The following is a 71,430-nucleotide window of genomic DNA, read 5'->3' as shown; positions in this document are numbered from 1 at the left end:
CACTGATCACCTATGTAAGGGACATTCTTCCCACTGATCACCAATGTAAGGGACATTCTTCCCACTGACCCCCAATGTAAGGGGCATTCTTCCCACTGACCACCAATGTAAGGGGCATTCTTCCCACTGACCACCAATTTAAGGGACATTCTATCCACTGATCACCAATGTAAGGAGCATTCTTCCCACTGACCACCAATTTAAGGGACATTCTTCCCACTGACCCCCAATGTAAGGGACATTCTTCCCACTGACCCCCAATGTAAGGGACATTCTTCCCACTGACCTGCAATGTAAGGGACATTCTTCCCACTGACCTCCAATGCATCATTGTTGTCAGTGGGAGGGATAGTGCCCCATCATTGGTATTAGTGGGAGGAATAGTGCCCCATCATTGGTGTCAGTGGGAGGAATAGTGCCCCATCATTGGTATCAGTGGGAGGAATAGTGTCCCATCATTGGTGTCAGTGGGAGGAATAGTGCCCCATCATTGGTGTCAGTGGGAGGAATAGTGTCCCATCATTGGTGTCAGTGGGAGGAATAGTGTCCCATCATTGGTATCAGTGGGAGGAATAGTGCCCCATCATTGGTGTCAGTGGGAGGAATAGTGCCCCATCATTGGTGTCAGTGGGAGGAATAGTGCCCCATCATTGGTGTCAGTGGGAGGAATAGTGCCCCATCATTGGTGTCAGTGGGAGGAATAGTGTCCCATCATTGGTGTCAGTGGGAGGAATAGTGTCCCATCATTGGTGTCAGTAGGAGGAATAGTGTCCCATCATTGGTGTCAGTGGGAGGAATAGTGCCCCATCATTGGTGTCAGTGGGAGGAATAGTGCCCCATCATTGGTATCAGTGGGAGGAATAGTGCCCCATCATTGGTGTCAGTGGGAGGAATAGTGCCCCATCATTGGTGTCAGTGGGAGGAATAGTGCCCCATCATTGGTGTCAGTGGGAGGAATAGTGCTCCATCATTGGTGTCAGTGGGAGGAATAGTGCCCCATCATTGGTGTCAGTGGGAGGAATAGTGCCCCATCATTGGTGTCAGTGGGAGGAATAGTGCCCCATCATTGGTATCAGTGGGAGAAATAGTGCCCCATCATTGGTATCAGTGGGAGGAATAGTGCCCCATCATTGGTATCAGTGGGACTGAACAATGTCCTATTTTTGGTATTAGAGAAATAGGGTCCCATCAGGGGCGGACTGACAACTCATGGGGCCCCCGGGCAATAGGAGATCATGGGGCCCTTGTGTCCTTGCCCAAACTCAAAAAAGCCTATGAAAAAGGTACCAGGGGCATCTCATGGGGCCCCCTACTGACCCCGGGCCCTCCAAATGGTCAGTCCCCTCCTGGGTCCCATCATTCGTGTCAGTGGAAGGACTAGTGCCCCATCGTTGGTGTCAGTGGGAGGAATAGTGCCTCAAGGGCCAGATAAAGGGAAGCAAAGGGCCACATCTGGCTTCCGGGTCACAGTTTGGAGACCAGTGTTCTAGACAAAAAAACACTAATATGTACACTTTTCTACTTTTTTTTTATAGTGGCCATCATTGAAACTGGAAGACTGTTTTAAGCAACAAATACCTCTAAATTATCTTCTGGTGTTGTGATTGGACACCTCGCCATCAAAAACCATTCCAAGCTGGACCATGACTTTTTTTAGCAATAAATATTGACAGAAGGCAAATCTGTTGCCAGCTTTGAACATTAAGGCCAAACCTGTTTTGGTAATTGTCTGGAATTCCAAAGACAATGGAAAACAGAACTGCCTCGAGATGGAGTTGCTGGAGGCACAGTGGCTATTTAGTTGGGGCCTCCTCCACATTCTTGTCTACAGTTCTCACTTTTCCAATTTACAAGACAATTTTCCGCCAGCAGCTCCACACCTCAACCATCCGGGTGGCTGTCATCCAGCTGAAGAGAGAAGGTATGAAACACCTATTCCGAGGTCTGGCACCCCCACTCATGGCAAAGACTCTCCAAGGCACTCTGCTCTTTGGCACCCAAGGAAGTCTCCAAAAGTTTCTCTTAGGGGTTAACATACCAGGAGCCATGATTCCGGCACTTTCTGGTTGCCTATCTGGGGCCATCGAAGCTGCCCTCCTTGTGCCATTCGAAAGGATGCAGAATATTTTGCAGGATGGGCGCAATACTGCTCGTTTTCCCAGCACTGCGTCAGTCTTGCAAGAGTTCCAAACTTATAAGAATGACCAAAAGTTCTTGTGTGGAATTTACAGAGGTTTCTCAATAATACTTGTCAGGAACGCCCTGGGTAGTGCCATTTTTCTTTCTTGTAAAGAGCCAATAAGAGACTTGCTAAGCCTTCAAGGACTTCCAAGTTGGGCACCTTCTCTGGGATCTGGATCTTTCATTGGTGCTTTTACCTCTCTGGTGCTTTATCCGTTGAGTGTTTTAGTTGCGAATATGCAGGCGGAGGTGGGAAAAGGTCTTCCTGGTGTAAGAGAAGTAGTGAAGACAGTGTGGGAAAAGTGTGGCGGGAGGGTTTCATTGTTGTACCGTGGGGCATCTCTCATTATTGTACGGTCTTGTGTTACTTGGGGTGTCACCAATTCCATTCATGATACACTAATTAGACAGCATAGCCTCAAATAAAAAACTATGACCATAAATGAGTGTAGACCGTAGAGAAACTTAATGGTGCTGATACAATCTAGAAATAAAAGGAAGTCAACCCTCCAGCAAAAGTAATGAAGGGAGCAGCGTCCTAAAGCGGTTCCAGTGATTCCGGTATGGTAGAAGAACGGACTCCGCTCAAAACCAACCTGGGAGTCAGATATTTGAGATGGCCTCAGCCGCCGCTCCATCCATGCCTGCTGATGTGTTTCTCAAAGGCCTCTGTGACCAAGCCCTGGTGGATGAAACGCATGGCCGGAGTGGCGGCTGAAGCCATCTCACACATCTGACTCCCTGGGTCGGCCTTGAATGGTGTCCGTCACTCTACCATACCGGAATCGCTATGACCATAAATGAGCCATACAAAACCTCAGATGAAATTGAAGGACCTATGGTTTCCTACGTTGAATACTGGACAACTGGGCCAAAAGTCAGAAATGTTTTAAAATATGTTACTGCTTAATGAAGTCGAACTCCATGCAAAGCAAAAATTGCACTAATACAAAAGAAATGCCTTCTTTCCTTTGGTTCATTGTCAAACAGATCCTTTTGGAAATGCTCCTAAAATGTTTCTATGAGCAATTTCCACTTTAGATGACCACTTTTCTTAACCAGTATTGTATCAACCCACCAGTAGTTCAGCCTGCCTGTAGGGCATGGAGTGGGTCGTATCATCTGGTCAATAATTCCTCATCCATCCATTCAAAGAGATGTAACATAAGGGGCTTCAGAGGAACCTGCACCTGGCCATACTGAGGAAATAGGCTGGTGTTGTAGACCTCAATGGCTTGTTTTCTGCCGAATGAGACATTAAAAAAGAGCTTGAAGATAATGGAGAATATGAAGCCTTGTGTGCCTAATCCTGAAGGCTAGCTTTAAAGTGTCTCAAACACCTTTTTTTTTTTGTTTTAGATAGAGTAGGGATTGGTTGGAACATCTGCTGGGTTTTTAATACTGTTCATTATCCAACAGTGAAAGAATTCCCCCTTACGTTGCTCAACAGTGAAACTAGGCCCCCCCCGTACAATGGTCACTAATGGCAGGAGAGCCACATTTACATTGAGGGTCACTGGAAGAAGGGCCTCTTGTGGTCATTGGGAGAGGTCTCCACCAGTCAAACAAGCGCCCGCTTTCACTGGCCACCAGTGAAAGAAAGCCTCTTTGACAATGGTCACTAGTGAAAGAAAGCTCTTCTGGAAATGGTCACCAGCGGAAGAAGGGCCCCACGTACATTGATGATCAGTGGAAGAAGGGCCTCTTACATTTGTGGTCTGTGGAAGAAGACTCCACTTACATCATCCACCAGACAAACAAGGCCCCTTACATTGGCCACCAGTGGAGTCCTTCTAACAATGGAAACCAGTGAAAGAAAGCCCCTCTGACAATGGTCACCAGTGAAAGAAAGCCCCTTGGACAATGGTCACCAGTGAAAGAAAGCCCCTCTGACAATGGTCACCAGTAAAAGAAAGACCCTCTAACAATGGACACCAGTGAAAGAAAGACCCTCTGATAATGGTCATTAGTTGATGATCAGTGGTCTGTGGAAGAAGGCTCCTTGTTCGTGGTCCACCAGTGAAAGAATGCCCCTCTTACAATGGACACCAGTGGGAGGAAGGCCCCATTTACATTGGTGATCAGTGGAAGCAAGGCTATTTACATTTATAGTCTGTGGAAGAAGGGTCCCCTTACATTGGCCACCAGTGAAAGAAGGCTCCACCTTACATTGGTGGTCGGTGGAAGAAGGCTCCACCTTACATAGGTGGTCGGTGGAAGAAGGCTCCCCTTACATTGTCCACCACTGAAAGAAGGCCCCCTTTACAATGGTCACCAGTGGGAAGAAGGCCCCATTTACATTGGTGATCAGTGGAAGAAAGGCTATTTACATTTTTAGTCTGTGGAAGAAGGCTCCGCCTTACATTGGTGGTTGGTGGAAGAAGGCTCCCCTTACATTGTCCACCACTGAAAGAAGGCCCCCCTTTATAATGGTCACCAGTGGGAGATAGGCCCCACATACATTGGTGGTCAGTGGAAGAAGGGCACCTTACCTTGGTCACCAGTGAAAGAAGGCCCTCTTACAATGGTCACCAGTGGGAGGAGGGCCTCACATTGGTGATCTGTAGAAGAATGCCTTCCCTCTCAATGGTCACCAGTGGGAGATAGGCCCCACTTACATTGGTGGTCAGTGGAAGAAGGGCACCTTCATTGGCCACCAGTGAAAGAAAGCCCTCTTACAATGGTCACGAGGAGGACCTCACATTGGTGGTCTGTAGAAGAATGCCTCCCCTCTCAATGGTCACCAGTGGGAGATAGGCCCCACATACATTGGTGGTTAGTGTAAGAAGGGAACCTTACATTGGCCACCAGTAAAAGAAGGCCCTCTTACAATGGTCACCAGTGGGAGGAGGGCCTCACATTGGTGATCTGTAGAAGAATGCCTCCCCTCACAATGGTCACCAGTGGGAGATAAGCCTCACATAAATTGGTGGTTAGTGGAAGAAGGACACCTTACATTGGCCACTAGTGAAAGAAGGCCCTCTTACAATGGTCACCAGTGGGAGGAGGGCCTCACATTGGTGATCTGTAGAAGAATGCCTTCCCTCTCAATGGTCACCAGTGGGAGATAGGCCCACATACATTGGTGGTTAGTGTAAGAAGGGCACCTTACATTGGCCACCAGTAAAAGAAGGCCCTCTTACAATGGTCACCAGTGGGAGGAGGCCCTCACAATGGTGATCTGTAGAAGAATGCCTTCCCTCTCAATGGTCACCAGTGGGAGATAGGCCCCACATACATTGGTGGTTAGTGGAAGAAGGACACTTTACATCGGTCACCAGTGAGAGAAGGCCCTCTTACAATGGTCACCAGTGGGAGGAGGGCCTCACATTGGTGGTCTGTAGAAGAATGCCTCCCCTCTCAATGGTCACCAGTGGGAGATAGGCCCCACATACATTGGTGGTTAGTGTAAGAAGGGCACCTTACATTGGCCACCAGTAAAAGAAGGCCCTCTTACAATGGTCACCAGTGGGAGATAGGCCCCACATACATTGATGGTCACTGGAAGAAAGCTCCACTTACATTGTCCACCAGTAAAAAAAAAAGGCCCCTCCTACCATGGTCACCAGTGGGAGGAGATCCTCACTGATGTTGGTGGTCTAAAAGAAATGTGCCCGTTTACACTGGGGGGGTCAGTGGGAAAAATGCCCCCCCCTCTCCCTCCCCTTATACATAGCTAAAAAGATCATTTTAAATGTAAACGCCACAATTTTGTGTATATTTATTTCAAAATAATATAAGAAATTAAAGAGAAAAAATAAAATGTACTGTGAATGCTATTAAAAATAACTTCAAATATATCTTAAAAAATATTTTTGTTACAATTTCCCGCACATCGTAGATCAGCCTGAACCCGGGAGGAACGTTTCCTATCTCGCATGCTCCATATTAAAATATCGGCAGCCACTGCTGAACTTTATTCCTGAAAATGCTAGTTGCCTGGCTGTCATACTGATATAATGACCAGGGGCGGACTGACCATTTGGAAACTCGGGCACTGTCCAAGGGCCCGGGGTCAGTAGGGGGCCCCATGAGATGCCCCTGGTACCTTTTTCATAGGCTTTTTTGAGTTTGGGCAAGGACACAGGGGCCCCATGATACCCTATTGCCCGGGGGCCCCATGAGTTGTCAGTCCGCCCCTGCCCACTCGCATTCCTGCTTGTAGGACTGCCCACTCATGTCAGTGGGCTGAGAAACGTGGAAAAGAAGTTCTCAACCCTTTTCCCAAAACGCGTCTCGCCGAACCGCACTGATCGATCTCGCGCGCAAAAATGTGCGAATTTGCAGATACGTGAGGGCGCCATCAACCCCTTTTGTTAAAGTGCGGTGCTCTTTGCATTTCGGGAAAGTGCGCCGTTGCGCGCCGCCAGGCGAGAACCTAGCCGAATATTCCGTTATCGATCTTTATGGCGAGAAAAAATACCGAGGGACTGCGGGAATGTTTTCGTGTTTTATATGCAATGCGTCTTCGAAAAGTCACGTAGTCACGCTGAGCCGATATACTTTTTGTTTTGTTGTTTTTATATTTGTATTAAACTTCCGATGAATTCTGGAGAGCGGATTGTTGTTCATTTTTATGTTTCTGGTTCTCATTTTTATATTCTAAAGGGGGGGGGCAGTAAAAATCAAAAGAAATTCATCAAAATGCATGTCAGCTGTTTGCACTCAGCTGTGCATACGCACCGTATTGATGGGCGCTGTTGTGCGATTTCAACACATATTGCGAAGCGCTAGTTCATGGATTTGGAGTGCGCATACCCCCCGCAGATTTGCGCTGATTCTTGACGGCGTATGCCCCCCACCCATGTGAATGAGCCTTGGTTTAGGGCCTCATTCACACGGGGTGAATCAATGCGTACCCTATGCAGGGCCCCATGTGGCACAGGTGCATCCCTATGCAGCCAATCACATTCATGTCAGCTGGGATGCAGCAGCTGCACAGACAAAGCCGCTACTTCCAGTATGACATCCATGTCAGTACCGGGGGCTGGATCTAGCCAATCTGATCTGGGAGGGGGGGGGGGGCAGTAAAAAAAGTCTGACAGCATGATGGCAACACTGTGCGTGAGTCACTGACAGTCCGTCACACCGTGTCATGACCTGGCAAACACTCCTTACATCAGGAGTCCTCATCAGAGTCCCTCTTTACATCAGATTCCCATCAGAGTGCCCCCTTACGTCAGGTGTCCCCATCAGAGTGCCCCCTTACATCAGGTGTCCCCATCAGAGTGCCCATTTACATCAGGTGGCCCCATCGGAGTGCCCCTTACATCAGGTGTCCCCATCAGAGTGCCTCCTTACATCAGGTGTCCCCCATCAGAGTGCCCCCTTACATCAGGTGTCCCCATCCGAGTGCCCCCTTACATCAGGTGTCCCCATCCGAGTGCCCCCTTACATCAGGTGTCCCCATCAGAGTGCCCCTTACATCAGGTGTCCCCATCAGAGTGCCTCCTTACATCAGGTGTCCCCCATCAGAGTGCCCCCTTACATCAGGTGTCCCCATCCGAGTGCCCCCTTACATCAGGTGTCCCCATCCGAGTGCCCCCTTACATCAGGTGTCCCCATCCGAGTGCCCCCTTACATCAGGTGTCCCCATCAGAGTGCCCCCTTATATTAACTATCTGCATCTGGCTTCTGGATTAGTGGATGTAATCTCAGAGACCTGGGGTGGCATAACTGAAATCTGGGGGGGGGCACAGCCCACCCGGGGGGGGGGGGCACAGCCCACCCCAGCACCCCCCTAGATCAGACCCTTGTGAGTGCACAGCACTGAATGCAAACGTGCGTTTGGGGACATGCGCATGCACACAGACCCGCACGGATGTCATGTGGGGAGCAGCGGCTGTGTCCGTACTGCATCCCAATAGACATGAATGGAAGAGCAGAGACCCCGAGACCTCAAGACCCCGAGACCCTGAGATCCCGAGACCCCGAGACCACGAGACCCTGAGACCCCGAGACCCCATCGGTCATCACTAACTATAGTGGTGATTTGTGGAAGCAAAACTTGAGCCGGTGTCCTCAGGGACCACACAGACCTCATTCTCAGGACTTCACTTCTCCTTCAAACCACCCAAAACTATGAACCGGAGAGGACAGAAATTCAGGAACTGCTAGCGCTGACCTGTAGTCTAAGGTGTCATTTACTTTCCATGAAGATACAGATATCCCTCCACCCCCCCTGACCACAGTCACGCTCCCCATCTGCAGGGCCGAGATCTCCGCTGACAAGGGTGACAACGCTGCTGCTAATTGCAAGTGATCAGCTGAGTGTTGTCAGGTTGCAAACAGGAAGTGCCGCTAGTGGCAGGATCACCGGGAACTTTGCTAGAAATTGTTGAAAAGTGGAACTTGGCTGCCTACCTAAAAGCAGGACAATATTTAGAGGAGGCGGCTCACAAGCCACGGCCGGGATGCTCCGCTTCATGCCAAATTTACATCTTCATGAGCATCTCCCCTACATAAGAGTCCAGATCAGAGTCCCCCCTTACATTGGAGACTCCATCAGAGTCTTCCCTTACATCAGGGTCCAGATCAGAGTCCCCCCTTACATCAGAGACTCCATCAGAGTCTTCCCCTACATCAGGGTCCAGATCAGAGTCCCCCCTTACATCAGAGACTCCATCAGAGTTTCTCCTTACACCAGGGTCCAGATCAGAGTCCCCCCTTACATCAGAAACTCCATTAGAATCCCCCCTATTGGGGTTCAGATCAGAGTCCCCCCTTACATCAGAGTCCCCCCTATTGGGGTTCAGATCACAGTCCTCCCTTACATGAGAGTCCTCATCAGAGTCCTCCCTAAAATCGGTGTCCAGATCAGAGTCCCCCTTACATAAGAAACCCCAGCAAAGTCTCACCTTATATCAGGGCCACCACAAGAGTCCCCCCTTACATCTGTGTTCAGATCACAGTCCTCCCTTACATCAGAGACCCCATCAGAGTCCCCCCTTACATCATGGTCCAGATCATAGTTCCCTCTTACATCAGAGACTCCATCAGAGCCCTCCCCTTACATCAGGGTTCAGATCACAGTTCTCCCTTACATGAGAGTCTGTTTCAGAGTCCCCCCTTATATCAGAGTCCAGATCATAGTGCCCCCTTACATGAGGTCCTCATCAGAGTCCCCTTTACATCAGGGTTCAGATGAAATCCTCCCTTACATGAGAGTCCCCCTTACATGAGAATACCCATCAGAGTCCACCCCTTTTATCAAGGTCCATAGTCCCCATCAGAGTCCCCCCTTATATCAGAGTCCAGATCATAGCCCCCCCTTACGTGAGGTCTTCATCAGAGTCCCCCTTACAGCAGGGTTCAGAACAAGTCCTTCCCTACATGGGAGTCCCCCTTACATGAGAATCCCCATCAGGGTCCCTCCTTTAATCTGGATCCAGAGTCCCCATCAGAGTGCGCCCTTATATCAGGGTCCAGATCAGAGTCCCCCCTTACATGAGCGTCCCCTCAGAGTCCCTCCTTACCAGGGAGTCCCTCGATTCACGGTTGCAAGCAAATGCCATATTTGATTGTGTTTTGTGTTTTAAAATGAAAGTGAGTTTCTTGTTATAAATACCCCGGTACAGAGCACGTTTGCTGTGTATATAAATGTTTGCCAAAATCAAAAGTCCAGAAGCACAACTGGAATCCACCACAGCCTCTGGGTTTCTGAGTGCCGCTTTCCTGAACTTCCAACTGGGAGAGCCCACTCATCACGTCTTTGGAAGTCCCCCTGCCTATCCCCCCCCTCCTTGAGATTTCATGCCCCATGATGCCAATAGTTACATGTCCCATTGAGCCCACTCTGGCTGTCCGTGCACAGAGTCATTGCACATGTAGTTCTGCATTTAGCCAGCTCTGATTGCTGTTGTATATCAAAGGGTGACTCCATAGGACCAGCAAGCATCCCTCACCTCTTTGTTTACATTCAGCTGCCGGTCAGGAGATTCCTGTCATTGCCTGGACATGGCCACGACCATATTTAGGTAATGATGTCATCAAGCAAACCCCCCCCCCCCTTTTGTTTACATTCAGCTGCCAGTCAGGAAATGTGGCTATTACCATATGATAATCAACTAGAATCCCCTCCCTTTGTTTCCATTCAGTCGTGGGTCAGGAACCTCCTGGCTGGCAGTCGAACGGGGCTGGAGGTGCATCATTGGTTGCTAGGAAGCCAGCGGACGCCGGCCTCCTAGCAACCACAAGCAGGAAACAGGAAGCTGTCATATTCATAACGGCTTCCCGACACAAAATGCCACTGAGCATTGGCGTCTCTCAGAATTGGGCCTCAATCACTGCCAGTATGCTTATCTGTGGAAAAAAAATGGCTTCAGCAGAAAAAGGGTTAAAAGGACGACTGGGAGGAATAGCTAAAAAGTGACAAACTTTGCCTCAACTGGAGCTCAGCCAATCAGGGTTTGAATATTGATTGTTCAATTTGTAAGCTGCGAGAGGAAAAAAAAAGATGGAAGCTGACTGGTTGCTACGAGCAACAGCACCGATTTACCCCCAAATTTCAATTTTCAATCTTTTATAGTGAACCTATAGACTTTATATTATATAATAGTGTAATATATAATATTCTATCTTTTATTTTATATCACTTTATGGAACTTTAATGACTTTCTGACGCTTCTCTGCTGGCTTCTGTAACTCATAGCAACCCCCTCAGTCATCGCTGTACAGGGACGCAGCGTGACGTCAGCACGCATACGTCCATCACCGCTGTACGAGAGGACGTCGGCGACATCAACACGCATGTGTGTAGATACCATAGAGAGGAGAGCAGGGTAGTCGTACGTTCTAGCCCGTAGGTAACTCGGTGGTAGCCCGACGTGCTCTTCTGTGCTCACTTCCTGTTTCCGGTCCTTCTCTTACGCGGCTTGGCAAGATGGTGAGTGTTGTGCAGATGGTCCCTCATCCGAATCCGCTTCCATCCTCCGTGCTGGGCCGGTGTGGCGGGCTGTGGTGACGGGTTATCATTGGCTGGCTCTGTGGTGGTGAGGGATGTGGCCTGGAGGTCAGGGATGGGGCCAGGACCGGGTCCTCCAGGGACTGGTGTTAGCAGAGAAGGGGCGGTCTGCGGCTCTGTATCACGGGCCCTCCTGTCTCATCAGCGGGGGCTTCTTCTGTACTGTCGATGGGATGGGAGGGGAGTTAGGCCCTAGCTGTGTGTAGGTCAGTGACCATAACAATAGGTAGGCCGCAGGACCAGATCTAAGGCTGCTGCTGGTCACCTGGGGTCTGATTGCAGCCCCTTCCAGTCTCTGCCCTCTCCAGTGAGGGCTGCATGATATTTCTCATGGCGGGGCTCCTGATGGTGACAACGATGGGTCATGCTGGTGTGATCTGTTTGATCTGGCACTCGGTTGTCATTGAAAGTCGATGTGACAACACAGGAGCACAATTGGAAGACCGAGAGAGTGCGTTGTCACCCTTCCAAGGAGGGAGTGGAGTGTTAACATCGCAGTCAAGGGAGATGGGGGAAGGAGTGTTGTCAGCATGCCCCCAAGAGAGGGAGACGCGAAGGTAGGGTTGCCAGCGCGCCCCCAAGAGGGTGAGACGCGGAGGGAGGGTTGTCGGCGCGCCCCCAAGAGGGTGAGACGCGAAGGTAGGGTTGCCAGCGCGCCCCCAAGAGGGTGAGACGCGGAGGGAGGGTTGTCGGCGCGCCCCCAAGAGAGGGAGACGCGGAGGGAGGGTTGTCGGCGCACCCCCAAGAGAGGGAGACGTGGAGGGAGGGTTGTCGGCGCGCCCCCAAGAGAGGGAGACGCGGAGGGAGGGTTGTCGGCGCGCCCCCAAGAGGGGGAGACGCGGAGGGAGGGTTGTCGGCGCGCCCCCAAGAGGGTGAGACGCGGAGGGAGGGTTGTCGGCGCGCCCCCAAGAGAGGGAGACGCGGAGGGAGGGTTGTCGGCGCGCCCCCAAGAGAGGGAGACGCGGAGGGAGGGTTGTCGGCGCGCCCCCAAGAGGGTGAGACGCGGAGGGAGGGTTGTCGGCGCGCCCCCAAGAGGGTGAGACGCGGAGGGAGGGTTGTCGGCGCGCCCCCAAGAGGGTGAGACGCGGAGGGAGGGTTGTCGGCGCGCCCCCAAGAGGGTGAGACGCGGAGGGAGGGTTGTCGGCGCTCCCCCAAGAGGGTGAGACGCGGAGGGAGGGTTGTCGGCGCGCCCCCAAGAGGGTGAGACGCGGAGGGAGGGTTGTCGGCGCGCCCCCAAGAGGGTGAGACGCGGAGGGAGGGTTGTCGGCGCGCCCCCAAGAGGGTGAGACGCGGAGGGAGGGTTGTCGGCGCGCCCCCAAGAGGGTGAGACGCGGAGGGAGGGTTGTCGGCGCGCCCCCAAGAGGGTGAGACGCGGAGGGAGGGTTGTCGGCGCGCCCCCAAGAGGGTGAGACGCGGAGGGAGGGTTGTCGGCGCGCCCCCAAGAGGGTGAGACGCGGAGGGAGGGTTGTCGGCGCGCCCCCAAGAGGGTGAGACGCGGAGGGAGGGTTGTCGGCGCGCCCCCAAGAGGGTGAGACGCGGAGGGAGGGTTGTCGGCGCGCCCCCAAGAGAGGGAGAAGCGGAGGGAGCGTTGTCGGCGCGCCCCCAAGAGAGGGAGAAGCGGAGGGAGCATTATCACCGTGCCCCCAACAGAGGGAGAGGGGATGGTGTCTCCCCCCCATAAAGGGAGATGGGGAAGGGAGCGTTTACACCATATTCCCGATAGAGGGAGAGGGGATGGTGTCACCCCCCCCCCCCCCGCCATGTAGGGAGTGTTGACACCATGCCCCCAATAGAGGGAGAGGGGATGGTGTCACCCCCCCCCCCCCCATAAAGAGAGACACGGAGTGAGTGTTGTCACCATGCCTCTATAGATGGAGAGGGGATGTTGGGGGGGGGGCCCCCTTCAATAAAGGGAGATGGAGGAGGGGGCATTGTCATCCCCCTACAGGGTTGACCTCCATCTACATATGTAATGAGAATTTCCAGCATTGCCCTGCTATGATCCCCTGCACTACCGCCGCACACCTTGCCCCGTGTTGCCACCTTTGCTTCTGACGTCATCGCGTGCCGATTCCTGTGAATGGAAAGTGACACGTTCCTAGGGGGCTTCAACACGGAGGGGTGAACCAGAAAAGGTGGAAAAAGTAAAAAATGTAAACAAGTGACTGTGCCATTGTAGATTGTTTGGGCTGCAGCGGTGCCCAGCGCCTCTTCGGGGTGAGGGTCCTCCTCCTTTAGTGTATTCATGATCAGAGTTGTACCGATGTCTCTCCCATCATCCCAGCGCTCAGCTTTATTCCTCTGTTTGCAGGTGAACGTCCCCAAAACCCGCCGAACCTACTGCAAGAAATGTGGGAAGCATCAGCCTCACAAAGTCACCCAGTACAAGAAGGGGAAAGACTCGCTCTACGCCCAGGGTAAGGAGGAACAGGAGTCTTCTTCGTTGTCATGTTCTAGAAATGAGACTTTGGCCTCATTCACATGTGTGTATTTGTACCCCTTTCTGTACCCCCCACGGGGGGGGGGGGGCTGTCCTCACGCAGGCGGGCGCGTGGCCCCGAACGCACACGGAGTGTAGACATGCGCACCCGGCTGTCTTAACCACTTCCAGTCCAGACACTTTCACCCCCTTCCTGTCCAGGCCAATTTTCAGCTTTCAGCGCTGTGAATGACAATTGCGCGGTCATGCAACACTGCACCCATATTCATTTTTTAGCTTTTTTTTTTTTTTTTTTGAGAGACAGAACGCTTTATTTTGGTGGTATTCACCTCTGGGTTTTTTTTTTTTTGTTTTTTTTGTGTTTTTTTTGCTATATAAATTAAAGTCCAAAATTTTTGAAAAAAAGTGTTTCTTATAAAAGTTTGCAAATAATATTTCATCATAAATCTTGGCCAAAATTTATTCCGTTCTATTTTTAGTAAAAAAAAAATAACCCAAATTAGTTTATAACCAAAAATAATTAAAATTTTTAAACATTTTTTTTTTTTTTTACATTTTTATTTATTTTTTTAACATTTTTTTTTAGTTATTTTTTTTTAAACATACTGTCACCCTAGCAGTACAGTGTCACCATGGTGACACTGTACTACTTGGGGGGGGGGATGAAGATTGTTTTTTTTTTTTTTACACTGATTGCTTTTACACCCGTAAAGGCTGTAAAAGCAATCATTTCTCCTCCTCTCTGGCTGCATTCTTGCAGCCATTGAGAACTACTGAGTGAGCTGTGATTGGTCACAGCTTGTCACATGTTACAAGGCTGTTGTGAATAGCCCTGTACCATAGGATCTCTGTGATCATTCACAGATTTTACACGTAGTAAACAATGATGTCACAAGTGACATCTTGCTTCCTTCTCTGCATGTGATCACTGATTGGCCAATCAGGGATCACATGATCGGGACCTTGCACAGTGGTCCCGTTCGACGATCGGTGTTCCACTGTGTCCGGAGGACACAGCGGGCACCGGATTGCGGTGCTGCGCGCTCCCAGGGAGCGCGCACAAGCGGGGGGCGGGGAGGACGTTTATAAATGGCCACCCGCCCCTGCACTGCCACTGTGCGGCCGTTTATATAAAATGGCCGGACGGGAGGTGGTTAATTGGGACCAGCGCCTGCATCACGTTAGCTGTTGCCAAGCTTTATTTTCAGTCGTCGGGATCCCTGGAATTCATATTGTAAGAAAACAAAATGGCAGTTGACTAGTTGGCAGTTCATATTGTAACCCTTCTCCTCCGTTCTCCGCAGGAAAGAGGCGATATGACCGCAAGCAGAGCGGATACGGCGGGCAGACCAAGCCGATCTTCCGTAAAAAGGTCAGTTGACAGCGAAACGTTTTCGTTACCAGGATGAGTGGACGCATTGTTGTAGTTGGATGCGTCCCAATCCTTTGAACCGGGAATTCTGATCCGACTCCAGGATATCGGTTTTCAAAGTGGAACAGATTTTCTTTTTAGCTCTGGATTCAGTGTAAAGTTTTATTTTCGCATTGCCTCGAAATGAAGGGAGACGCAGACGGTTGAGACGAAACTCTAGCATTTTATTTATTTCAGGTACTTCTATAGCGCCATCAATTTACGCAGCGCTTTACATATATATTGTACATTCACATCAGTCCCCGCCCCCGAGGAGCGTACAATCTAAGGTCCCTAACTCACATTCATACATACACATACTAGGGACAATTTAGACAGGAGCCAATTCACCTACCAGCATGTCTTTGGAGTGTGGGAGGAAACCGGAGTACCTGGAGGAAACCCACGCAGGCACAGGGAGAACATGCAAACTCCAGGCAGGTGGTGCCGTGGCTGGGATTCGAACCAACGACCCTAGTACTGCCAAGCTGAAGTGCTAACCGTTTAGCCATGGTGTGATACTAGCATTGAAAAATGGAACTCCGGTCTTCCCTACAGTCCCGTAGCGGCTCTTCTGGACTGAAATGGCTGAAAGGATAAGTTCACCTTTTCGAAAAGAAAAAAAAAAATAATAAATGCATATTTTGTTTGCAGGTAAAAAAAAAAATGTGTATTTATTATTTTTGGTTGCAGGAGCCTGTAAAGTATTGCGCCAGCGATCAGCCGATCACTGGTGCCACGCAGGTCTCCTGCAGACCTGTCAGAATATCTAAAATTGTGGAAAGTGAAGCAAACGCTAAAAAAAGAAAAGCCGCTGAACACACTAAAAGGTAAACCAAATGCCTTCAAAGTAATCTAAAAAATATGTTGGTGCCGCGCTAAGACGATAAACAGTAAAAAACAAATTCAAGTGACATAAACGCACATAAATGATAAAATGCGCTTTGCTCATAAAATATACTCGCGCAGTAATTATAAGCTCTTTATAGTCTGACGAATAGATAAGTAAGTAAAGGTGCAAATGTCCACAATAAACGCGTAACCATAAAATGCGTGAGGATAATGAAAAAAAGTCAATAAAATCAGGTCTGATCTCCAAGTGACTTCAGTAAAATCCCAGTGTGCTTATTCTCAGGTGGGTGTGCCAATAAATATATAAAATGCGCACTCACCAGATGCGCTTTTTTATTAGCGCATCTGGTGAGTGCGCATTTTAAGATTTTATTGACTTTTTTTTTATGATCCTCACACATTTTATGGTTATGCGTTTTATTGTTGACCTTTGCCCTTTTACTTATCTATTTGTCAGACTATAAAGAGCTTATAGTTGTCAGAATATCTGCTTGCCGAAGGGATGTTTGAGCAAGCTGACATTCTGATGGGATGAATGAACCACTACAGTGCTTCACAGCGCCATGGTAGTTCATTGAGGACTACAAGCTGACATTGAGTGACGCGGCTGTGTGGGTGGAGCCCCGCTAGCGGTCAAAGCACGGATCTGGGGAGAGGGGCCGGTCTGAATATGGTTACAAAAGGTGAACTTCTCTTTAATCTGATTTCACTGCACACTGTGCGCGTCTCACAATCTGCATTAGAAGGTGCTGCAAGTCAGGGCCACCTACTTTCCGGGTTGGAGGATGCCCAGTATCATTTACCACTTTCCTCCCCAGCCTGGCTGTCCCTAGCCCTGCCCCTTTTTTAGTCATTGAATATTAGTTCTCCAGTCGTGGAGACTCCGCATTGCATGTAGGTGTTGCCTAGATTGGTTTGCATACAAATAATCTGCCTAGGAGCACAGTGGCTAAATGGTTAGCACTTCCACCTGGCAGTACTCGGGTCGTCGGTTCAAATCCCAACCACGGCACCACCTGCCTTGAGTTTGCATGTTCTCCCTGTGCCTGCGTGGGGGTACTCCGGTTTCCTCCCACACTCCAAAGACATGCTGGTAGGTGAATTGGCTCCTGTCTAAATTGGCCCTAGTATGTGTATGTATGAATGTGAGTTAGGGCCCTTAGATTGTACGCTCCTCGGGGCGGGGACTGATGTGAATGTACAATATATGTGTAAAGTGCTGCGTAAATGGATGGCGATATAGAAGTACCTGAAATAAATACATTTCTCCAGACTGACATCCACCCATCAAGGCGTTTTGATATTTGCATAACTCCTCCCAAGAGCCAGCCCTCTGCTTGCATTAAAGTTGTAAAGGTTGAAGGTTTTTTTTTTTTTTTACCTTCCTCTGGATCAACTGTGGGTGTAGGATTATAACTTTTTTTTTTTTTTTTTCTCTTTAATGGTTGAACTGGATGGACTTTTTTTTTTTCAGCCAGACTTACTATGTAACATGACCCTAATACCCCGCTCCGCCTCCTGCCGTCTGAAACCCCTTAAAGGGCCAGGAGGCGCTGGCGTGAAGAGGTTAAAGGAAAAAAAAAAGGAACTTTTATAACCACTTTAAGGCTGAGGGATCTTGAGACGAGGCAGAGTGCTGTGATTTCTTCTCAGAAAGCTATGTACAGCATCCTGCCAGCCCTTCCCACCAGCTGTGATCTGCCTGAATTGCATAGAGAAGCACAGAGACCCAGTGATAATGTGATTGGGTCACAAATAAGGTAATTAAAGTGGAAAGGTTTTTATTCATATAAAAAATAAAATTGCATGTTAATGAGGGAAAAGGGGGGGAACCAAAAAGGCAAAATATAAGCAGATTAAACTTCAGCTTTTAAAAAATAAAAAAAATGACCGTTTCGCTGACAGATTCTGAACAAGTGTTTGTGCTCCCTATCTCGTCACGTCATGTAGCGCTGTAGGAGGAGTTGGATTACAATTGTGTATTTGCTTTATATTCCGCATCTTTAGGTGTGGTTTATGTACACTGTATGTTATCCAGATGTGTATCCATGTGTTGAATCGGCAGTTCAAATTTCCCTCAGGATTTTCAAAGTTTTTTTTTTTTTTTTCTTTTTCTTTTTTCTTTTTTTTTTTTTTTTCTTCTTTTTCTTCTCTTTTTTTTTTCTTCTTTTTCTTCTCTTTTTTTTTTCTTCTTTTTCTTCTCTTTTTTTTTCTTCTTTTTCTTCTCTTTTTTTTTTCTTCTTTTTCTTCTCTTTTTTTTTTCTTCTTTTTCTTCTCTTTTTTTTTTCTTCTTTTTCTTCTCTTTTTTTTTTCTTCTTTTTCTTCTCTTTTTTTTTTCTTCTTTTTCTTCTCTTTTTTTTTTCTTCTTTTTCTTCTCTTTTTTTTTTCTTTTTCTTCTCTTTTTTTTTTCTTTTTCTTCTCTTTTTTTTTCTTTTTCTTCTCTTTTTTTTTCTTCTTTTTCTTCTCTTTTTTTTTTCTTCTTTTTTCTTCTCCTTTTCTTCTTTTTTTCTTTTTTCTTTTTTCTTTTTTCTTCTCCTTTTTTTTCTTCTTTTTTTTCTTTTTTCTCCTCCTTTTTTTTTCTTTTTCTTTTTTCTTCTCCTTTTTTTTCTTTTTTTTCTTTTTTCTCCTCCTTTTTTTTTCTTTTTTTTCTTTTTTCTTCTCTTTTTTTCTTTTTCTTTTTACTTCTCTTTTTACTTCTCTTTTTTTCTTCTCTTTTTACTTCTCTTTTTTTTTTCTTTTTTTTTCTTTTTTCTTCTCCTTTTTTTCTTTTTCTTTTTACTTCTCTTTTTTCTTCTCTTTTTTTTCTTCTCTTTTTTTTTCTTCTCTTTTTTTTCTTCTCTTTTTTTTTTTCTTTTTCTTTTTTTTTTTTTGATTACTTGGTGTTCTTATAAAAATGTCTTTGCGGTTGTGTAGGCCAAGACCACCAAGAAGATTGTGCTGAGGCTGGAGTGCGTCGACTCAAACTGCCGATCAAAGCGGATGTTGGCTATAAAGAGATGCAAGCACTTTGAGCTTGGAGGAGACAAGAAGAGAAAGGTGAGCCTTTGGCTGTCAAACATTTACACCCCGTTCACACTTGGGCATTCTGTATTATTTTTTTCTTTTTGTTTTTTTTTTTTAAATACTCATGGAGAAAAAAAAAATTTAAAACATCAATGCATCTATATGGCGATGGTTCACATCTCCACCCCAAAACACCTGAACCTCAAAAAAGTTTTGGCGTTAAGTGTGTAGCTCTATTGGGGCGTTTTTAAGTAGTGGTGCACTGAAATGAAAATTCTGGTGCCGAAACCGAAAATTCAAAACGCTCTTGACCGAAATGCGCAGTTTTTAAAAATGAATATATATTTTTTGGACAAATACACTTTGATTAAAAAAACCCACAGAAAGCAATATATACCCCAATAAAAAATGAAAGGATTTAATGGTGAGTAAATAGATACCCAACATGTCACGCTTTAAAATTGCGCACGCTCGTGGATTGGCGTGAAACTGCGGTACTTAAAAATCTCCATGGGTGATGCTTTAAAAAATTCTCTACAGGTTAGCGGTGTAAAGTTACAGAGGAGGTCTAGTGCGAGAATTATTGCTCTTGCTCCGACGTACGTGGCGATACCTCACACGTGTGGTTTGAACACGGTTAATATATGTGGGCATGGCCTATGTATGTGTTCAGCACTACACGGGGAGATGGGGGGCACTTTAAATTTAAAAAAAAAGTTTTTGTTTTTTTTTGTGTTTTTTGCTCTGTCCCTTTTTAAAATTATTTTAATTACTTTTATTATCACAAGAAATGCATGCATCCCCTGTGATAGAAGTAATTAGTGACAGGTCCTCTTTATGGAGAGATATGGGGGGGTCAATGAGACCTAATTAGTGACAGGTCCTCTTTATGGAGAGATATGGGGTCAATGAGACATAATTAGTGACAGGTCCTCTTTATGGAGAGATATGGGGGTCAGTGAGACATAATTAGTGACAGGTCCTCTTTATGGAGAGATATGGGGTCAGTGAGACATAATTAGTGACAGGTCCTCTTTATGGAGAGATGTGGGGTCAATGAGACATAAGTAGTGACAGGTCCTCTTTATGGAGAGATACGGGGGGTCAGTGAGACATAAGTAGTGACAGGTCCTCTTTATGGAGAGATACGGGGTCAGTGAGACATAATTAGTGACGGGTCCTCTTTATGGAGAGATATGGGGTCAGTGAGACATAATTAGTGACAGGTCCTCTTTATGGAGAGATACGGGGGGTCAATGAGACATAATTAGTGACAGGTCCTCTTTATGGAGAGATACGGGGTCAGTGAGACATAATTAGTGACGGGTCCTCTTTATGGAGAGATATGGGGGGTCAATGAGACATAATTAGTGACGGGTCCTCTTTATGGAGAGATATGGTTAGAGATGAGCGAATCGAACCAGGCGAACCGGAATTCGATACGAATTTCAGGAAATATTCGATTCGCGTCGAATCCGAAATTTTGCCTACTTCGGGTGCGCGAATCGAATATTTCCCGATCAGCCGGCAAAAGTGTCCCTGCAGTGAGCTCCGCTATTTCTGACAGTTCTCTGACAGAAGGAACACATGTTTAGCGGTTGAAACATTGTATCTATTAGTTTCCATTTAGGATACAGATGTTTCAACCGCTGTACATGTGAAGAAGCTGTCAGAGAAATGTCAGAAATAGAGGAGCTCTGCACATACACTTTTTGCCGGTTTGGAATTCTTATTTTCATCCTACTTCTTCTACTTCTACTTCTTCATCCTCCTCCTCAGAAGAAGAGGATGAGGATGATGAAGAAGTAGGATGAAAATAAGAATAATTCCAAGCCGGCAAAAAGTGTATCTGCAGAGCTCCTCTAAGTGTATCTGCAGAATGTCATTTATGGAAACAAATAGATACAATGTTTCAACCGCTGTATGGAGTGAATGTCCCAGAACTGTCAGAAATAGACAGAAACTGTCACAGAACTGTCCTTCTTCTCATCCTTCTCCTTCTTCTTCTCATCCTTCTCCTTCTTCTTCTCATCCTTCTTCTTCTTCTTCTCATCCTTCTTCTTCTCATCCTTCTCCTTCTTCTTCTCATCCTTCTCCTTCTTCTTCTCATCCTTCTCCTTCTTCTTCTCATCCTTCTCCTTCTTCTTCTCATCCTTCTCCTTCTTCTTCTCATCCTTCTCCTTCTTCTTCTCATCCTTCTCCTTCTTCTTCTCATCCTTCTCCTTCTTCTTCTCATCCTTCTCCTTCTTCTTCTCATCCTTCTCCTTCTTCTTCTCATCCTTCTCCTTATCCTTCTCATCCTTCTCCTTATCCTTCTCATCCTTCTCCTTATCCTTCTCATCCTTCTCCTTATCCTTCTCATCCTTCTCCTTATCCTTCTCATCCTTCTCCTTATCCTTCTCATCCTTCTCCTTATCCTTCTCATCCTTCTCCTTATCCTTCTCATCCTTCTCCTTCTCATCCTTCTCCTTCTTCTTCTCATCCTTCTCCTTCTTCTTCTCATCCTTCTCCTTCTTCTTCTCATCCTTCTCCTTATCCTTCTCATCCTTCTCCTTATCCTTCTCATCCTTCTCCTTATCCTTCTCATCCTTCTCCTTATCCTTCTCATCCTTCTCCTTATCCTTCTCATCCTTCTCCTTATCCTTCTCCTTCTTCTCATCCTTCTCCTTCTCCTTCTTCTCATCCTTCTCCTTCTCCTTCTTCTCATCCTTCTCCTTCTCCTTCTTCTCATCCTTCTCCTTCTCCTTCTTCTCATCCTTCTCCTTCTCCTTCTTCTCATCCTTCTCCTTCTCCTTCTTCTCATCCTTCTCCTTCTCCTTCTTCTCATCCTTCTCCTTCTCCTTCTTCTCATCCTTCTCCTTCTCCTTCTTCTCATCCTTCTCCTTCTCCTTCTTCTCATCCTTCTCCTTCTCCTTCTTCTCATCCTTCTCCTTCTCCTTCTTCTCATCCTTCTCCTTCTCCTTCTTCTCATCCTTCTCCTTCTCCTTCTTCTCATCCTTCTCCTTCTTCTCATCCTTCTCCTTCTTCTCATCCTTCTCCTTCTCCTTCTTCTCATCCTTCTCCTTCTCCTTCTTCTCATCCTTCTCCTTCTCCTTCTTCTCATCCTTCTCCTTCTCCTTCTTCTCATCCTTCTCCTTCTCCTTCTTCTCATCCTTCTCCTTCTCCTTCTTCTCATCCTTCTCCTTCTCCTTCTTCTCATCCTTCTCCTTCTCCTTCTTCTCATCCTTCTCCTTCTCCTTCTTCTCATCCTTCTCCTTCTCCTTCTTCTCATCCTTCTCCTTCTCCTTCTTCTCATCCTTCTCCTTCTCCTTCTTCTCATCCTTCTCCTTCTCCTTCTTCTCATCCTTCTCCTTCTCCTTCTTCTCATCCTTCTCCTTCTCCTTCTTCTCATCCTTCTCCTTCTCCTTCTTCTCATCCTTCTCCTTCTCCTTCTTCTCATCCTTCTCCTTCTCCTTCTTCTCATCCTTCTCCTTCTCCTTCTTCTCATCCTTCTCCTTCTCCTTCTTCTCATCCTTCTCCTTCTCCTTCTTCTCATCCTTCTCCTTCTCCTTCTTCTCATCCTTCTCCTTCTCCTTCTTCTCATCCTTCTCCTTCTCCTTCTTCTCATCCTTCTCCTTCTCCTTCTTCTCATCCTTCTCCTTCTCCTTCTTCTCATCCTTCTCCTTCTCCTTCTTCTCATCCTTCTCCTTCTCCTTCTTCTCATCCTTCTCCTTCTCCTTCTTCTCATCCTTCTCCTTCTCCTTCTTCTCATCCTTCTCCTTCTCCTTCTTCTCATCCTTCTCCTTCTCCTTCTTCTCATCCTTCTCCTTCTCCTTCTTCTCATCCTTCTCCTTCTCCTTCTTCTCATCCTTCTCCTTCTCCTTCTTCTCATCCTTCTCCTTCTCCTACTTCTCCTTCTCCTTCTTCTCATCCTTCTCCTTCTCCTACTTCTCATCCTTCTCCTTCTCCTTCTTCTCATCCTTCTCCTTCTCCTACTTCTCATCCTTCTCCTTCTCCTTCTTCTCATCCTTCTCCTTCTCCTTCTTCTCATCCTTCTCCTTCTCCTTCTTCTCATCCTTCTCCTTCTCCTTCTTCTCATCCTTCTCCTTCTCCTTCTTCTCATCCTTCTCCTTCTTCTTCCTCATCTCCAAGGGCATTTAAATTAAAGGTACAGTGTTCTGCACTAATTTAAAGGCTCTCTGAAGCCTAGAAACCCTTTTTATAAGTTAACTTCGTAGCGAATTAATTTGCATCGAATCGAATTTCATCCTGGAATTCGCCGAATCAGCCGAATCGAATTTTTGAAAAATTCGCTCATCTCTAGATATGGGGGGTCAGTGAGACATAATTAGTGACAGGTCCTCTTTATGGAGAGATATGGGGGGTCAGTGAGACATAATTAGTGACGGGTCCTCTTTATGGAGAGATATGGGGGGTCAGTGAGACATAATTAGTGACGGGTTCTCTTTATGGAGAGATGTGGGGTCAATGAGACATAATTAGTGACGGGTTCTCTTTATGGAGAGATATGGGGTCAATGAGACATAATTAGTGACGGGTCCTCTTTATGGAGAGATATGGGGGGTCAGTGAGATATAATTAGTGACAGGTCCTCTTTATGGAGAGATATGGGGGGTCAATGAGACATAATTAGTGACAGGTCCTCTTTATGGAGAGATATGGGGGGTCAATGAGACATAATTAGTGACAGGTCCTCTTTATGGAGAGATATGGGGTCAATGAGACATAATTAGTGACAGGTCCTCTTTATGGAGAGATATCGGGTCAATGAGACATAATTAGTGACAGGTCCTCTTTATGGAGAGATATGGGGTCAATGAGACATAATTAGTGACAGGTCCTCTTTATGGAGATATTGGGGGTCAATAAGACCCCACATCTCTCCTCTGTAATGTAAAACATTGGATCAAAAAAAAAACATTGCTCTAGTGCTTTAAAAAAAAAAAAAAATCAGGAACCGGAAGTGACATCACTCCGGTCCTCCAAGGGCATAGAGATGAGTGGAGGCCACCTTTCCTTCACCAATCTCTATGCCCAGCGCCGGGATCGTTTCTCAAGTAAGAGAACTAGCGGGTGGCAGCGGCGAGGGGCGGGGTTTTTCGGCACCCGCATCGGTGCTTTTTTCCATAACAGCCGAAAGGGGTGTTTTCAACCGAAACGTTTCGACCACCGAAATTTCGGTGCATCCCTAGATTTAAGTCCCATATAATTGCATCGGCGTGCGCAAAAAAATTGCAATATGTGTATTTTGTCATTTTTATGCGTGTTTTCAAGCTGATACGTCCACACCGCAACAAATGATGTCACAGAGGATACTTTTCTCTATAGGCGAATATAAAAACTGCAGCTCAGATACTGGAACAAAACGCAGCACTTGGGTGCAAGTGCAGCCGTAATGTCTGTGTAGCTTGACTCCCTAAAGTGGTATTAAAGCAGATTTTTTTTTTTTTTTGTTTTTTTTATTGCATGGCCCCCAGGTCTGCTCATGCTATAATGTACTAGGTAGCATCGCATTTTATCCACTTCAGCCCCAAGCCATTTCTGACACCATTTTGTTTATATTTTTAAAATCAGTATTTATTTATATTTTTTTTAAAGCCGAGGCCCTAGAGAATAAGTTGATGGTTGTTTGCATTTTTTTTTCTTACTTTTTTACACTCCCTTAATTTTTTTTTTTAATTTTCTTATTTTTAAACTCCCTTAATTTTTTCTTTTTTTAGTTTTCTTAGATTTTTACACTCCCTTAATTTTTTCTTTTTTTAGTTTTCTTAGATTTTTACACTCCCTTTAATTTTTTCGTTTTCTTATATTTTTACACTCCCTTAATTTTTTCGTTTTCTTATATTTTTACACTCCCTTAATTTTTTCGTTTTTTAATTTTCTTATATTTTTACACTCTCTTAATTTTTTTTTTTAATTTTCTTATTTTTAAACTCCCTTAATTTTTTCTTTTTTTAGTTTTCTTAGATTTTTACACTCCCTTAATTTTTTCTTTTTTTAGTTTTCTTAGATTTTTAAACTCCCTTAATTTTTTCTTTTTTTAGTTTTCTTAGATTTTTACACTCCCTTAATTTTTTTCTTTTTTTAGTTTTCTTAGATTTTTACACTCCCTTAATTTTTTCGTTTTCTTATATTTTTACACTCCCTTAATTTTTTCGTTTTCTTATATTTTTACACTCCCTTAATTTTTTCTTTTTTTAGTTTTCTTAGATTTTTACACTCCCTTAATTTTTTCTTTTTTTAGTTTTCTTAGATTTTTACACTCCCTTAATTTTTTCTTTTTTTAGTTTTCTTAGATTTTTACACTCCCTTAATTTTTTCTTTTTTTAGTTTTCTTAGATTTTTACACTCCCTTAATTTTTTTCTTTTTTTAGTTTTCTTAGATTTTTACACTCCCTTAATTTTTTCGTTTTCTTATATTTTTACACTCCCTTAATTTTTTCTTTTTTTAGTTTTCTTAGATTTTTACACTCCCTTAATTTTTCTTTTTTTAGTTTTCTTAGATTTTTACACTCCCTTAATTTTTTCGTTTTCTTATATTTTTACACTCCCTTAATTTTTTCTTTTTTTAGTTTTCTTAGATTTTTACACTCCCTTAATTTTTTCTTTTTTTAGTTTTCTTAGATTTTTACACTCCCTTAATTTTTTCTTTTTTTAGTTTTCTTAGATTTTTACACTCCCTTAATTTTTTCTTTTTTTAGTTTTCTTAGATTTTTACACTCCACTTAATTTTATTTTTTTTGTTTTCTTTTGTTTTGTTTTTTTTATCACTTTTCTTGCTTTCATAAGGAATGTAAACATCCCCTGTGACAGCAGGAGACCCGTCACTATTTTTATGGAGGGATCCGTGAGACCCCCCCCCCCCCAAATCCCTCTTTGCACTTGAAAGCATTCAGAACCCTAAGATGGATGTTTTTGAATGCTTTCAGATTTTTAAAAATGGTGCCGGAAGCTGAAGTGAACTGGAAGTGAAGTCAGGTCTTCGCTTCTGGTTTATTATAATGGAGGGCTGATTCCGGCTTTGGCCCCCACACACACGTTAGCCGTTGGACACCCCACCTCACGATTGTTAAAGGGGGTCCAGCGGCCACCCACCCCTGGAAGTTGGCTGAGGGCATCCTTCCTCTGACATGGGTGGTCGGAAGGATCCCCTCACATTGGCTTGCCACTGACGTTGGTGCCAGAACTATGCACCAATCAGGAGATCGGCTCTCCACTGCTCATTGGTAGCCTCTGGAGTAATCCTACCTTAGAGATGCTCTGCAGATGCCTCATATGGATGTACTGCTGCTGTTCTTGATTGAAAAATGTTACTATGCGGTTTTTGATGACTTGTCCCTTTTTGGTGTGTGTGTGGGCGGGCGTGCGTTTGTGTACTTATTTTAGTTGTATGCAAAAGCTATTGGTCCACATCTGATTTTATTTTCTCTCTCTCTCTCTCTTCCACAGGGACAAGTCATCCAGTTCTAAGCTGTATCATCACTTTTGAAAGCAAAATAAAATCTTCAAAATTCAATGTCAAGTGTTTATTTTTTTTTTTCTGGTAAACCAAAATGCTAGATAAAATAAAAAAAAACAAACTGGTGTTCTTGTTGCATTAACATAGTCTAGGCCAGGGGTAGGCAACCTGCGGCTCTCCAGCTGTTATTATTATTATTATTATTATACAGTATTTATAAAGCGCCAATAGTTCGCTCAGCGCTGTACATGAGACAGTACAACAATACAATGCGATACACGAGGGGATCGAGGGCCCTGCTCCTTGGAGCTTACAATCTAGGAGGGAGGGGATGGTGGTACAGGAGGAGATAGCTGTGGGGGATGGAGCGGTAGGAAGAGTGGAGGAGATCGGCAATTAGCAGGGGGTGGGGTAGGCTTCCCTGAAGAGATGGGTTTTCACGGAGCACCTAGGGTAGGTGATAGTCTGATGGATTGGGTAGGGAGTTCCAGAGAATGGGTGAAGCCCTGGAGAAGTCCTGGAGGCGGGCATGGGAGGAGGAGACCAGGGAACTAGAGAGAAGGAGGTCTTGTGAGGAGCGGAGTGTGCGTGTTGGGCGGTACTTGGATATTAGGTCAGTGATGTAGTTCGGGGCAGTATGGTGGACGGCTTTGTACATCAGTGTTAGGATTTGAATTGGATCCGTTGGGCAATCGGAAGCCAGTGGAGGGATTGGCAGAGGGGGGTGGAGGACACTGAGTGGAAGCCAGTGGAGGGATTGGCAGAGGGGGGTGGCGGAGATGGAGCGGTTGGTAAGGTGAATGAGTCTGGCAGCCGTATTCAGGATGGACTGAAGCGGGGATAGCCAGCGGCGAGGCAGGCCAGTGAGGAGGGAGTTGCAGTAGTCGAGTCGTGATATGATGAGGGAGTGGGATGAGCTGTTTAGTGGTTTCTGGGGTTAGGAACGTGCGGATTTTGGCGATGTTGCGGAGGTGGAGTCTGCATGAGTTTGTCAGTGATTGGATTTGGGGCTGGAAGGACAGATTGGAGTCTAGGATGACACCTAGTACTCTGGCCTGTGGGTGGGACTGATGGTGGAGTTGTTGGTTGTGATGGAGAAGTCGGGGGGGGGGGGGGCACGGGCTGGGGGAAGACTAGGAGCTCGGTTTTGGCAAGGTTCAGGATGTGGAGTGACATCCAATCTGATATGTCGTTCAGAAGGCTAGTGATTCGGGCGGAGACTGAAGGGGTGAGGTGGGGGGTAGAGAGATAGATTTGCGTGTCATCAGCATAGAGATGGTAGTTGAAGCCGTGAGAGCTGTTGCAGGACTACAAGTTCCATCATGTCTCTGCAAGTCACAGCTGTATCTGTCAGTTTTGTAATGTTGCAATGCCTCGTGGGAAATGTAGTTCCCACAACAGCTAGAGAGCCGCAGGTTGCCTACCCCTGGCCTAGATAAAGGGAACACTTTGGCTTTAGAAGCCTCTGATGAAAGCTGCCCTCCCATGACTGGGTATGTACTGGTTCTGTGACGGTGACCCCACTTGCATTGAAGTTGGGGGGTCAGTTGATGTTCTCTAGAAGTAGAAAGTGCTGCGAGTAAAGAGATGGCGGCTTCTCGCGGTGGTTTCCGAAGCGGGTTTTTGTACTCTGTGACACTGTCCGCTATTAGGGCGAAAGGGATAATTAAACCATCGGTGCCGATAAGTAGTCTCGGCTGTTGCCAAAAACGGAAGAAAACGCCCATAGAAAAGGAGAGTGTTAGTACATAAAGCGGAGTTCCACTCAAAAAATAAAAGCAGCTACAAAAACTGTCACTTATTGTCCCATGGTGTGTCCCCTGCAGCCCTTTTCACCAGCCGTCCTGGATTCCATGTTTAGTGTGGGCACCCGGCTGTGACAGCTTGCGGCTTCACAGCCGGGTGCCTGCTGTGCATGCGCGAGTAGCGCTGCGCTTCATGAATGGTCCTGTAGTCTTCTGGGACCTATCGTGTCCCAAAAGACTACAGGGAGGGAGGACACCTTCCGTTTCCGATCGCCTAGGACCGGAAATGGGAGCAGGTAGCTGTCAAATCTGGGTACCCCCTCCCCCAAAGGTGCCAATCCTTAATGGGGAGCAGTCCTTAAAGTGGAACTTCCCCTTTTGGGTGGAGCTCCACTTTAATTATTCCATGGTGCTAACCATGAATGCAGATAGTGTAAATCAAATATAGGTCCAACTTCACGGGCACAAAACAAACAAGCAGTGGAGTGAGCAAAATGAAAACGTGAGGGAAGGCACCAAGAATCTATGGCAGCTTGAAGAAACTTCCAAGCTGATATTGGAGAACCACTGTTGACTAAAATCCACAGTAAACCAACAGTTTGCTAAGCAGCACATGAGGGTCTGTGACATTGGAAGGTTCTATGGTCGAATAACATTACAAAAAAAAAACAGGCTTTTTAGGCATCGGGGCAAATAATCATGTCTGACAAAACCAAGCACTGCGTGTGATAAATGCATCATCCCTACTGTGAAGCCTGGTGGTGGTAGCATGTTAGATGCTTTTATGCAGCAGTGCCTGAAAGATTTCTCGGTATAGGACAGAATGGGAAAAAAAACAAGCTTTATAGCCATCATGCTACACATCATGTTTGACATAACCAAGCACTTCATGCGATAAATGCATCATCCCTACTGTGAAGCCTGGTGGTGGTGGTAGCATGTTATAGAGATGATTTTATGCAGCAGTGCCTGAAAGATTTCTCAGGGTATAGGACACAATGAAAAAAGAATCTTTATAGGCATCAGGCTAAACATCATGTCTGACATAACCAAGCACTGCGTATGATAAATGCATCATCCCTACTGTGAAGCCTGGTGGTGGTGGTAGCATGTTAGATGCTTTTATGCAGCAGTGCCTGAAAGATTTCTCAGGGTATAGGACACAATGAAAAAAGCTTTATAGGCATCAGGCTAAACATCATGTCTGACATAACCAAGCACTTCGTGCGATAAATGCATCATCCCTACTGTGAAGCCTGGTGGTGGTGGTAGCATGTTATGCCCACTGCGCATGCGGGAGAAGCTCTGCACTTCATGAATGATCCTGTAGTCTTCTGGGACCTGTAACAGGGAGAGAGGACACCTTCCGTTTCTGATCACCTAGGCGATTGGACCGGAAATGGGAGCAGGTACCTGTCAAATCTCTTTTTTTTTTATAAAATTTTTTATAGAGATCTTTTTATGCAGCAGTGCCTGAAAGATTTCTCAGGGTATAGGACACAATGAAAAAAGAAGCTTTATAGGCATCATACTAAACATGTCTGACATAACCTAGCACTGTGTGCAATAAATGCATCATCCCTACTGTGAAGCCTGGTGGTGGTGGTAGCATGTTATAGAGATGCTTTTATGCAGCAGTGCCTGAAAGATTTCTCAGGGTATAGGACACAATGAAAAAAGAAGCTTTATAGGCATCATACTAAACATCATGTCTGACATAACCAAGCACTTTGTGCAATAAATGCATCATCCCTACTGTAAAGCCTGGTGGTGGTGGCAATGGTAGCATGTTATAGAGCTCCTCTGGCCCTGAAATATTTCTCAGGCTATAGGATAGAATGAGTACAACAAAATATAAAATCCTGGTGTGCAGGCTTTGTGAAACCTACATCTTAGAGATCTCTTCCAGTCAAACTGACTTTTTTCACAAGTTTATTTCAGTAGAGCAGCATTGAGAATACAAAATAATCAGACTGATACTTTACAGTAGTACAACAAAAAAAGTTAACCCCTTCCAGTCCGGACGCTTTCACCCCCCTTCCAGTCCGGACGCTTTCACCCCCCTTCCAGTCCGGACGCTTTCCCCTCCTTCCAGTCCGGACGCTTTCACCCCCCTTCCAGTCCGGACGCTTTCACCCCCCTTCCAGTCCGGACGCTTTCCCCTCCTTCCAGTCCGGACGCTTTCCCCCCCTTCCAGTCCAGACACTTTCCCCCTCTTCCAGTCCGGACGCTTTCACCCCCCTTCCAGTCCGGACGCTTTCACCCCCCTTCCAGTCCGGACGCTTTCACCCCCCTTCCAGTCCGGGCGCTTTCACCCCCTTCCAGTCCGGACGCTTTCACCCCCCTTCCAGTCCGGACGCTTTCACCCCCCTTCCAGTCCGGACGCTTTCACCCCCCTTCCAGTCCGGGCGCTTTCCCCCCCCTTCCAGTCCGGACGCTTTCCCCCCCCTTCCAGTCCGGACGCTTTCCCCCCCCTTCCAGTCCGGACGCTTTCACCCCTTCCCCCCCAGGCCAATTTTCAGCTTTCAGCGCTGTCGCACTTTGAATGACAATTGCGTGGTCATGCAACACTGTACCCATATGGATTTTTTAGCATTTTTTTGAGACAGATACAACTTTATTTTGGTGGTATTTATTCACCACTGGGATTTTTATTCATTTATTTTTTTTGCTATATAAATGAAAAAATCCAAAAATTTTGAAAGTGTTTTTCTTATAAAATTTTGCAAATCTTTCTTCATAAATTTGGCCAAAATTTATTCAGTTATCTTTTTAGTAAAAAAAAAAATAACCAAATTAGTTTATAACCAGAAATAATTTTTTAAAATTTTTTTTTTTTTTTTTTTACATACTGTCAACCTAGCAGTACAGTGTCACCACGGTGACACTACTACTTGTGGGGGGTGATGATTTTTTTTTTTTTTACACTAATTGCTTTTACATCCATAAAGGCTGTAAAAGCAATCATTTCTCCTCTCTGGCTGCATTCTTGCAGCCATTGAGAAATACTGTGACAGCTGTAATTGGTCACAGCTTGTCACATGGTACAAGGCTGTTGTGAATAGCCCTGTACCATGTGATCTCTGTGATCATTCACAGATTTCACACGTAGTAAGCAATGATGTCAGAAGTGACATCTTGCGTACTACTCTGCATGTGATCACTGATTGGCCAATCAGTGATCACATGATCGGGACCTCACACAAACGATCGGTGTTTCACTGTGTCCGGAGGACACAGCGGGTAGCGGATCGCGGTGCTGCGCGCTCCCAGGGAGCGTGCACGAGCAGGGAGGCCGTTTATATACATGGGCCAGACAGGAAGTGGTTAATAAAACCTGAATAAAATTTACCTATTTTTCATAGGTGCATTGCAGTAATATAGGAACTTTGATTTGCACAGTTAACTAAGATTTTTATAGATAATTTTTTTTTTTCCCATACCTTCATCAGTTTCTCATTTCTTAACGGTTAAGTCCACTGTTACACCCCAAAAATGTGACACCCCCAAACTCACACAGGTTCTTGGACTACATGGTAGATATAAAAGGAGATTGTACAATCAAACCATCTATGGCTGCCTCACTAAATCTGAAGGTTGTGCGCTGTAAAAGGCTGCTAGGGCAAAATCCAGTAGTCTTCTTAAAACAGAAGGTATCTGCTTACCCCCTTCACCCAGAGCTGGACCAAAGCCTAGATGGGAGAGGTTCTTGCCCCTTTAGAGTGTTTCCTTCCTCCAGGTTGCCCCCAGCTGTCACGTTTACTGCCTAGGACTGAGCTGACATTGGCAGCTCAATCCTGCAGATTACACTGAGAGCGATCCACGGTTTAATCAGTTCAGGTCTGGAATGGCCAACCCAGGTCAGGATTCCTGAGAAACTTTTTTTTGCAAAGTGTGGAACTCACACCAGAAGGGTTGCGTCTTCAGGACTGAGCTGTCTGTGTGACCGCCGAGTCCTGCTCCTCATTAAAAGGTGTATGGTTTCCATACACCGCCCTGATGTCTGAGACAACTGCATGCAGTTCGCAATAAAAAGCTCTATACCACGGGTGTCAAACTGGTGGCCCTCCAGCTGTTTTCTTTTAATGATTGTAGCACTAGAATGAAAATCCTTCCTAATCGGAGAGAAAAGCAGCAAATATTCCTTTCTTGTAGTGAATAACATTTGGCCTGTTGACATTAATGCCTTGTGTACCAAACAGACCGAATTATCAGGGAGTGTATCTTTATGTTCAGCCATTCGTTTCTTCATCACTTTTAAAGCTCAATTGAGTAGAAAAGCCTCTTCCCTGCCAGCATGTGGCAGAAAGATCATTGTTCTGTGTGTGGAAGCAGTGGTCTATCTGCAGAGGACCAACACGCCCCTTATTGAGTTGGGTCCAGGGGAGGACTGACCATTTGGAAACTCGGGCACTGCCCGAGGGCCCGGGGTCAGTAGGGGGCCCCATGAGATTCCCCTGGTACCTTTTTCATAGGCTTTTTTGAGTTTGGGCAAGGACACAGGGGCCCCATGATCCCCTATTGCCCGGGGGCCCCATGAATTGTCAGTCCGCCCCTGGTTGGGTCTGTATCTCTCGATAAAGGTCATGCTGACTGGAGGTGTGTTGGACCTCTGCAAAGTTACCACTGCTTACCAACAGAGACTAAAGGTCCTTTTCTGGAGTGGCTCCTGAGTAGCAAAGCCTGTCCCCTGCCAGCATCCTCATTATCCTCCTAAAGCAGCCACAGCCTGAGTAGAGATGCCTCTCCCCTGCCAGCATGTGGCAGAAGGACTATTGTTCTCTGTGTGAAAGCAGTGGTCTATCTGTAGAGGACCAACACGCCCCTTATTGAGTTGGCTCTGTATCTCTCGATAAAGGTCATGTTGACTGGAGGTGTGCTGGACCTCTGCAAAGTTACCACTGCTTACCCACAGAGACCAAAGGTCCTTTTCTGGAGTGGCTTCTGAGTAGCAAAGCCTGTCCCCTGCCAGCTTGTTCATTTTCTTCCTAAAGCAGCCTCAGCCTGAGTAGAAAAGCCTCTCCCCTGCCAGCATGTGGCAGAAGGACTATTGTTCTGTGGGTGGAAGCAGTGGTCTATCTGTAGAGGACCAACACGCCCCTTATTGAGTTGGGTCTGTATCTCTCGATAAAGGTCATGCTGACTGGAGCTGTGTTGGACCCAGGGGCGGATTGACCATTTGGAAACTCGGGCACTGCCCGGGGTCAGTAGGGGGCCCCATGAGATGCCCCTGGTACCTTTTTCATAGGCTTTTTTGAATTTGGCAAGGACACAGGGGCCCCATGATCCCCTATTGCTCGGGGGCTCCATGAGTTGTCAGTCCGCCCCTGGTTGGACCTCTGCAAAGTTGCCACTGCTTACCCACAGAGAGCAAAGGTCCTTTTCTGGAGTGGCTCCTGAGTAGCAAAGCCTGTCCCCTGCCAGCTTGCTCATTTTCTTCCTAAAGCTGCCACAGCCTGAGTAGAAAAGCCTCTCCCCTGCCAGCATGTGGCAGAAGGACCATTGTTCACTCTGGGGAAATAGTGGTTGTTCTGCAGAGGACTAACCACTATGGAGTAGGGCCTGTAGCTCTGCAGATGCTTCCTGTTGATTGGAAGTGTGTTGGACCTCTGCAAAGATACCACTGCTTACCCACAGAGAGCAAAGGTCCTTCTTTGTCTACAGCATGCATGCTGGCAGGGAGCAGGCTTTTCTACCCATGCTATGGCCGCTTTAAAAAGAAAAAAGGACTGTAACGCATACATTCCAGAACATAAGGTGTTGTATTTGGCTGATTGATGCTGAGGCTTCAACTGGGCTTTGAGGAGCCAACGATTTTCTTACTCCAGCCTCAGCAGCACGGTTCCCGATGGATTCACCGGCACTTTCAAGACTTGAGAGGAATTATAATATCCATATTCATAGCGCTTTGGAAGCAACTGCGTGACGTAGCAAGCGTCACAAGATAGTCCATCCCAGAGAATGGCTCGTACCAACAGAAAATAACGAGGACCGCCTATTTCTTCACGATTTGTTACCGAGATGGCCAAAGATCCACTCGCCAGGGGTTTCTCCCACAGATCAAAATTATTAACCTGAAAGAAGAACAAACAAAGGTTGATATAAATCCAAATATCACCATTAAAGCTTTCAGTTCAATACAGTCCAGGTCAGGGACGGACTGACCATTTGGAAACTAGGGCACTGCCCCAGGGCCCGGGGTCAGTAGGGGGCCCCATGAGATGCCCCTGGTACCTTTTTCATAGGCTTTTTTGAGTTTGGGCAAGGACACAGGGACCCCATGATCCCCTATTGCCCGGGGGCCCCATGAGTTGTCAGTCCGCCCCTGGTCCAGGTGCATCAGAACAAAAGATGTGCAAAGTCTTAAAGTTGGTTTTCTCTAGAAAGTAACCACCGCTGAGTAGAGAAGCCTGCCCCCATACCAGCATGCTGCAGAGAAGAACTCTTGCTTTCTGTGGGGAAGTAGGGGGTCTTTTCTCGGAGGTCCAATATGCGAACTGCTGATTTAAAACTAAACCTTTCCAACAAGCAAGGAGCGTGGATTTGCCGATAGCAGAGTTATGGGTCTAGTTTGCTAATTTGCAAAAAAAAAAAAAAAAAAACACTGTTAGTCTAGATTCACACCTATGCAGGTTTGCGTTTGAGGCGTTTCTGCATTGCGTTTTGCGTCTTTGCACTTGTGTTTTTGTCTCGTTTTTCTTTTCATTTTTTTTTTATTTTTCTTGTTGCTAGGCAGATTTTCAACGCAAAACACGGCAAAAACACAGTACATGCTTTTCTGCAGCGTTTCCATTGAAGTCTGTAGAACCAAAAACATAACATTTTGCGTTAACATCCTTGGCGGTATTCCCGAGTGTAGCTCGGGGTAAAGTTTCAGTACCAAAAGCGGTAACCCCGAGCTACACTCGGGCTTACCATGCGGCGTTGCTCAGGGAGTCCCTGCAGCACTTACCTTGTCCTTCACTCCTGCGATGTGTCCCCTGCAGCGTCCCCAGCCATCTCCTCCGGCCGATGCCGGCATCCGGCTTCTGTGTTCCGGTCCCTGTGACATCGGAAAGTACAGGCGCCGGAACCGGCGGCAAATTTGAAATTTTTTAAAAATTTCATTTTTTTTTAAATGATTATTACATAGTAAAACATTGCTGTATCAAACCATTTCACATACATTTTGTCCCGAGTGCTTTGTCCTGTGTCCTGCCTGCATTTTGACTGTTCTTTCTGCCTGGAAACTGAGAAACGTCCATGGCGTCCATAAAGCGTCCCTTTAGGTCAAAAGCGGTTTTAGACCGGCTAGAGAACAGCGATAGTAAATCAGAACCACTTGCAGAATTGAGTGATAATGATTGGTGGGGGAAATTCCTCATCAGACACTGAAAACGATTTTGCGACTTTGCTCAGCAATGTGCGAATTTGCCTCTGTATTTCAAATTTCAGTGTTTTTGGTTTGATTATATTATTGAATTAAATTTATTATTATATTATTATTTTTTATGATTATTAAATTATAATTTATGATTTTGTGTTTCAAATTTTATCATCCCCGGGATGTTTACTAGACTCTTGTTCAGACAGATTTCACTGAGTTATTCCTAAAAATTACAGCCTACAATAAAAAACTACATATTTCCATGCAAAAAATGTACTGCTTTCAGCACAAAAAAAAAAATTGGAAAGAATCATACCGCCGAGGAGGTTAATAAGAGTCCCTGACCCTTTCCAAAGAAAACATGGAGATGTGAACCTGTCCCATAGGAAATCATGTTAAGTGGACTGTACTGCATTTCTGCAAAACGTGGCAGAAACCGCTTAGGTGTGAATCTAGGGTTAGGCTTTATTTACAAAGTGGAGGGGAGTGTGCAAGCCACGGCTGTAGAGCTTTGCTGCAGTGTAGCATGGCAAAAATTATGTGGCGCTGTAATTTTTTTTAACGGGGTTCAGTAAGGCTGAGGTCAGGTATTGATGTTGGATGAAGAACCAGCAAACACAAATGCTCCTGCGCTTGGGGATGGACTCGATGCTACAACCACATTAAGAATGTCCTGGAACATGCACACCTTGCTGCCCTCAAATGGACCGGGGGAATCCAAATATACTGAATGGGGAAAGAACAAAAAGAGGGCGCACAGGCCTAGTGCATTACCATAAAAAATGTTTAATAAAAAATAAAGTAGGTGTTGTACTCACAAACGACAATATAGTCAAGGCACATCATAGAAGAACAGCTGGATCAACACCGCGCTGAGTAACAGTCCACAATAGGGAGTTTAGACATCCAAAAGGCTGACGCGTTTCGAGGACTTGCCTCTTCCTCAGACATTTTTTATGGTAATGCACTAGGCCTGTGCGCCCTCTTTTTGTTCTTTCCCCATTGATGTTGGATGAGAAGACCTGATCCCAAAGGTGTTCAGTAGGGCTGAGGTCAGGTACTGATGTTGGATGAGAAGACCTGATCCAAAAGGTGTTCAGTAGGGTAGATGTTAGGCACTGATGTTGGATGAGAAGACCTGATCCCAATGGTGTTCAGTACGGTAGAGGTCAGGCACTGATGTTGGATGAGAAGACCCGATCCCAATGGTGTTCAGTACGGTAGAGGTCAGGCACTGATGTTGGATGAGAAGACCCGATCCCAATGGTGTTCAGTACGGTAGAGGTCAGGCACTGATGTTGGATGAGAAGACCCGATCCCAATGGTGTTCAGTAGGGTAGAGGTAAGGCACTGATGAATGAGAAGACCTGATCCCAATGGTGTTCAGTAGGGTAGAAGTTAGGCACTGATGGATGAGAAGACCTGATCCCAATGGTGTTCAGTAGGGTAGATGTTAGGCACTGATGAATGGGAAGACCTGATCCCAATGGTGTTCAGTAGGGTAGAGGTCCGGCACTGATGTTGGATGAGAAGACCTGATGCCAATGGTGTTCAGTAGGGTTGAGGTCAGGTACTGATGTTGGATGAGAAGACCTGATCCCAAAAGGTGTTCTGTAGGGCAGAGGTTAGGCACTGATGGATGAGAAGACCTGATCCCAATGGTGTTCAGTAGGGTAGAGGTCAGGCACTTATGTTGGATGAGATGACCTGATCCCATTAGTGTTCAGTAGGGTTGAAGTCAGGTACTGATATTCAATGAGAAGACCTGATCCCAAAGGTGTTCAGTAGGGTTGAGGTCAGAGCTCTGTGTAGGACACTCAAGTTCCTCCTCACGAAACTGGTCAAACTATTAGGGGAGTGTACATGCCGTGGCTGTAATGCTTTGCTGCATCATGGTGTGGCAAAAATGACAACACTCCCCCCAATCATGTTCAGCAGGCAGTACCACCCACCAAATGTGATCCATTCACCTGAATGGGGCTGTACTGCAATACATATGGTTGTGGAACAGTGGTGTAGCTTTTTAGGCATTAAAACAGGCAGTGAGAGAAGTCGATGCCTCCTCACCACCAAACACCCTTTGAAGAGCGATCCACTGTGGATTGTTCCTTGGAGACCACCGAAAGTGGTATTGAGCCCTAAGGGGCTCATTTACACATGAATATGAAAATTACGCAGGATACTGCATATAACATGGCCCATATGTTGTATGCATGTAACTTTTACATACGTAGAGTGCATAGTGAGGATGGACCCTATTTTCTTTCGCCACCTCCGCTGATTTCACATTATTGATTTTTATATGTTCTCCTAATTGACCTTGGCTAACTATACAGGACTGAAGGCTATGGTTGTTCCGTGCCTGTGCAGTCGCCACGAGTGGCTCATTCAGGTCCAAACCATCAATAGGGTGTAATCAGTGGCTGTTATAATGCAATGGCCGCAGTGGAGAATCATCCATTCGCACTGTATGGCGTGCGTGAAGGAATCTGTTCGACTTTTTTTCTTTTCAGCCCACCGACCGAACAAAAAATAATCTAAATGTGTGTGGCCAGCTTTAGTTTTTTTTAAACAGATTGATATGCATTGTAACATTTTTACAGGTTTGACTTTTGCATTTAAAAATTGCATCCATGATTGTTGCCTTTTTGCATGCATTTCACTGCACACGGATGACTGCGTGTTAAATCAAAGCTGTATGAAAGTGTATAGGGACTCAATATGCAAACATACACTATATGGCCAAAACACTGACAAATGACCATCACACCTACATACGTTTGTAGGACATCCCATTCCAAAACCTTTAATATTGAGTTGCGCATGTCCCTTCGATGCCATAATGGGCTCTACTTTTCTGGAAAGGCTTTCCATGGGATTTTGGAGTGTGTCTGTGGGAATTTGTGTCCGTTCAGCTGTTCTAGTACTCTCCAAATCACTGCCAGGACTTCCAGCGGTGCTTTCAAAATCACAGTCAGGATCTTCAATGGTGCTCACAGAATCCCTACCAGGACTTCCAATGGTGCTCGCAACATCGCTGCCAGGACTTCCAATGGTGCTTGCAACATCGCTGCCAGGAATTCCAATGATGCTTGCAAGATCGCTGCCAGGACTTCCACTGGTACTTTCAGAATTACTGCCAGGACCTCCAATGTTACTCAGAAAATCACATGTAGGACTTTCAATGGTGCTCAAAGAATCCATGATAGGACTTCCAGTATTGCTTGTAACATCACTGCCAGGACTTCTGATGGTGCTTGCAACATCACTGCCAGGACTTCCAATGGTGCTTGCAACATCGCTGCCAGGACTTCCAATGGCGCTTGCAACATCGCTGCCAGGACTTCCAATGTTGCTTGCAACATCGCTGCCAGGACTTTCAATGGCGCTTGCAACATCGCTACCAGGATTTCCAGTGTTACTCAGAAAATCATAGGTTGGACTTTCAATGGTGCTCAAAGAATCCGTGATAGGACTTCCAGTATTGCTTGCAACATCACTGCCAGGACTTCCAATGGTGCTTGCAAAATCACAGCCAGGACTTTCAATGGTGCTCACAGAATCCCTGCCAGGACTTGCAATATTGATTGCAACATCACTACCAGGACTTCCAATGGTGCTTGCAACATCGCTGCCAGGAATTCCAATGGTGCTTGCAAGATCGCTGCCAGGACTTCCACTGGTACTTTCAGAATTACTGCCAGGACCTCCAATGTTACTCAGAAAATCACATGTAGGACTTTCAATGGTGCTCAAAGAATCCATGATAGGACTTCCAGTATTGCTTGCAACATCACTGCCAGGACTTCTGATGGTGCTTGCAACATCACTGCCAGGAATTCCAATGTTGCTTACAAAATCCCTGGCAGGACTTCCATAGTTCTCTGAAACAACTCTGGGGATGCCCTCTGGTCAGAAGGGTATTTAAACTCCAGATTGGGAAGTATCTGGTGCTGTCTCTTCTTGCCAGCTACCCTGCTTTGGTAAAAGGACCTACAGTACACTACCGATTGCCTGTGTCATTGTTGACCTGGACTGACCTATGACTGCTCTCTTGCCTGCCCACAACCTCTGCCTGGATCTGGCTACTCTTTTGTGTAATTATTTCTCCACACTGTAGTCGTTCTGTTCCAGTTACCCTCTTGGTGGGGCAATCCAGAGAGTTGTAACCCGTTGACAGCTTGCAGCAAAGTAAACAGGGGCCATTAGGGTTCCAGTATATCCCCACTATCAGGAGCTGTGGTGTAGACCAACTTCAGAAGAGCCTACCTGCCAGATGGTGCCATAACATCAACCAAAACAGGTACTGATGTTTGGCGAGAAGACCAGGCTTGCAATATTACAGTATCTCAAAGGGTGTTCAGTATAGTTAAGGTCAGGGCTCTGTCCAGACCACCCGAGTACCTCCACACCAAAGCAGACTTTATGGAGCTGGCTTTGTACACAGGGGCCCAGTCATGCTGGAACAGAAAAAGGCCTTCACCAAACTTAGCACAAGGTTGGAAGAGCACAATTGTCCACAATGTCTTTTATGCTGTAGGATTAACAGCACCCTTCGCTGAAAAAACCTACATTTAATCATTTGGAGGATGTCCACCTAGTTTTGGAACTATAGTGTAATTTGAGATGAGGTGTTTGGAAACTTTGTCCTTCATTACAAACTCTAAATTTAGGGAACACTGCATTATGGGTGGCACGTCTGCCTTGCAGTAAATGGGTCATGGGTTCAATTCCCGACCATGGCACCTCCTGCATGGAGTTTGCATGTTCTCCCTGTGCTTGCGTGGGTTTCCTCCGGGTGCTCTGGTTTCCTCCCACACTCCAAAGACATGCTCGTAGGTTAATTGGCTCCTGTCTAAATTGGCCCTAATATGTGTATGTATGAATGTGAGTTAGGGACCTTAGATTGTACGCCCCTTGAGGGTTAGGGACCTTAGATTGTACTCCCCTTGAGGGTTAGGGACCTTAGATTGTACGCCCCTTGAGGGTTAGGGACCTTAGATTGTACGCCCCTTGAGGGTTAGGGACCTTAGATTGTACGCCCCTTGAGGGTTAATGGACCTTAGATTGGACGCCCCTTGAGGGTTAGGGACCTTAGATTGTACGCCCCTTGAGGGTTAGGGACCTTAGATTGTACGCCCCTTGAGGGTTAATGGACCTTAGATTGTACGCCCCTTGAGGGTTAGGGACCTTAGATTGTACGCCCCTTGAGGGTTAATGGACCTTAGATTGTACGCCCCTTGAGGGTTAGGGACCTTAGATTGTACACCCCTTGAGGGTTAGAGACCTTAGATTGTACGCTCCTTGAGGGTTAGGGACCTTAGATTGTACGCCCCTTGAGGGTTAGGGACCTTAGATTGTACGCCCCTTGAGGGTTAGGGACTGATGTGAATGTACAATATATATGTAAAGCGCTACGTAAATTGACAGCCTATATAAGTACCTGAAATAAATACATTTCTAGACACTTTTATTACCTTAAGTAACCTGTATCCTTGTATTCCTAGAGGATCTTGATTGATGGCTATGACCTCTTGGTTCTGAAGGAGAGCTGTAGACTCTGGGCTTATTGCCCGCAAGTCATTGGACATTAATAAAGGTGCAGCCATGATTGCCCAAAGAGCCATTTGTGTAACTTGCTGATCCCAACTCAATCCAAAGTTACCTATAACAAGCTTAAAAAAAAAAAAAACAAGGGTTCAGAAAGTCTGAAGTTATATGGAGAAGAATTGAGAGAAAACAAAAGCATGCCTTTGAGGGTAAATAGGTTAGGTCTTAAAATATCTAAATATCTTTGGATTTTTAGGTGTAAAAGGCTGTAGGGTTGCTTGTGAAATCAGAAAAATGTGCTGTAAACCAGTTTAAATTTTTGTTTATTGGAAAATTCCCCCAGCTGCTTCTCCTCTAAGATACTTCCTCCCCTTGCTGAGCAGCAGATTGGTTTGCTCAGTTGAAGCAATGTCTCAGCCAAGGATTGACCACCATTAGACCCTGGGACCCACCAGTTAGTTAACCTATAACCCTTTCCTTATATTCCTTTTTGGAATGAAATTAATCTTTTGATTCCCCTATGTTTATTCCGTTATCCGTAGATGGATATCTGATGCCCATTATATTTTCCAACCTTATCCTGTTACGCTTAGATGGATATCTGATGCCCATTATGTTCTTCAACCTTTTTTGGACATTATAGGCCAATTAGACCTTTAGACAGAATATACTTTTATATTTCTCTGCAATTTTCAACAGATAAAATCGCTTAAGTTAATTTTTATTAATTAACATCTCATGATTTCTTTTTTGAAATAAAATTAGTTTCTGATCTTTGTCTCTTTCCTACTATGTCTAGATGGATGTTTGAAGTCCATTGTTTCCTCTCCTATGGTTGTGGATGTATAGGTCAAATAGATCCTTGTTAGGTTATACCTATATATCCTTCTAAAGCATTTAACAGGTAAAATTGCCCAAAGTTAACTTTAACCTATTGAATTATGATCTCTTCATATCTTCCGTTAAATGTAATTAATTTCTTTTTTGTCTATCCCATTATGCCTGGATGATATTTGATGCCCATTATATCCTCTACAACTGTTTTGGACGTGTAGGCCAATTAAGATCTTTTTTAGGTCATTTTCTCCTAGCTCCGTGAGCTTTCACATCCAGGGTGAGCCATTGAGTCCCATATATATGTATATATAATTTGATTAAATACCCTGTATTGGATATATTAAAGTTGTTTGGTAATTGAACAGTTTTCCTTTGATATACCTTTAGACTGCCTTGGCGGTAGAAATTTCTTCAAAAAAATCTCCCCTGAAGAAGCCCGTGAGGGCGAAACATGTAGGGAGTAACTACAATTACATAACCAAGTTTGAATCTCAGTTGTATTCTTAGAACTGAAATTGTTTTTAGGTTTCTATATTTTTTCCTTTCTTGTATTTTTTTACAAAAATACAAAATAAAAATTATATAACTTTTTAATATGTTTGGTATTCATGTTCATGCACCCTGAAAGTCCCATCTTCTCTATTGAATACTTGGGACCGAACAGTTTTGCAATAAGTGCCTAATCACCATGAAACCCAGAGACGGGTCCTGCTAGAAAAAGACAATCAAGACAGCCAGAATGTGTTCTATTAAGACACACACAATTCTACGCAAAGTGGCCACTGTGGGTAATAAGCCAATGCATGGGACCCTGTTGGATCTCTGCCTAAGAACTCTTTTGCTACAAGCATTATCTGCCCATGTTGCTCCTTATTTAACCACCTTCCGCCCGCCCTCTAGTACAATGACGGGTGCAAGGTGGTTCTCTCGTTCTGATAGGACGTCATATGACGTCCTACCATTCTCACTGCCCACGCGTGGCACAGGATCGCCGGCGCGCTGTGTCCCTCGGACACAGCGGATCACGGAAAGAGTCAAAGATGTCGGCTCGGTCATGTGATCAGCTGTGTCCAATCACAGCTGATCACATGTAAACACGGAAATGCCGGTTATCGGCATTTCTCTCCTCTCGAGCTGTCACGCTGACAGAGGAGAGGAGAGCCGGTAATCGGCTTTCCGCGGAGGGGACATCTACACTGATCATCAGAGCACTGATGATCAGTGTGCCCTGATGATCAGTGTGGCCCCAGAAGTGCCACCTGTCAGTGCCCATCAGTGCCATGTGCCAGTGCCCATCAGTGCCACATCAATGCCACATAGTGCATACCAGTGCACATCAATGCCACATATCAGTGCCCATCTGAGCTGCCTTTCAATGTCACCAATCAGTGCCAGTCATTGCCACCTATCAATGCCAATCAGTGCCACCTATCAGTGCTGACAATCAGTGCCAGTCAGTGTCGCCTATCAGTGCGCATCAGTGCCAGTCAGTGCTGTCTATCAGTGCCAGTTAGTGCCGCCTATCAGTGCCAGTCAGTGCTGCCTATCCGTGCCGCCTATCAGTGCCGTGTATCAGTGTCATGTATCAGTGCTGCCTTTCAGTGCCCACAGTGATGCCTGTCAATGCCCATCAGTGCAACCTACCAGTGCCTCCACAGCAGAGCCCATCAGTGCCACCTATCAGTGTCCATCAATGCAGCCTATCAGTGCCCATCACTGCAGCCTCATTAGCGCACATCATTGAAGGAGAAAAATCACATATTTACAAAATTGTATAACAAAAACTAAAAAATTTTTGTCTTCAAAATTTTCAGTGGTTTTTGGTTTGTTTAAGAAAAAATAAAAATCCCCGAGGTGATTAAATACCACCAAAAGAAAGCTCTGTCTGTTTCAAAAAAATGATAAAAATTTCATATGGGTACAGTGTTGCATGACCGCGCAATTGTCATTCAAAGTGTGACAGCGCTGAAAGCTGGAAATTGGCCTGGGCAGGAAGGGGGTATAAGTGCCCTGTAGGCCGGAAGGGGGTATAAGTGCCCGGTAGGCAGGAAGGGGGTAGAAGTGCCCGGTAGGCAGGAAGGGGGTAGAAGTGCCCGGTAGGCAGGAAGGGGGTAGAAGTGCCCTGTAGGCAGGAAGGGGGTAGAAGTGCCCTGTAGGCGAGGGGTTAAACACATCAATCAGCCCTGAAGAAGGAAACACAGGAATGAAATGTGTGGAGTTGCTGTTAGTCCTTCAGCAAAATGTCCTACATCACAGACGTCAAGCTAGCGGCCCTCCAGCTGTTGCCAAACTACAAGTCCCATGAGGCATTGCAAGACTGACAGTTACAAGCATGACTCTCAAAGGCAGAGGCATGATGGGACTTGTAGTTTGGCAACAGCTGGAGGGCCGCCAGTTTGACACCCCTGGTCTATACTAGCGGTTCTGGATGCAACTGAGCCCAAGGACAAAAATGTAATGGGATAAAAAGGCAATTGGTTGCAGGCTTTCCTGGCAAAACCAAGACTTTCAAAATGTAAAGCTGACCATACTATACGATTTCTCTTGTTCAACCACGTCGGTATTGATGGATGAATGTCTCCTGCCAGATATTGTATTCCAACAGTCAGCATCCAGGGCTGTCAGAAAGCCTGAACCCTGACTGCATTTGATGCTTGAGGTAGTGGATTTGTTGGCCCCGGAGCCGTAGGTGGACGTTACCTGATATATACGATTGGTTTTATAGACATGTTGTGCTTCTTTTAACTCTTCATTCACTTTGCCTATGGATCTTTGCTCTTCTATATAGAGTGAATCACTAATAGAGGAACTTCGTTTACCCCGTGTTTTTTTCCCTTGTATCTTTTTCTCTGGTGTTTTGCACAATTCATATACTCACCTTTCGAGTGAATCTAGCATTGTCCCACTGTAATCCATTGCACTACTGTCCAGGGGCGGACTGACAACTCATGGGGCCCCCGGGCAATAGGGGATCATGGGGCCACTGTGTCTTTGACCAAACTCAAAAAAGCCTATGAAAAAAGGTACCAGGGGCATCTCATGGGGCCCCCTACTGACCCCGAGCCCTCGGGCAGTGCCCGAGTTTCCAAATGGTCAGTCCGCCCCTGCTACTGTCACACACTGGGTCCCATGCTGCCATCTTGCTGATGTCATAAGGAGCCGGTTAGCTCTTCCTGATTCGGGTCCCCTGATGATGCATCGCATCTCCAACTGTTGTATGGAACCTGAACCATCTTGGGATATGTGACGTGTATATCCCAGGAGGCTTCAGAGAGCAGATGAGGATATTCTCGCCTAAGCCAGAATGGTGGCTGGAGGACGGGGCGAACAAAAAAAAAAAAATTGTGAGGCAAACAGGAGTGGAATATTGCCTAGTGCATCTAATGGATAAAGTGCCAATTAAAGTTTCCATATATCTTCTCATCAGTATGGGGTCTACTAAGCAACCCACTACCTGGGCCTTGTGATAACACATTCTGCACCCCTAAAAACTTTCTTTATTCCTCCACTTCTAGAATGTGATCACTACTGCCCTCCATATTAGCACCTCTATAGCCAGGTAATAAATACTACATTAACACCATTACAGCAAAAGAGAGAACACCACCATCACTGTTGGAACCACTGTAGGCATGGATTGGTCATAATCTATACCAAGTTGTTAGGCAATACTGGTCAAGTTTCAATTTTTCACATTTAGGATTTTCAAAATGGCTGCAATTTTTTATGGAAGAAAACATTCTATATACAGTATCTAATTTATGTGGTAATGTCTTAAAATAGAACTGTTATTCCCTCACCATGTCTGGATCGTTCCAAGCTCCTGGACCCGCTGCAGGAACCAGCTGTTCTTGGAGAGTGGCGGTAAAATCCAAGATCATCTTCACACTTGCCCATGAGTCATCAATATCACCAAAATTTCTCCATGAGTTGCAGTATTCAGCAACTTCCGTATAGTTAACCTAAGAATTGTAAAAAAATAAGTTTTATCATTAAAAGAATTTCAAAAATATAGATTTTTACAAAGTTGCAACTACATGAATATGAATCTATTGTTTTTGTTACCAGGAAAATAATGCTACAAGCTTTCGGTGCAGCGTAGAGGTACAATGGTGCAGGTGATTATTATTGTTATGGATTGTTGTGTCTTAGTTTAAATTTTATGTAAAGCCAAAATGCTTATTTTCAGGTTGCGATAAAGTGGGGAAGGGTTGAAATGTTTACCAGGTTATTTTTTGCCTCAACTAAATTTGTGGTGGTGTTGTAATTTTTTCCAAAGATGTTCAGTAGGATTGATCAGTCCTGATGTTGGATGAGAAGACCTGATCCCGAAGACGTTCAGTAGGGTTGAGGTCGGGTACTGATGTTGGATAAGAAGAACTTATCTCAAAGGTTTTCTGTAGGGTTGAAGTCAGATCCCGATGTTAAATGAGAAGACCTGGTCCCAAAGATGTTCAGTAGGGTTGAGGTCAGGTCGTAATGTTGAATGAGAAGACCTGATCCCAAAGGGGTTTAGTAGGGTTGAAGTCAGGTACTGATGTTAAATGAGAAGACCTGGTCCTAAAGATGTTCAGTAGGGTTGAGGTCAGGTCGTAATGTTGGATGAGAAGACCTGATCCCAAAGGGGTTTAGTAGGGTTGAAGTCAGGTCCTGATGTTAAATGAGAAGACCTGGTCCCAAAGATGTTCAGTAGGGTTGAGGTCAGGTCGTAATGTTGGATGAGAAAACCTGATCCCAAAGGGGTTTAGTAGGGTTGAAGTCAGGTACTGATGTTAACTGAGAAGACCTGATCCCAAAGGTGTTCAGTAGGGTTGAGGTCAGGTCCTGATGTTGGATGAAAAGACCTGATCCCAAAATGGTTTAGTTGGGTTAAAGTCAGGGCTCTGTGAAGGACACTCAAGTTCCTCCACATGAAAATGGTCAAACCATGTCTTTGTGGATCTGAATCTGAGAAGTTAATGCTTCCAGCTCATCCAGGGACTTGTAAGCTGCAATATATTTCATTTTTATTTTTGCATTTACTTTAAGCTAATAACCAGGGGATCTACCCCTACTTTTGAAACTAGAAATCTTCTGAATCAGACCAAGAAGAAACATACAGACTATAACCGTTGAAAGTATATTATTCCACTTACATGTGCTTCTTGACGAGCATACAGCGGCCATTCACAGGAATATACAATATCTCTCCCGGTACGGTTTAACGCAATCGCCATACGACGGTACCCTGCAACGATAGAGTAGCATAAAGGATGGGATGTATATTTAGGTTTCATATGCCAGTAGTTAAAAGCCAGATGGGCTGGTTCTGTAAGAACTGACTTGTTTTCCTAAAACTGTGGAAAAACCAAAAACATCCAGTGAGTGTTAGATCTAAGGACAGAAATGCCTGGCTAATAAGACGGGTCAGAAGAAAATGGCCAGACTGGTTGGAGGGGACACTAGGCTACGGTAACTCAAATAACCACCCTTTTCAACTGTGGAGAGCACCACAGAATGCACAACACATCAAACTTTTACATGGCTGTGCAAAAGACCACAATGGGTTTCTGTAAGCCAAAAACAGCTGAGGGTGGAGTAGGCACAGGATCACCAAAACTGGATAGATGAAGACTGGAAAAATGTAGCCTGGTATGATGAACCTGTTAAGGCACACAGATTTTTTTGGCCGGCCTACTGATCTGAATCTAGTAGAACACCTCTGGCATGTGGGCGTATTGGAGATTCACAGCATGAATGTGTAGCTAACAAATCTTAAAAAATTTCCATGTCAACATGGAACAGAATCTTAAAGGCTTGTTTATGGAACGTGGAACCCGTGCCAAAAACATAAGGGAGACCCAACCCAGTATTAACATAAGGTTCCTCATAAAATGCTTGGCTGTGTATGTGCAGGAAAAAAACAAAAATGGTGATATGTTCACATATATTTGTAGTATACTTCTAAGGACGTAAGGATAAGGATGAGAAGACCTGATCCCAAAGATGTTGATTAGGGTTGAGGTCAGGTACTGATGTTGGATGAGAAGACCTGATAGGTCTTATAGGAACAATTAAACTAGAAGGAAATCAATACTACCACCTAGTTTAAAATGTTGCCCTCCCGTTGTTCTCATCTTTCCTGCATACACTTCATAATAAATCTCAATACTTATAACTTTTTTTTTTTTTTAACGTTTTCCTGATGCTCATGTGACTGGATAGTGTCTCTCTCTATGCATGGATTGTAGGCCTGACTTGTTTCCAGGGCTGACAAGACCTTAAAGCTGAAGTTTAGGCATGGCAATTTTTTACATAGTTACATTGGTCCAGCTTGGTATGTGTATACCATACCTTTGGGATCCCTCTAGAACAGCTGCTCCTAACCAGGGTTCTGTGGAACCCCAAGTTTCTTCCAGAGGTTGGTAGGGGTCCCTTGAGCTGTGGCTAATTGAGCTCCCATCTGATAGTACCTGCATAGTTTCTTGAAGAGTCAGTGGCATGACACAAATAATCCTTTTATCTATCTGTAAGGGTGGCATTGTGACCATTACGGTAAGAGGACATTGTTCCCACTGACCACCAACGGAGGGACATTGTTCCCACTGACCACCAATGTAAGGAGCATTCTTCCCACTGACCCCCAATGTAAGGAGCATTCTTCCCACTGACCCCCAATGTAAGGGACATTCTTCCCACTGACCTCCAATGTAAGGGAAATTCTTCCCACTGACCACCAATGTAAGGAGCCTTCTTCCCACTGACCACCAATGTAAGGGGCATTCTTCCCACTGACCACCAATGTAAGGGACATTCTTCCCACTGACCACCAATGTAAGGAGCATTCTTCCTACTGACCACCAAAGTAAGGGGCATTTTTCCCACTGACCATCAATAGAAGGGACATAATTCCCATAGACCACCAATGTAATGGACATTCTTCCTACTGACCACCAATGTAAGGGACATTCTTCCCACTGACCCCCAATGTAAGGGACATTCTTCCCCCTGACCACCAATGTAAGGGGCATTCTTCCCACTGACCACCAATGTAAGGAGCATTCTTCCCACTGACCACCAATGTAAGGAGCATTCTTCCTACTGACCACCAAAGTAAGGGGCATTTTTCCCACTGACCATCAATAGAAGGTACATCATTCCCATTGACCACCAATGTAAGAAGCATTCTTCCTACTGACCACCAATGTAAGGAGCTTTCTTCCCACTGACCTCCAATGTAAGGAGCATTCTTCCTACTGACAGCCAATGTAAGGGGACATTTTTCCCCATTGACTCCTGATACATTGGTGTTCCCTGAGACCTGAAAAATATTTTGAAAGCTTCTCTAGGGTAAAAAGGTTGAGAAAATGCTGCTCTTCACTAGCTTCCAAGTCCAAGTAGCTGCCCTGCTGCATTGAGCCATCTAAAAATCGTTTTGCACTTTCCCAATGATTTGATGAGGTGGAGAGGTGGGGTTGTGACATCATGATCTCCACCTCATCTAGTCAGTGAATTATTTGCATTCATTGAGAGAATCAAAGCATTATCTAAATGGTACCCTACCCAGCGGCTGTGTTCAGAATGTAGCAGGGTAGCCGCTTGGTATGGGACCTGGAAGCTACTGGAGATCACTGAAGTGGCTGTGTAGTAGCAGTGCCTACTACAGTGTTTATCAGCTTCTAGAGCAGTGCAGTGGCAGTCAACTTTCCTCCTCAAGTGCAGCTCCCAACATCACCAAAGGGCCACACATATAATTCAGTGTATATTCATTTTTGGAGACAGCAGATTATTATTATTATACAGGATTTATATAGTGCCAGCAGTTTGCGCAGCGATTTACAATATAAAGGGGGACAGTACAATTACAATACAGAAGAAATAGGAGGGCCTTGCTCATGGAGCTTACAATCTAAAGGAAGCGAGAGGTGGTACAAAAGGTGATAGCTGCAGGGGATGATCTGATTACCTGAATAGCTTAATTTTCAAAGATTGCAGGCAGTCAGGGTGGGAGCTGGGGTAGGGAGTACTGGACGTACTGGGATAGGGATTTCCAGAGGATGGGAGAGGTTCTGGAAACATCCTGGAGGCGAGCATGGAAGGAGGTAACAAGGGAGCTAAAGAGCAAGATGTCTTGGGAGGAGCGGAGTGGACGATTTGGACGATATCTGCAGAGGAGGTTGGTGATGTAACTAGGGGCAGTGTTGTGGATGGCTTTGTATGTTGTGGTTAATAGGGGAGAGTTCTGGAGATGTTGCGAAGGTTGAGGTGGCAGGATTTAGCCAGTGATTGGATGCGGGGCCCAAAGGAGAGATCAGAGTCTAGGACAGGGGTGGGCAAACTTTCTGACTTGAGGGCCGCAATGGGTTCATATATTGGACCCGGGGGCCGGACCAAGAGTAGATGAATGATGTGTATGTGTCACCCATAGTAAGTATAGTAATATTCCCCCATAGTAAGCATAGTAATTCATCCCCCATATAGTAATTCATCCCCCATAGTAATTCATCCCCCATAGTAATTCATCCCCCATATAGTAATTCATCCCCCATATAGTAATTCATCCCCCATATAGTAATTCATCCCCCATATAGTAATTCATCCCCCATAGTAATTCATCCCCCATAGTAATTCATCCCCCATAGTAATTCATCCCCCATATAGTAATTCATCCCCCATATAGTAATTCATCCCCCATATAGTAATTCATCCCCCATATAGTAATTCATCCCCCATAGTAATTAATCCCCCATATAGTAATTCATCCCCCATAGTAATTCATCCCCCAGATAGTAATTCATCTCCCAGATAGTAATTCATCCCCCATATAGTAATTCATCCCCCATATAGCAATTCATCCCCCATATAGTAATTCATCCCCCCTATAGTAATTAATTCCCCATATTAAGTCCCCAAGTCCCCCCTGTGTCAATTCACTTACCTTTGCTCCTCGCGTTCCTCTAGCCGTGTTCCCGCGCCGTTCCGGTGTAGCATGAAAATCTGTCTCCTATGAGGATCTGTCCCCCTCGACGTATCTGCGCATGTGCCAGTTTCAGGCATTAGCAGCCGATCGGCGATCTCCGGCACATGCGCAGATACGTCGAGGGGGACAGATCCTCATAGGAGACAGATTTTCATGCTACACCAGTCTCCTGACAGCCATCCTGACAGTATCACGCTCCACGGGCCGGATTAAAAGGTCCGCCGGGCCGTAGTTTGCCCATTGCTGGTCTAGGACTACACCTAGCACCCCGGCATGTGGGGTGGGACCAGTGAGTGTGCTGTTGATCTTAATGGTAAAGTAAGGCGTGGGGGATCGGAGAGGAGGAAATATTACAAGCTCGGTTTTAGAAAGAGATTTGTGATGCTTGAGGAGATCGGGGGGTGAGCTGGGGAGTAAAGAAATGGATCTGGGTGTTGTCAGCGTAGAGGTGGTACTGGAAGTGATGGGAGGTTATCAAAATGGCCCAGGGAGGAGGCGTAGAGATAGAAAAGGAGGGGCCCAAGGATGAAGCCTTGAGGTTCCCCAACAGGAAGAGGAGCGGAGATGTTGATGTTGTATGTGAAGCTGAAAGTGCGCTGAGAAAGGTAAAAGGAGAACCAAAAAAGAGCAGAGTGACGGAGGCCAAGGCAGTGGTTTACAGGGGAGGAGTGTGTGGTCGATTGTGTCAAAGGCAACGGAAAGATGAGTATGGAGTAATGGCCATTTGTTTTAGATATGCAACAAGATACAGTCAAAGACTATGGGCATGATACAAGAGATAGTCAGGGACTGCAGACATAATACAAGAAATGGTCAGAGACTGTGAACATGCTATAGGAGATGTTGGAGACTGGGGACATGCTATAGGAGATGTTGGAGACTGGGGACATGCTATAGGAGTTGTTGGAGACTGGGGACATGCTATAGGAGTTGTTGGAGACTGGGGACATGCTATAGGAGTTGTTGGAGACTGGGGACGTGCTATAGGAGGTGATAGAGACTTTGGACATGCTATAGGAGTTGTTGGGGACTGGGGACATGCTATAGGCGTTGTTGGAGACTAAGGACACGCTATAGGAGTTGTTGGAGACTGGGGACATGCTATAGGAGTTGTTGGAGACTGGGGACATGCTATAGGAGTTGTTGGAGACTGGGGACATGCTATAGGAGTTGTTGGAGACTGAGGACATTATAGAGGAGTTTTTGAAGACTGGGTGAGCTGGGGAGTAAAGAAATGGATCTGGGTGTCGTCAGCGTAGAGTTGGTACTGGAAGTGATAGGAGGTTATCAAAATGGCTCAGGGAGGAGGCGTAGAGATAGAAAAGAAGAGGCCTAAGGATGAAGCCTTGGAGTTGTTGGAGACTGGGGACATGTTATAGGAGTTGTCGGAGACTGAGGACATGCTATAGGGGTAGTTGAAGACTTTGGACATGCTACAGGAAATGATAGAGACTTTGGACATGCTATAGGAGTTGCTGGGGACATGCTATAGGAGTAGTTGAAGACTGGGGACATGCTATAGGAGATGAGAGAGACTTTGGACATGCTATAGGAGTTGTCAGGGACTGGGGACATGCTATAGGAGTTGTTGGAGACTGGGGACATGCTATTGAGGATGATGGAGACTGGGGACATGCTATGAGAGATGATGGAAACTGGGGACATGCTATAGGAATTGTTGGAGACTAGGGACATGCTATAGGAGTTGTTGGAGACTGGGGACACTCTATAGGACTTTAGAGACTGGAGACAAGCTAGAGGAGATGTTGGAGACTAAGAACATGCCATAGGAGTTGTTGAAGACTGGGGACATGCTATAGGAGTTGTTGGCGACTGGGGACATGCTATAGGATTTGTTGGGGCCATGCTATAGGAGTTGTTGGGAGACTGGCGACATGCTATTGAGGATGATGGAGACTGGGGACATGCTATAAGAGATGATGGAAATTGGGGACATGCTATAGGAATTGTTGGAGACTGGGGACACTCTATAGGTCTTTTTAGAGACTGGGGACAAGCTAGAGGACTTTTGAGACTGGGGACAAGCTAGAGGAGATGATGGAGACTAAGGACGTGCTATAGGAGTTATTGGAGACTGGGGACATGCTCCATTTGACAATCTTAGACCTGAGATGTATTACATGAGACTGCTAGAGATCATTGCTATAACAGGGCAAGAGAGCAGTGGCCTTGAGGGCGGCACAAAAAGTGCCTAAGGGCCACATTGTTGGACACCAGGGTTCTAACAGGACCCCCCAGGTATGGTGTATATATATATATATATATATAGGTGGTCCAAGCAGGAACTATATAACTATGTAATAGTATCCATACCTGAAATTCTTCTTTAAAAGGTAAGGATGCAAGTGGGACAGCTCTAAATATTCAGCGTCGCTGGTCCTCCACACAGTGGCGGCTCGTATAAAGGTTCAATAATAGGTGTTTGCATTGAGACAGCAGTAAAGGAAGGCAGTTGTATTGCCCTTCCTTCTTCATATACAACACAGCTTTGTCTCACCTTCTTCCAGATCCTCCAGAGTTCCATAATTACATCCATCAAATTTCAGTAGGTCCACCCCCCAGTCTGCAAACGTTTGTGCATCCAACTCATAAAAATCTCGACTTCCTGGAAATCCGGCGCAGGTTTTGTTGCCCACGTCTTGATATATTCCAAACAGTAGGCCGCGGTCATGCATCTAAGAAAACCAGATCAGTTTCTATAATGAGTACAAAGCGGCATTAATCTGCCTTTTAGATCTGCATATTAAACCCCAAAGCAAAAAAGTAATACATTGCTTCTTACCAGGGGCGGACTGACCATTTGGAAACTCGGGCACTGCCCGAGGGCCCTAGGCCAGTAGCGGGCCCCATGAGATGCCCCGGTACCTTTTTCATAGGCTTTTTTGAGTTTGGGGAAGGACACAGGGGCCCCATGATCCCCTATTGCCCAGGGGCCCCATGAATTGTCAGTCTGCCCCTGGTTAGGGGGTTGGAGGAAGTAAACAATGGTCTACAACTGCAGTGACCAGGGCTGCTGTTGAAACCACAGGGCCCAATACAACCAACTTAACAGGGCCCCCCATTCCCACAAACAAAACAGTTTTCTATGCTTCAGTTTTGAATGAACATAGTGAGTGATTGGTACCTATCACTCATTGTGTTCATTCAGGAATGGAAGGGGCTGGTACAGGGCTGCTGCTAGAAACAACAGGGCCCCATACAGCCAACTTGCCAGGGCCCCCCTCCCCCCAAAAAAAACTATGCTCCAGGTAGGAATGAATACAGTGAGTGATCGGTACTGATCACTCATTGTGTTCATTCAGGAAAAGCAGGGGCTGGTAAATGTGACACTGCCACATAATCCTGGGCCCCTGCCCCATGATCCTCTATTGCCCTGGGGCCCCATGAGTTCAGTCCACCCCTGCTTCTTACCAATCCTTAGATGTGATGGCTGCATTGGTTTTTTAGGCTTTTTTCACCTGGTGATCTGGTCAGTAAGTCTGTTATTTCCCAAATTCTAACGGAACAAGCTGTCCAGCAAAAGTGTCAGTTGCAGGGATGAAACAAACCATTTACCACTGACAAGAGGTGCTTAAAATGATCAGCTTTTATGTAAAACATTTATCCCAAAAGGGAAAAAAAGTTGCTCTAACTACAGGGTGAACTGGAGTATTGCTTCGATTTGTTAGTGTATCTAAATCTGCTAGTACCTCTGACTCTCCCCCTTCTGAATGTTGCTCTTCAAAAGGTGCCCCCTGTGCTCCTTCATCCATAGCGGGGGTGCTCTAATGCAGGAAAAAAAAAAAATCGATTGCTGTAATTACCTAAAAAGTGTTGGCTGGAGTTCGGATTTAGGATACGGGAACAATGGAGACACCTTTGAACAGCAGCATTGTCCGTCGGGGGGGGGGTTGGATAAAGTAGCAGATTTAGCTGGACTTGATTAATAAATTAAAGCCAAAATCCAGCTAACAATCTATAAGCAGCTGCAGCAACAGATTTTCCATTTGGGATAAAAGTTCTATATAAATAAATGCTGATCGTTTGTCTCAACTGCCAATTTTTCTGGACAGCTAGGTCTGTTAAAGGAAGCTGAAAAATAACAGACTTACTGACAGGATCACCAGGTGGAAATAAAGGAAAACAACCTTAAAAAGAAAAACTAGTGCAATCATGCATTGGTAAGCTGTAATTTATTACATTTTTTGAGGTTCCAACTGCCGTTTTTGATGGACAACTTGGGCTGTTAAAGGAAGCTGTAAAATAAACTTACTGGTAGGATCACCAGTTGGAAATAAAGGGGGAAAAAGCCTATAAAATGAAAACTAATGCAACCACCATATTTAGGATTGGTAAGCTGCAATATATTGCCAAAAATATTTGGACACCCTTCCAAATCATGTGATTCAGGTGTTCCAATCCCCTCCAAATCATGTGATTCAGGTGTTCCAATCCCCTCCAAATCATGTGATTCAGGTGTTCCAATCCCCTCCCAATCATGTGATTCAAGTGTTCCAATCCCCTCCATATCATGTGATTCACGTGTTCCAATCCCCTCCATGGACACAGGGGTATACAATCAAGCCCCTAGGCATGCAGACGGCTTCTACAAACATTGGTGAAAGAATGGGTCGCTCTCAGGAGCTCAGTGACTCCAAGCGTGGTCCCGTGATAGGTTGTCACCTGTGCAATAAGTCCATCCGTGACATTTCCTGGCTACTAAATATTCCACACTCAACTGTTAGTGGGATTATAACAAAGTGGAAGCAACTGGGAACAACAGCAACTCAGCCACCAAGTGGTAGGTCACGTCACATGACAGGGCGGGGTCAGCGCATGCAGAAGTCACCAACTGTCTGCAGAGTCAATAGCTAAAGACCTCCAAACTTGGTGTGGCCTTCAGATGAGCCCAACAACAGTGCGTAGAAAGCTTCATGGAATGGGTTTCCATGGCCGAGCAGCTGCATCCAAGCCTTCCATCACCAAGTCCAATGCAAAGCGTCGGATGCCATGGTGTAAAGCACGCCGCCACTGGACTCTAGAGCAGTGGAGACGTGTTCTCTGGAGTGACCAATCACACTTCTCTGTCTGGCAATCCGATGGACGTGTCTGGGTTTGGGGGTTGGAGAACGGTACTTGCCTGACTGCATTGTGCCAAATGTAAATTTTGGTGGGGGGGAGGTGGGGGGTTGGTGTGGGGTTGTTATTCAGGGGTTGGGCTTGGCCCCCTAGTTCCAGTGAAGGGAACTCTTAAGGCGACATTTTGGACAATTTCATGCTCCCAACTTTGTGGGAAGAGTTTGGTGATGGCCCCTTCCTGTTCCAACATGACTGCCCACCAGTGCACAAAGCAAGGTCCATAAAGACATGGAGGAGCCAGTTTGGGGTGGAGGAACTTGACTGTCCTGCACAGAGTCCTGACCTCAACCCCATAGAACACCTTTGGGATGAATTAGAGCGGAGACTGTGAGCCAGGCCTCCTCCCCCGACATCAGTGCCTGACCTGACAAATGTGCTTCTGGAAGAATGGTCCAACCTTCCCATAGACACCCTCCTAAACCTTGTGGACGGCCTTCCCAGAAGAGGTGAAGCTGTTATAGGTGCAAAGGGCGGGGCCAACTCAATATTGAACCCTACGGACTAAGACTGGGGGGCCATTAAAGGTCATGTGTGTGGAAAGGGCAGGGCCAACTCAATACTGAACCCTACAGACCAAGACTGGGGGGCCATTAAAGGTCATGTGCGCATAAGGGCAGGCGTCCCAATACTTTTAGCAATATAGTGCATTACATTTTTTGGGGTTTCAACTGCCATTTTTGATGGACAGCTTGGCCTGTTAAAGAAAATAAAAAATAATAGACTTACTGGTAGGATTACAAGGTGAAAATAAAAAAGACAAAGAAATTGAAGGCAGCCACCACATTTAAGAACTGGGGAGCTGCAATATAAATGTTTTACTAAAACAAATGTCAACTGTATGTGACTCACATAATCAGCGAGTTTCTTGATGCCTCCTGGGAATCGGTCCGGGTCAGCCTGTAGCCTGTTGTTCTTGTCTCTGTTTGGAGCCAGCCAGCAGTCATCAATGCACACATATTTATATCCTGCTTTCAGCCATCCATTGGACACCATGATGTCCGCCATCTGCATGAAGAGCTGTTCACTGGGAAAGAATGAAGTTGAAGTGAGCTGCAGCAAGTCAATTAGAGCCCCCCTTTTTCCTGGCGGGATGATGTCCAGCATCATGTAGCCCAGTGGTCTCCAAACTGTGTCCCAGGGGCCAGATGTGGCCTTTTGCTTGCCCTTAGGGACCCATTCCATCCACTGACTCCAACATCAGGACATTATTCTTCCCACTGACACCAAAGATGGAGCTCTATTTCCCCCACTGACACCAATGATGGGGCACTATTCCTTCCACTGATACCAATGATGGGGCACTATTCCTCCCACTGATACCAATGATGGGGCACTATTCCTCCCACTGACACCAATGATGGGGCACTATTCCTTCCACTGACACCAATGATGGGGCACTATTCCTTCCACTGACACCAATGATGGGGCACTATTCCTTCCACTGACACCAATGATGGGGCACTATTCCTTCCACTGACTCCAATGATGGGGCACTATTCCTTCCACTGACTCCAATGATGGGGCACTATTCCTCCCACTGATACCAATGATGGGGCACTATTCCTTCCACTGACACCAATGATGGGGCACTATTCCTCCCACTGATAACAATGATGGGACACTATTCCTCCCACTAACACCAATGATGGGGCATTATTCCTCCCACTGACACCAATGATGGGGCACTATTCCTCCCACTGATACCAATGATGCGGCACTATTCCTCCCACTGACACCAATGATGGGGCATTATTCCTCCCACTTACACAAATGATGGGGCACTATTCCTCCCACTGACACCAATGATGGGGCACTATTCTTCCCACTGATACCAACAATGGGGCACTATTCCTCCACTGATACCAATGATGGGCCAATATTCCTCCACTGACACCAATGATGAGGCACAATTCCTTCTACTGACACCAACAATGGGGCACAATTCCTTCCACTGACACCAATGATGGGGCACAATGCCTCCCAAAAATAGCAATGATGGAGCACTGTTGTTCCTACTAATACCAATGATGGGGCAATATTTCTCCACTGACACCCTTAATGGGGCACAATTTCTCCTACTAATAGAAATGATGGGACACTGTTGCTCTACTGATAGCAATGATGGGACACTATTCCTCCCACTGACACCAATGATGGGACACTATTCCTCCCACTGACACCAATGATGGGACACTATTCCTCCCACTGACACCAATGACGGGGCACTATTCCTCCCACTGACACCAATGATGAGGCACTATTCCTCCCATTGATACCAATGACGGGGCACTATTCCTCCCACTGACACCAATGATGGGGCACTATTCCTCCCACTGACACCAATGATGGGGCACTATTCTCCCACTGACACCAATGAGGGGGCACTATTCCTCCCACTGATACCAATGACGGGGCACTATTCCTCCCACTGATACCAATGATGGGGCACTATTCCTCCCACTGACACCAATGACAGGGCACTATTCCTCCACTGATTCCAACGATAGGGCAATATTCCTTCCCAGGGGTGGACTGACCGTTCGAGCACTCGGGCACTGCCCGAGGGCCCAGGGTCAGTAGGGGGCCCCATGAGACGCCCCTGGTACCTTTTTATAGGCTTTTTTGGGTGTGGTTTCTGTGCGGGCAAGGACACAGGGGCCCCATGATCCCTTTTTGCCCGGGGGGCCCCATGAGTTGTCAGTCCACCCCTGTTCCTTCCATAATACCAACAATGAGGCATTTTCTACTACCACTAACCCCAGTCTGGCCCTCCTCATGTCTTAAGGACAGTAAACTGCCCCTTGGTTTAGTAGGTTTGGAGACCCTTGATCTAGACCTTTCCTCCCCAGTCTGACTGTCCCCATTTTGCCCCTTTTATTCATTGGATTTCAGTTCTTTAAATCATGGAGGCTCAGCATCACATGTGGACATTGCTTAGGGTGAGGTTAACTGCACTTTGGGGTTCATAATGGCAATTCTTTGTGGGTTCACTAGACCTTTACAGCAATTTGGTGAAACTTTAACGTGTTGTTATGAGCCCTGAAATTAGTAGTGGTTTGGTGCTACACTCAATTGCACTGCTGCACAACCCTGAAACTGCTCCATGGTAGGACTTCTGAAAAGCAAAAATTAAAGGAGAATTCCAGGTATGGCAATTTTTACATAGTTACATTGAACCAGATTGGAGCAACGGAACTATGCATGTGCCGTACCTGTGGGATCCTTGCAGAAGTTGGAAATCACTGTAGTAGGCACCTCTACCACGATGATCTCCACTAGCTTCTAGGTCCCAAACACAAGAGGTAGCCTGCAAAGCATTCTCCGATTAGAAGAGGTGGAGAGGGTGGCAGTGATATCCTGATATCTACCTCGTCCAATCAGAAAAAATGTTGCATTCATTGGGAAAATAAAAGAGTTTTATCTGAATGGCAAGCAACCTCCTGCATTCGTTAGGCTTCCGGGTCCCATGCCAAGCAACTGCCCTGCTACGTTATGAACACAGCCTCTGGACAGATCACCATTTAGAGGATGCTTTTGACATTTCTCAACGAATGCAAAGGATTCTCTGACTTGACGAGGTGGAGATCATGATGTCACAACTCCACCTCATCAAATCAGAGAATGCTTTGCATTCACTGAGAAAGTGCAAAGCGATCTCTTGATGGACAATGCAGCAGGGCAGCTGCTTGGCATGGGACCTGGAAGCTAGTGGAGATCACCGTATTGGTGTTGCCTAGTCCAAGGATTTCCAGCTTCTCTGGGGATCCTACTAGTATGGATCATACATCACGTTTGTGTCCGGCGTCATGGGGCACATCCCACTAAAATCTTAATGCGTGTCAACACACCTGACCCTTCATTGCAGAACACAGAGATGTTGGCCAAAAACAGGTCCATGTTTTGGTGCATTAAACCTCATGAATGGCCCAACTGAAATGTAATATTCAACACAATGTACTTTTTAGGGTCCATTCAAGCATGGGTGTGAATGGCCCTTTTAAAACATGCCAATATTTTGTGAATATTAAAAATGTTATGATTGACACCCCTGTGAGATGACATGGGCTCGAGCACCCAAGGTGCAGAGTTCAAGTGACAACTTGGTCTTCACTAAGGTACCCCCGTGAGTGGTTGACTGGTGACCCTAGATGCCCATGAGCTACTTTGCTGTGACACCAGGTTGTGGCCCTCAGGGTTGCCCCATTAAGGCATCACAGGAACAGGGTAGCTAAACTGTGGAGATGGGGTACAATATAGTGAAAGGTCTGAGTATGAGCAGAGGTTGAGGCAGGTGGCAAGCAACAGAGCATTTGGTGTCAAGGTAAGCAGCAGGAAAGACTAGTCGGTGTCAAGACTAAGGTCAAGCAGCAGGAAAGACTAGTCGAGGCCCAGATAGAAGTCAAGACAGGCAGCATGAAAGACTAGTTGGTGTCCAGGCAGAAGACAAGGAAGGCAGCAGGAAAGACTAGTCGGTGTCCAGCCAGAAATCAAGGCAGTCAGCAGGAAAGACTAGTCGGTGTCCAGACAAAAGTCAAGGCAGGCAGCAGGAAAGACTAGTCGGTGTCCAGCCAGAAATCAAGGCAGTCAGCAGGAAAGACTAGTCGGTGTCCAGACAAAAGTCAAGACAGGCAGCAGGAAAGACTAGTCGGTGTCCAGGCAGAAGACAAGGCAGGCAGCAGGAAAGATTAGTCGGTGTACAGTCAGAAGTCAAGACAGGCAGCAGGAAAGACTAGTCGGTGTCCAGGCAGAAATCAAGGCAGGAAAGACTAGTCGGTGTCCAGACAGAAGTCAAGGCAGGCAGCAGGAAAGACTAGTTGGTGTCCAGACAGAAGTCAAGGCAGGCAGCAGGAAAGACTAGTTGGTGTCCAGGCAGAAGACAAGGAAGGCAGCAGGAAAGACTAGTCGGTGTCCAGACAGAAGTCAAGGCAGGCAGCAGGAAAGACTAGTCAGCGTCCAGACAAAACTGTACACAGTGAAAATAAGTCACAAGGCTTATGTAACGTAACTCGGTTGCTAAAGAAAATGATCAGACAGAACATACAGAAAAAATGAAACTAGTGATGAATAAATAAAAGTGAACCATATAATAGTGACCCCTAAATAGGGGAATAGTGGATGAATAGTTAAATAAGTGACACAAATAATATGGACCAAGATTAGTCCTAACAAGACATATGAATGACCCAACATAATGAAATCACATAAACTCCATGTGATCCAACCAAAACCATAAAGTCCAAAACACCTTAACCATCTCCTGTCAGGCCGTTGTATATAACCGGCCAGATGGCGGCAGTGCAGGGTCGGGTGGTGGTTTATAAACGGCCTCCTCGCCCCCTGCTTGTGCGCGCTCCCTGGGAGCGCACAGCACCGCGATCCGGTGCCCGCTGTGTCCTCCAGACACAGTGGAACACCGATCGTCGTACGGGACCTCTCTGCGAGATCCCGATCATGTGATCACTTATTGGCCAATCAGTGATCACATGCAGAGTAGTAAGCAAGATGTCACTTGTGACATCATTGCTTACTACGTACGAAATCTGTGAATGATCACAGAGGTCACATGGTACAGGGCTATTCACAACAGCCTTGTACCATGTGACAAGCTGTGACCAATCACAGCTCACACAGTAGTTCTCAATGGCTGCAAGAATGCAGACAGAGAGAAGGAGAAATGATTGCTTTTACAGCCTTTATGGGTGTAAAAGAAATCAGTGTAAAAAAAAAATCTTCATCTCCCCCCACAAGTAGTACAGTGTCACCATGGGGACACTGTACTGCTAGGGTGACCGTAATAATATAAAAAAAAAAAAAAAAGTTAAAAATTATAATTTTTGGTTATAAACTAAACTAATTTGTTTTTTTGTTTTTTTTTTTTTACTAAAAAGATAACGGAATAAATTTTGGCCAAGATTTATGATGAAATATTTATTTGCAAAATTTTATAAGAAAAACACTTTCAAAATTTTTGGACTTTTTCATTTACATAGCAAAGAAAAATCCCAGTGGTGAATAAATGCTACCAAAATAAAGCTTTATCTGGTTAAAAAAAAAAAAAAATGGTATAAAATTCATATAGGTACAGTGTTGCACGACCGCGCAATTGTCATTCAAAGTGTGTTAGCACTGAAAGCTGAAAATTGGCCTGGACAGGAAGGGGGGTGAAAGCGTCCGGACTGGAAAGGGGGGGGTGAAAGCGTCCGGACTGGAAAGGGGGGGGGGGTGAAAGCGTCCGGACTGGAAAGGGGGGGGGGGGGTGAAAGCGTCCGGACTGGAAAGGGGGGGGTGAAAGCGTCCGGACTGGAAAGGGGGGGGTGAAAGCGTCCGGACTGGAAAGGGGGGGGGTGAAAGCGTCCGGACTGGAAAGGGGGGGGGTGAAAGCGTCCGGACTGGAAAGGGGGGGGGTGAAAGCGTCCGGACTGGAAAGGGGGGGGGTGAAAGCGTCCGGACTGGAAAGGGGGGGGGGGTGAAAGCGTCCGGACTGGAAAGGGGGGGGGGGTGAAAGCGTCCGGACTGGAAAGGGGGGGGGTGAAAGCGTCCGGACTGGAAAGGGGGGGGTGAAAGCGTCCGGACTGGAAAGGGGGGGGGTGAAAGCGTCCGAACTGGAAAGGGGGGGGGTGAAAGCGTCCGAACTGGAAAGGGGGGGGTGAAAGCGTCCGAACTGGAAAGGGGGGGGTGAAAGCGTCCGGACTGGAAAGGGGGGGGTGAAAGCGTCCGGACTGGAAAGGGGGGGGTGAAAGCGTCCGGACTGGAAAGGGGGGGGTGAAAGCGTCCGGACTGGAAAGGGGGGGGTGAAAGCGTCCGGACTGGAAAGGGGGGGGTGAAAGCGTCCGGACTGGAAAGGGGGGGGTGAAAGCGTCCGGACTGGAAAGGGGGGGGTGAAAGCGTCCGGACTGGAAAGGGGGGGGTGAAAGCGTCCGGACTGGAAAGGGGGGGGGTGAAAGCGTCCGGACTGGAAAGGGGGGGGGTGAAAGCGTCCGGACTGGAAAGGGGGGGGGGGTGAAAGCGTCCGGACTGGAAAGGGGGGGGGGGTGAAAGCGTCCGGACTGGAAAGGGGGGGGGGGTGAAAGCGTCCGGACTGGAAGGGGGGTGAAAGCGTCTGGACTGGAAGTGGTTAATCAGTGAAGGTGTTCTATAGTCCTTTAATTGTGCTGGTGTTTTATAAAGGTGTATACACAAAAAGGAGGAAATCCGACACTAGGCGGAGTGCCCCCTCACCTTCACGGAGTGACCCTACAGGACCAAAAAGCCTTTCTGAAACAATATTGCACCAACCAGGACCCACTTCAGAAGGTATAAGGTACAGCGATGGATCAATCCCCCTCACTTCCTCAGGAAGTCACGTGTTGGCGTGACGTAACGCGTGGGATGTGGTGACGCAATGGTCCATCCTCAGGAGGCAGGCGAACAAAAACCACAAACACAGTAAGTGGAAGTGGAAGCAGGCGGCAGGCAAGGAAGTAATAGGAAAGGGCAGAGTCAGCGACAGGGCAGTAGATATGATCGGGGTCAGACAATCTAGGCCAGCGGTGGGCAAGCAGCAACAACAACAGTATTCTCACATACAAGATAGCTTGCAAGAACACCGGCCATCACAAGGAAAGGTGTTAAATCCCTTCACGCCGGCGCCTCCCGGCCCTTTAAGAGTTTCAGAAGCCAGCAGGATGGGGTTTAGGGTCACGTGACCACCGTGGCGCATCGTCACGGCAGTCACATGATCGGGAAAGGTCCCGATCGAAATAGGAGATCGGGACCTTTAAGTGAGTACTGGACATGTGTGCTGGGAGCATGCAGGGCGCGCGCTCTCAGCACATATGTCCTTTAAGAGAACGCAAATGTGCGGCCGTAGTACTATGGTAACATTGTACTACCTTGGTCATAGTGAAATATGAAAAAAAATGTAATAAAAAAAATGTAATAAAAAAGAAAAAAAAAATGTATAAATATTTTTTTTTCCATACGGTCACCAGTCAGTGTCCCTGATCACCGCCATGCCAGTTATATGATGACGCTGTACTGAACTGGTGACAATATGTAAAAAAAAAAAAATAGTGAAAATTATTTTTTTAATTTTTTAATTTCCGAAAAATTATGACAAAAAAAAATGACGTCAAAAAACTCGCCATGCCTGTTATGAAGTACGTCGGACTGTCTACTTTGCAAAAAGGGGTCATTTGGGGGATATCTGTACCGTCCTGACATTTGGGGGGATATCTGTACCGTCCTGACATTTGGGGGGATATCTGTACCGTCCTGACATTTGGGGGATATCTGTACCGTCCTGACATTTGGGGGATATCTGTACCGTTCTGACATTCTTGGACCTCAAGAAATTAGATTGGCTGTCAGTACTTGAGGATTGATCAATATTCAGATCTATACCATAGTTTGTGAACTCTATAACTTTCCTACAAACTAAATAATACATCCTAATTTGGGTTATTTTCACCAAAGACATGTAGCAGAATACATCTCGGCCTAAATTTATGAAGAACAATTATTTATTTGCAAACTTTTATAACAGAAACAAAGAAAAACGTGTGTCTTTTTTTGTTAATTTAGCAAAAAATAAAAACCCCGGCGGTGATTAATTACCACCAAAAGAAAGCTCTAGTTGTGTGAAGAAATAACATTTTAGTTTGGGTACAATGTTGTATGACCGCGCAATTGTCATTCAAAGTGTGAGAGCGCTGAAACCTAAAAATTGGCCTGGGCAGGAGGGGGGTAAAGTGCCCGGGATGGAAGCGGTTAACTTCTTCCTTCAGAAAATGTAGCAGGGCAGTTAAAAATGACCTTTAGACGATGGATCCATCTGCTGCCTTCAGAGAGTTTCAAGTTAATTTTTATCTTTTAAAGAAAACACGTACTTTGCCAGTTTAGGGCAAAAATAACAGATGCCCTCCATTGCAGGATGGGTAAGGCACACATAAGTACCTCCCTCCCACAGTGCTGCTCATCCGTTGGCACCCCCACAAATCCACTTTGTAGGTTCTGACCCAACACTGAACAGTAATAATAACCTTTGAAAAGTGTGGTTAGAAAGTACAGGATCCAAAGGGAATCTAGTTCCTCCGTGTGAAGATAGGTCAATATTGTAGAGGAAAATGACTCTCTAACATGATGGGATGTCGAGAAACCAAGAACGCAACACCAAAGGGTTCAAGTCCAAGAGTATTTATGTCAAAATAGAAGTCCAAGGAAAACAAGCCAACGTGTTTCAGTGATTATACCTTCCTCCTTTATCAGGGCTAAATTTAAAGAATACACGGATAAATAATAACAACTGGAGACAAAACATTGGTTCGGAGCAGTGGTCTTCAAACTGCGGCTTGGGGACCGGATGTGGCCCTTTTCTTGCTTTTATTTGGCCCTTGGGGTAATATCTCTCTGACACCAAACAATAGGGCATAATTCCTCCCAGAGACCCCAACAGTGGGGCATGATTGCACTAAGATTGCACCAATATAAATTATATAAACCAAATCAACCATTTATTGGATCATCAAGAACTTCAAGGAGAGAGGTTCAGTCATTGTGAAGAAGGCTTCAGGGTGCCAAAGAAAGTCCAGCAAATGCCGGGACTGTCTCCTAAAATTGATTCAGCTGCGGGATCGGGGCACCACCAGTGCAGGGCTTGTGCAGGGATGGCAGAAGCAGGTGTGATGCATCGGTATGCACAGGAGAAGACTTTTGGAGGATGGCCTGGTGTCAAGAAGAGCAGCAAAGAAGCCACTTCTCTCCAGGAAAAACATCAGGGACCAATGGATATTCTGCAAAAGGTCCAGGAATTGGACTGCTCAGGACTGGGGTAAAGTCATTTTCAGTGATAAATCCCCTTTCCGATTGTTTGGGGCATTCGGAGAAGTAAAGGTGAGCGCTTCCATCAGTCCTGTGTCATGCCAACAGTAAAGCATCCTGAGACCATTCAAGTGTGGAGTTGCTTCTCGCCCAAGGAAGTGGGCTCACTCCAAATTTTTCCTAAGAACAGAATGGTACAAAAACATTGTCAGGGACCATCGCGACGCATGGGTCTACACATGCGTAGGTGTCTGTCAAGACATACAGGCAGCATGGCACTAGGACCCAGGCGCGCCCGTCATCTATGACAGTACTGGGCAGGCACTAGGACCTAGGCTGCGCCTGTCAGGTACTTAGACTCCGCACTCTGGGGAGACTCTATCAGGGGACTGATAGAGGTGCTGTCAGGTGGTCCGTTACAAACATCCTCCAAGACCAACTTCTCCCAACCATCCAAGAACAGTTTGGTGAGGAACAATGCCTTTTCCAGCATGATGGAACACCTTGCCATAAGGCAAAAGTGATAGCTAAACGGCTTGGGAAACAAAACATCGAAATTTTGGGTCCATGGCCAAGAAACTCCCCAGACCTCAATCCCATTGAGAACTTGTGGTCCATCCTCAAGAGGCAGGCGAACAAAAACCTCCACAAATTCTAAAAAACTCCAAGCAGCTGATTGAATGAGCTGCCATTCAGTCAGGATGTGGCCCAGAAGCTGATTGACCGGGGCGAAGTGCAGAGGTCTTGAAGAAGAAGGGTCAACACTGCAAATATTGACTCTTTGCATAAACTTCATGTAATGGTCAATAAAATCCTTTGACATTTATGGAATGCTTGTAATTATACTTCAGTACACCATAGTAACATCTGACAAAAAGATCTAAAAACACTGAAGCAGCAAACTTTGTGAAAATTAATATTGGTGTTATTCTCAAAACTTTTGGCCAGGGCAAGTCTTTGTGGTACACAACAGAAGGCCACAAGAAAATCCAACATGTTTTAGGGGTTCAACTCTCCTCCTTTATCAGAGCTCAGCCTTCTCAACCTTTTTATTCCAGAGGAATCCCTGATCTTATTTTCAGGTCTTGAGGAACCCTTATTAATTCCTGAGGGGTCAAATGGTAAAATGCCCCTTACATTAGTGGTCAGTAGAAGAATGCAACTCTTACGGTGGTGGTCAGTAGAAGGCAACTCTTACGGTGGTGGTCGGTAGAAGAAGGCAACTCTTACGGTGGTGGGCGGTAGAAGAAGGCAACTCTTACGGTGGTGGGCGGTAGAAGAAGGCAACTCTTACGGTGGTGGGCGGTAGAAGAAGGCAACTCTTACGGTGGTGGGCGGTAGAAGAAGGCAACTCTTACGGTGGTGGGCGGTAGAAGAAGGCAACTCTTACGGTGGTGGGCGGTAGAAGAAGGCAACTCTTACGGTGGTGGGCGGTAGAAGAAGGCAACTCTTACGGTGGTGGGCGGTAGAAGAAGGCAACTCTTACGGTGGTGGGCGGTAGAAGAAGGCAACTCTTACGGTGGTGGGCGGTAGAAGAAGGCAACTCTTACGGTGGTGGTCGGTAGAAGAAGGCAACTCTTACGGTGGTGGTCGGTAGAAGAAGGCAACTCTTACGGTGGTGGTCGGTAGAAGAAGGCAACTCTTACGGTGGTGGTCGGTAGAAGAAGGCAACTCTTACGGTGGTGGTCGGTAGAAGAAGGCAACTCTTACGGTGGTGGTCGGTAGAAGAAGGCAACTCTTACGGTGGTGGTCGGTAGAAGAAGGCAACTCTTACGGTGGTGGTCGGTAGAAGAAGGCAACTCTTACGGTGGTGGTCGGTAGAAGAAGGCAACTCTTACGGTGGTGGTCAGTAGAAGAAGGCAACTCTTACAGTGGTGATAAGTAGAAGAAGGCAACTCTTACAGTGGTGGTCAGCAGAAGGCAACTCTTACAGTGGTGGTCAGAATGCCACCCATAAAGACAGCTAAGATTATGAGTGGCATGGTGCTGGCTCTACCTAGTAGTGTTGGCCCCGGTACTATACAGCTCAAGAAACCCCCCAGCAACCTCTGGAGGAACCCCAGTTGAGAAATTCAGGCTCAGATAATAAATAGATTACAGAACTTGACAAAGTAAAAAGGTGAAATGGTGCAAATGCATGTTGATGGCCTCCCAAATGAGCACCACTTTATCTTCTCACTTTGTAATCCGTTGTCCAGTAATCTCTGTATTTACTATCAGCACCTGAGCCCTGGAAATATTTTGGCTTTTCTTGTGATTCCATGTTTTCTGAACCACTTCCCGTCCGTTTATGTACATAAACGGCCGGACGGGAGCAGTGCTGAAGCGGGTTGCCATGTATAAACGGCCCCCACATTCACTGCCTGTGCACGCTCCCTGGGAGAGCGTGGCACCGTGATCCGATGCATGCTGTGTCCAGAGGATCGCTGTACGGGACCAATGTGTGAGGTCCTGATTCATGTGATTCCTGATTGGCCAATCAGTGATCACATGAGCAGTAGTAAACAAGATGTCACTTCCTGACATCATTGCCTACTACATGTGAAATCTGTAAATGATCACAGAGGTCACATGGTACAGGGCTATTCACAACAGCCTTGTACCATGTGACAAGCTGTGACCAATCACAGCTCTCACAGTATTTCTCAATGGCTGCAGGAATGCAGCCAGAGAGAAGGAGAAATGATTGCTTTTACAGCCTTTATGGGTGTAAAAGCAATCAGTGTAAAAAAAAAGAAAAAAAATCTTCATCACCCCCCACAAGTCGTACAATGTCACTATGGTGACACTATACTGCTAGGGTGACGGTATGTAAAAAAAAAAGTAAAACTTTTTTTTAAAAAATTATAATTTCTGGTTATAAACTAAAAAAAAACCCCACAAATAATAATATAAAAAAATAAAAATGTAAAAAAAAAAAAAAAAATTATAAAATTTTGGTTATAAACAAAAAAAACCCACAAATAATAATATATAAAAAAAAACATGTAAAACACATTTTTAAAAAAATTATAATTTTTGGTTATAAACTAAAAAAAAACAAAAAACAAATAATATAAAAAAAATAAAAATGTAAGACTATTCTTAAAATTATAATTTTTGGTTATATACTAATTTGGGTTATTTTATTTTTTTTTACAAAAAAAGATAGCTGAATACATTTTGGCCGAGATTTATGGAGAAAGATTGTTTATTTGCAAAAAAAAAAAAAAAAGACTTCCAAAAAGGACTCGGTGTTACCATCTCCCCGTCAGGTGATTCTACTGGAGCAACAAGCACCTGAGGACATCTGAGTCATCTACTTGAACACTGAGACTGCTGGGTAACCGTTTCATGGCGGACAATTTTTATTTCACTTTTCAGGAATTAAAAATGCCCGTTTTGTTTTCTTGAAAATGACTTTAAATCCCCAAGAAAATAGATATTTTTAAAAAAAGGAGAGGCCTTGGAGAATAAAAAGATGGCGGCTGAAGTTTAGGACATGACACTAGAGATGGTCAAAGACTGCAGACATGATACAGGAGATGGTCAGAGACTGCAGACATGATACAGGAGACGGTCAGAGACTGCAGACAGGATACAGGAGATGGTCAGAGACTGCAGACAGGATACAGGAGATGGTCAGAGACTGCGGACACGATACAGGAGATGGTCAGAGACTGCGGACACGATACAGGAGATGGTCAGAGACTGCGGACATAGTACAGGAGATGGTCAGAGACTGCAGACATGATACAGGAGATGGTCAGAGACTGCAGGCATGATACAGGAGATGGTCAGAGACTGCAGACATGATACAGGAGATGGTCAGAGACTGCAGACATGATACAGGAGATGGTCAGAGACTGCAGACATGATACAGGAGATGGTCAGAGACTGCAGACATGATACAGGAGATGGTCAGAGACTGCAGACATGATACAGGAGATGGTCAGAGACTGCAGACAGGATACAGGAGATGGTCAGAGACTGCAGACAGGATACAGGGGATGGTCAGAGACTGCAGACAGGATACAGGGGATGGTCAGAGACTGCAGACAGGATACAGGGGATGGTCAGAGACTGCAGACATGATACAGGAGATGGTCAGAGACTGCAGACAGGATACAGGAGATGGTCAGAGACTGCGGACACGATACAGGAGATGGTCAGAGACTGCAGACAGGATACAGGAGATGGTCAGAGACTGCAGACATGGTACAGGAGATGGTCAGAGACTGCAGACATGGTACAGGAGATGGTCAGAGACTGCAGACATGGTACAGGAGATGGTCAGAGACTGCGGACATGGTACAGGAGATGGTCAGAGACTGCGGACATGATACAGGAGATGGTCAGAGACTGCAGACATGATACAGGAGATGGTCAGAGACTGCAGACATGATACAGGAGATGGTCAGAGACTGCAGACATGATACAGGAGATGGTCAGAGACTGCGGACATAGTACAGGAGACGGTCAGAGACTGCAGACAGGATACAGGGGATGGTCAGAGATATATCAGGGTGTGTATAAATCGCATGCAGCCAAACACGAGATTTAAAGGAAAACAAACCTATTTTATTGTAAATGACTGAAACAAACACAGCCGTGTACACGAGCCCCAAGGGGCATTCACCTGCAGTGAATGTTCGGTGAATGTATGAATACGCCCTTCTGTCACTTCCTCTAAACATTCTCAGGATCACCTGACCTTCCATACTTACTTGATACAAGAAGACGGATAGTTTTTGCAGTCAGTCTGACACAGGAACCTCTGCCAGTGTAGCCAGCCCATCGGAGGGGTGAGGGCCAGGCCATTGTTCAGTGCGCTCACTCCGGAGCCATGGATCACAGAGCCCAGAATTACCGAGGACAGCAAATGTCTCAGCACAGCCGGCTCCATCGTCCTTCTGGGTGTCACAGCTACACACAGCCTATAGGAGTCTATTTACCAGCCCATGTTACACGTCACATGACCTCCTCTGCGTCCCTCTAGACGTGCCTGCGGCTTCCTGTCCTCAGTAGCCCTGTGTGGCCAGGACACCTGGGGGGGGGGGGGGCTACTCTGATGAACAAATGTGCGCAATCCTGACAATGAAGTGAAAGCGAAGTGTGAGACTTCCTGGAATAAAGACCACTCACTGCTGCCCTCTCTGCTTGTGCAGGGGGACTGGTCTTGTCCCCGCCCCCTCCTGTAGTGGATGGAGCTGCTGGGCCCCTCCCATCACCATAGCCTCGCTCTGCAGAGGCTATGGTGATGTCACTGCTGTGTTTACAAGGTAATATCTGGGTTTGCAAAGGCATTTGGTGTACACAAAGTGAATTTATATCCCTATTGAGGATAATATTTAATTTTTTTTTGTGTGCCTAGAGTTCAGCTTTACAATGTATATATACATACATGAAAAAATCTATATTTAATCTTCTATAGGGAAGGGTTTGTTTATTATTAAATAGTAGTATTATTAATTAATTATTAATAATAATTATTAATATTATTATTATTATTATTATCATCAACTAGCTATTTGTATTGTTATTATTATTTAAATATTAAATTAATGTATTTAAATGTACCACTTTTTATTTTATTTTTACTATTTATTTATTTCAGGCACTTATATAGTGCTTATTATTAATTATTATTATATTATTTAAATATTAATTAAATTCATGTATTTAAATGTACTACTTTATTATCTATTTATTTCAGGTACTTATATACCGTAGTACTTATTATTATTAT

At 45.8% G+C, this 71,430-nt stretch overlaps 3 protein-coding genes across 3 annotated transcripts in view; 2 read left to right on the top strand and 1 right to left on the bottom strand.

Annotated features, from left to right (window-relative positions):
* Positions 1 to 6,735, top strand: part of SLC25A53 (solute carrier family 25 member 53) — a 12,287-nt gene extending 5,552 nt beyond the window's left edge. The window contains exon 2 of the mRNA XM_089663689.1: positions 1,536 to 6,735. Within this exon, the coding sequence (XP_089519815.1) occupies positions 1,747 to 2,607 (861 nt within the window). The 5' untranslated portion in view covers positions 1,536 to 1,746 and the 3' untranslated portion in view covers positions 2,608 to 6,735. The remainder of the gene's footprint in view (positions 1 to 1,535) is intronic.
* A 4,210-nt stretch (positions 6,736 to 10,945) lies between these two features.
* Positions 10,946 to 26,365, top strand: RPL36A (ribosomal protein L36a). The gene is made up of 5 exons (XM_089663688.1): positions 10,946 to 11,065; positions 13,455 to 13,560; positions 14,888 to 14,955; positions 18,760 to 18,882; positions 26,299 to 26,365. The coding sequence occupies exons 1-5, from the start codon at positions 11,063 to 11,065 to the stop codon at positions 26,317 to 26,319; spliced, it is 321 nt and encodes a 106-aa protein (XP_089519814.1). The 5' UTR covers positions 10,946 to 11,062; the 3' UTR covers positions 26,320 to 26,365.
* A 5,740-nt stretch (positions 26,366 to 32,105) lies between these two features.
* Positions 32,106 to 70,778, bottom strand: GLA (galactosidase alpha). Its single transcript, XM_089663687.1, has 7 exons — positions 70,409 to 70,778; positions 56,754 to 56,928; positions 53,284 to 53,461; positions 46,942 to 47,033; positions 45,607 to 45,768; positions 40,897 to 41,094; positions 32,106 to 34,127 (listed from the first exon to the last, which is right to left on the bottom strand). Exons 1-7 carry the CDS (start codon positions 70,585 to 70,587, stop codon positions 33,873 to 33,875), a joined length of 1,239 nt encoding a protein of 412 aa, XP_089519813.1. The 5' UTR covers positions 70,588 to 70,778; the 3' UTR covers positions 32,106 to 33,872.
* Between the last annotated feature and the right edge of the window lie 652 nt (positions 70,779 to 71,430).

The sequence above is a fragment of the Staurois parvus genome, unplaced genomic scaffold (genome assembly GCF_062004578.1).
Source record: "Staurois parvus isolate SC_StPar_1 unplaced genomic scaffold, SC_StPar_1.0 ptg001748l, whole genome shotgun sequence".
NCBI lineage: Eukaryota > Metazoa > Chordata > Amphibia > Anura > Ranidae > Staurois > Staurois parvus.
The sequence above is the reverse complement of the archived record's forward strand: the minus strand, read 5'-3'. Positions and strand labels throughout refer to the sequence as shown.

Excerpts from the sequence above, each read along its gene's own strand:
- RPL36A (XM_089663688.1), top strand. Across the intron at positions 13,561-14,887 it reads AGACTCGCTCTACGCCCAGG|GAAAGAGGCGATATGACCGC; the intron begins GTAAGGAGGAAC and ends CGTTCTCCGCAG. Across the intron at positions 14,956-18,759 it reads AGCCGATCTTCCGTAAAAAG|GCCAAGACCACCAAGAAGAT; the intron begins GTCAGTTGACAG and ends GCGGTTGTGTAG.
- GLA (XM_089663687.1), bottom strand. The coding sequence starts at position 70,587 with ATGGAGCCGGCTGTGCTGAGACATTTGCTGTCCTCGGTAATTCTGGGC. Across the intron at positions 56,929-70,408 it reads TATCCGTCTTCTTGTATCAA|TGAACAGCTCTTCATGCAGA; the intron begins GTAAGTATGGAA and ends ATTCTTTCCCAG. Across the intron at positions 47,034-53,283 it reads TCTGGAGGATCTGGAAGAAG|GGTACCGTCGTATGGCGATT; the intron begins GTGAGACAAAGC and ends CTATCGTTGCAG.